The 72,089-nt window shown below is 36.0% G+C and overlaps 4 protein-coding genes and 1 pseudogene across 6 annotated transcripts; all 5 read right to left on the bottom strand.

Moving 5' to 3' along the window:
• Positions 1–1,476: 1,476 nt before the first annotated feature.
• LOC125224169 (uncharacterized) lies at positions 1,477–3,227 on the bottom strand. The gene is made up of 3 exons (XM_048127529.2): positions 2,754–3,227; positions 2,583–2,670; positions 1,477–2,093 (listed from the first exon to the last, which is right to left on the bottom strand). The coding sequence occupies exons 1-3, from the start codon at positions 3,030–3,032 to the stop codon at positions 1,648–1,650; spliced, it is 813 nt and encodes a 270-aa protein (XP_047983486.1). The 5' UTR covers positions 3,033–3,227; the 3' UTR covers positions 1,477–1,647.
• A 2,535-nt stretch (positions 3,228–5,762) lies between these two features.
• On the bottom strand, positions 5,763–10,037 carry LOC125222831 (histone deacetylase 19-like). 2 transcript variants are annotated; one of them, XM_048125662.2, is made up of 7 exons: positions 9,929–10,037; positions 8,885–9,455; positions 7,819–8,259; positions 7,168–7,398; positions 6,447–6,517; positions 6,309–6,366; positions 5,763–6,087 (listed from the first exon to the last, which is right to left on the bottom strand). In XM_048125662.2, the coding sequence occupies exons 2-7, from the start codon at positions 9,410–9,412 to the stop codon at positions 6,022–6,024; spliced, it is 1,395 nt and encodes a 464-aa protein (XP_047981619.1). In that variant the 5' UTR covers positions 9,413–9,455; positions 9,929–10,037; the 3' UTR covers positions 5,763–6,021. The 2 variants fall into 2 exon arrangements, with proteins under 2 accessions (XP_047981619.1, XP_047981618.1); XM_048125661.2 differs by lacking the exon at positions 9,929–10,037 and adding an exon at positions 9,832–9,926.
• Positions 10,038–11,096: 1,059 nt separating this feature from the next.
• On the bottom strand, positions 11,097–19,408 carry ZCF125 (P-loop containing nucleoside triphosphate hydrolases superfamily protein). 2 transcript variants are annotated; one of them, XM_089063299.1, is made up of 18 exons: positions 19,188–19,408; positions 19,003–19,092; positions 18,427–18,545; positions 18,235–18,348; positions 18,077–18,158; positions 17,911–17,978; positions 17,687–17,758; positions 17,185–17,327; positions 17,012–17,114; positions 16,820–16,900; positions 16,085–16,153; positions 15,961–16,020; positions 15,747–15,899; positions 15,229–15,507; positions 14,540–14,626; positions 14,251–14,409; positions 13,889–14,161; positions 11,097–12,828 (listed from the first exon to the last, which is right to left on the bottom strand). In XM_089063299.1, the coding sequence occupies exons 1-18, from the start codon at positions 19,330–19,332 to the stop codon at positions 11,260–11,262; spliced, it is 3,666 nt and encodes a 1,221-aa protein (XP_088919425.1). In that variant the 5' UTR covers positions 19,333–19,408; the 3' UTR covers positions 11,097–11,259. The 2 variants fall into 2 exon arrangements, with proteins under 2 accessions (XP_088919425.1, XP_047976169.1); XM_048120212.2 differs by having other exon boundaries at positions 13,889–14,158; positions 19,188–19,407.
• Positions 19,409–29,785: 10,377 nt separating this feature from the next.
• LOC125220851 (uncharacterized) lies at positions 29,786–36,617 on the bottom strand (annotated as a pseudogene).
• A 4,811-nt stretch (positions 36,618–41,428) lies between these two features.
• On the bottom strand, positions 41,429–47,373 carry LOC125219935 (uncharacterized). The gene is made up of 12 exons (XM_089067514.1): positions 47,315–47,373; positions 46,591–46,780; positions 46,433–46,507; positions 45,711–45,817; positions 44,982–45,057; positions 43,999–44,058; positions 43,842–43,916; positions 43,428–43,574; positions 43,307–43,361; positions 42,508–42,630; positions 41,721–41,944; positions 41,429–41,627 (listed from the first exon to the last, which is right to left on the bottom strand). Exons 1-12 carry the CDS (start codon positions 47,344–47,346, stop codon positions 41,604–41,606), a joined length of 1,188 nt encoding a protein of 395 aa, XP_088923640.1. The 5' UTR covers positions 47,347–47,373; the 3' UTR covers positions 41,429–41,603.
• Positions 47,374–72,089: the final 24,716 nt, after the last annotated feature.

The following is a 72,089-nucleotide window of genomic DNA, read 5'->3' on the forward strand; positions in this document are numbered from 1 at the left end:
CGGCCGGCCACTTGATTATGGATGTGACATTTTTCAGTACTACATTGTTCTAAATCGACTAAAGAATTGGGCTCTAAAAAATATTCATGTACTGAGAGCCCACTTGTTCATCCACATTTGAATAATAAGTGAAAAAATAACTCTTTGGACTATTAATAATTTAATAAATAATTAACTAAATATATGAAACTACTAGTATGATATATCGATTTTAAGTTTGATTTTATTTATTCAATTAACTAATGGTTGTAATAATTAAAACTAAGTTTTATGATAATATTATTAAATAATAATAATAATAAATGCATCATAAAGTATGATCCATAATTTAAAAACTCCATTAATATTTTGTGTTATTACTTGAGAACTTATATCATTATTATTAAGTATGGTCCATAATTTTTTTAAAATTAATAAAATTTGCTTAATAGGTTATTAATTGATAACATAATAATATAAATATAATAATAATTACTATTACTATTATTATATTCATAATTTAATAAATTAAGATTAAATAATTTAAATATGTAAAATTCTTGAAATTATGAAAATAAATATAGTTCATTCCGGAGAAAATAACGCTATATGACGCTCGTGGATAGTATATCTTCTAGCATAGAACAAGAAATGAATATCGACACCAATAATTTTTCTATGCTTTATGGGTTTCATGAAAAAAGCATAAATCTTTCTTCTTTCATAGCAGAAAAAACATTATGGTTCTAAAAATCATTTTGTATAATATATATAAAAAAAAACATGAATTATTTGTAACTGAATAAATGAAATGCGAGTGGGTTGTGAAAAGGGGTAAAATTATAAAACATACATTTATTAGAATTGAAACGCATTCACGGAAGTCACATATATAGAATGGGTGAAATGAATGTACAATTCCCAACTCACATGCATAAACGTTGCATATGTTGTACTGGTCCCAACGACCTACTAGGCTACTACTACTATGGAGTCTTGACCCAACTCTATTCAAAACTGAACAATTCGGCCATTTTGGATGCACTGCATTGTCTCATCCGATTTGCGCATATATATGAACTCTTCTATAATCACACAAATTGATCGCTTTTATTCGTCTCTGAGTGTGACGGTTGAATCCATTTTTTGAAGAAAAATATACTACTACTAACATTTAAAAAATTTGTGTTTAGTGGATTTGATCCCTAGATTTATGGACAAAATATAGAACATCTTAACCCCTAAGACCCCAAATGATCTACTCCTACTAGTATTTGTACAACATCAATTTTCATCTATACTATAACTAATAATATCTATTTAATTATATAATTTTAAACTATATATAAAATCAATTAATTTTTTTTTATCATCTACTAAATTCTAAGTATATTGAATTAGTATATGATTTATAAAAAAATAATTTATCTACTTGATTAAAGTACTCCTATATTCTTATCAAATAGTTAAAAAACTTTAATATTTTATGCATAATCATACAGAAAAATTAATTATATTTAATCAAAAAATTCTATATTAACTAAACAAGTTTAATATTTTGTATATTAAACATAATCATACAACTCTGTTGCTTTCCAACAGGTCATGTACCAGTTTTGTCGTCTTACTATATCTACAAAAGTTGGTAACAACACTAAAACCAATTCACTAGCATGTAACAATCTCATTAATAATATCCTCCAAAATAGCATCTCCAATCTCCATGGAAACCTCATCTTTGTGTTGTTGAGAATCAAATCCCCACTCTCCCAATGAAGCCATGAAATCACATTTCACAACATGAGATATGCTGTTTTCATGTATTGATTCTTGGCTCCATTGCCACACATTCTCACACACAGCCTTCCAAAGCTCCTCAGCTCCCAATATCTTCTTCAGCTGCTTCCCGCCTCCCCCTTCGTTCTCCATCACTTCTCTCACGCAGTCGACTAGAAGCTTCTTCGAGTGCTGGAGTGCCCTCTTGTTTATGCTGTAGTGATGATGATGAGAATGTTCGTTGCATTCTTGAGATTTTGGGGCACTTTTATGCTTTGATTTGCGTTGAGAAATCGACTTTGAGGATTCCCCTTTTGTTTTCTTGAATTTGTATTGCCCTGCACAAGCTGGAATCAGGGAGTTTTGCTGTGGTTTGCCCGATTCTGGTTTTGCAAACCAACTTCATGCTTATTGCGCTTTCCTCTTGATTTGTCTTTATTTTTTTGGAAATTATCGAAAATCGAAAACATGGTTGCAGAAATAGTTTTTGGAACAAACCAAAATTTAACTGAATAATTTACCTTATTCTTTAATATGTATATGAATTTGGAAGCCAAAACATACCGTATAAAATTAGTAAATTCTTACCAGTATTGTTTTTTCTATCCGTCACTATTTTGAAATACTATTAAATGGGAGTAGGATTTAATAACTAAACGACGTCGTTTACTACCAAGTAAGTCACTTAATCTGAGTTTCTAAAGTACAAAACAACATACTCATGTACTTCCCATGTCAGCTTTGGTTTAACATAGCGGTTAAACAATTAATAATTGCACTAAATATTCATAGAAAAAATTTAAATTTATAGAAATTATAATACATACTCGGATGAAGTGGTGGGGCTTCTGATTCTGTTTCTTCAAGAACTGAGATTGGGCTGAGCTGTTTATCACAATCTTCTTCCACTGATCTCTAGCTTCAACGAAACATCAAACATATATAATTTGTCACATTTATTAAATTTGTAATGAAACAATGATCTAATTAATTTGTACCTCATCTTCCAAATCCGAGCAAGAACTGTAGAAAGTTGTGGAAGAGAACTCATCGTCATGATTTTTGTCATCATTTTTTCTGGGATTCTTGATTTTCTTTCTATTGTTATGCAGCAGAATTCTGCTGAAAACTGCTCGGACTACTTCCGAGCAGTTTGGGATGGCTTGCCGCCGTCTCTTCTTGAGGCTGCAACGCGCAAAGCCTCGTTCAAGAAGGTAAACTTCGAGAGCGAATGGCTCTTGTTGCTCCTGCAGAAATTCTCCCAGCAATTTAGGCATGGCCTCTGATTTCGAAGAAGATGATGTTTGTTGCTTGTGTAATAAATGTGTATAGACAAATGGATTTTCTCTTCAATTTGTGAATGAATTATGGGAGACTATTTGATGAGTTTGAGGCTTAAATATGGAGGGATGGGCATGAACTCTTTATACATACTACTCCATATAGTTATGGTGTTTTTGGGACCTGATGCACGCACAAAAAAATGTTGGTCAGGACTTTCGTTAAACTTATTTTCTTTTTATATTAACATAACCTTTTCTGTCAAACTCATAGCATTTTTTTTTTCTTCCTTTCTTTTGTGCAATTTCGGTCCTTTTTAATCTTCCCACCACCATCAATTTGGTCATCTTAGTAAAAGTTGAAGATAATTTTTGACAATTTCGACAATAGAAAAAAGAAAGGTGTCATTTTGTAGTAGTTTATGAATTTAACTATAATTATTAAACGGTTGGAATTTGTGTTGGAGGGATCAATGTATCTTAAGATAAAAGTAACCACAAACAGAAATTAGGCAATAAACAAAGTAGATAAAAGTTAAGGTGTAACTTCAGTTTGCTAAAAAAAGAAAAGTGGAGTAAATGGAAGTTGTGCTACAACATCAGTTTGATCAAACAAACAATGCTTCACGATCACTCATCGAGTCTTTTTTTTTTCTTTCCAAATTATCGTTGTATGAGAAGAAAAAAAGAGGAAAATTATTTATACAAATAAAATTTATTGTTGTAGCGAAAAAATTCAAAAAGAAAAAGAAAATGCAACATAATCTTTTGTTTGTTGTTTATTGGATGGTCCTCGTGATTTGGCTGTCTTGTTTTCATGGAAACATAACTTGACACTAACAGAATCATTGTCGAATTGGATCGAATTGCCCAAATTTAATTAAATCAGACTAAATTCAATCTATTTGAACCAACTTCAATAGCATAATCTTGATTTTTACTCGCCTTAGATTTCTGTGGGTCCCATTTATGTTGCTTTGTCTCAAAACTCACACATAATTGTACACCCGCTTGAGTCCTAGAGTTTTTTTTTAAAGATGGACGGAAAAAAAGAAGAAGAAGAGTAGTCTCACACGTGCATACCCATGGAATTCCTTGAGTCCTACACCCGCTTGAGTCCTATTTGGTACGAGAGTAGCACCTATCAAATCTGTTAAGCCCTCCTCGAATTCCTCGAATATATAGTCTCACACATGCATACCCATGAAAGTCGAAGTCGCTCCTTGTCTGTGTCTATGCTCCGGCATTGCACATTCAATGTTACCAACCTTGATTTAATGAAAATAATATATGGTCTAATTGAACATTGATACGGAGCTAAAATACAGCCAACTCCATGTGCATGGATCTCGTTTTCATTATTAATTCCACCTCCAATTATATTTTTATTTGGAGTATTGAAATAGATGATAGAAAATCAGATGCACCATCATTTACCAATTTCATGTATAACACAAGATTTATTATACACTATTATTGTATGATTAGAGAGTGGCCTTTTTCTGTGAAAGAACTTGTACACATATATGATCTCGAATTGGTACTAATTAGGTCAGGAAAATTAAATTAATAGAGTAATTCAATATTCTATAGATGCAATTAATTAATGTGAGCCTCCAATATTAGCTCAATAAGTGAAATAAAATGTACCCCCAATAAAAAAGGGTTAGAAAAAGTTAGTGGAAAACCAGTAAAACTACGCTACCAAAAGAATACAAAAGAGTGTACAATTATTTGCTATTGCTGTGTTCTTTCGGTATTCAATTATGAATCATTCACTCGGTATTAGAAATTACAAATAAATACGGAGTATAAATTTTAAGCAAAAACAACTATTTAAATCATAAAGTGGCAAAAACAAATATAAGTCTCAACGTATTAAATCAGTAAATTTTAATTTTTCTCAATTGTCTCGTTCATATATAAATCAATATCTTTTGTTGATGTTCAAAACGGCGTGTAAGATTGCTTCATCTACAATTAGTATAAATTAGTTATTGCTTAATCGAAAAAGACTATCGATTAGTGATGGTAGAGAGACATGAAAAAACAGATTATGGCTACCTAACAATTAATAGGGGAATATTCTGCAAAAACAATTAACTCGATTGGGAATGTTAGAAATCTATTGAACAGATTTAATCAATTATTGGTAAGATGATGGTTCTAAGCCAAACAAGAGTATCAACAGTAGCGTGTTTTCCTCCTCTAAAGCATACATCGACGTGCTTTACTGATGTTGCAAGCCGTTGAGCACGCTGTGCTCGGACGCAAAATTTATGTAAAAGATAGAGCCCACCACATGCTATTATGGTGGCAGTTTTAATAATTCACAAAAACTAGAGTTTAGTCTATTATTCTTCTTTTTATCTACAGATACACTTATTTCCATAATTTAATTTTTTTATTTTAGTGTTTAATTAGGTAATTTTTGATTTATTTTAAATTTATAACTTTTAATAGAATTTTATACTTTTTACTTATTCATAAAATAATTTAATTGAAAATTATAAATAAGAAATGAGAAATATGTAAAATAGGTGGAGACTTTGGTGTGGGCCAAGTGTGAAGGCTATGGTCCAATGTTTTACGAGGGGCTTTGGCCCATAAACTAGTTGTGAATGCATAAAACACCTGTATAAAGTTTAATATTGAAACAATAAATAGTGACCAATTTGATACAAGCATCATAGTTTAATAACAATTAATAAAAATTAACCACACATATATATGAAGATGTTAAGTTTCATTACTCGGAAAATAAATGAATTCAAGCAAGGCAGCAAAGTAATAATATAATCATTACAGTTTTCTCTCAGCAGCTCTAGATGAGGATTTGCGATGCTTGCATAAATTTACCAAAGTGATCACAGTTATACATCTGCAAATTCATGTCTGAATCCCCGACCTCGTCTGTAAATTTACCCACATTTAGAGTATTTCACCAAAATTACTTACACTATAGTGTGGAGTTGTGCAATAGCCCTTAGGCAAGGGGTTCGGAGCATTGCAGATCAACTTCCCGATCCGGCTCATCCTCTTTGACAACATCCTACAACAAGAAAAAGTAAGGCATTATTATTGAAGATTAGGGAAATTTGTAACATTTCTTGGGAATTTTGCATACGGCGAAGAGACGAATGAGCAAATGTAGTTTCCTGTTCGCATAACTTAACATGGTAAACATACAAAATCATTACCAAACAAATCCTACAATTTTGAAGCTACACCAGTTACTTTTAGGAAAGATAAATCAGAATAGCATTTAAGTACCATGTCTTTTGGTTCGGGTTCAGCTAATTCACTCTTCACTCTGCCTGGTAGAGGCTTCCTGTGCACAAAAGGATATTCGAAAGCATTCAAGAGAAGAGAACAGATATCAAAAGAAGTGCACAAATAAAATAAATGTACCGTTCATCATCAAGTTCCATATCAGAGTCGGGGTCATATCTCTCATCCTCTCCATCATGATCTTCTTCCATCTGCATAGAAAACATGTTGAAAACAGTTCAAAGTAGAGTTCCAAAGGATGAGACCTTTGAATTTGAGCTGTGTAGGCGACAGATGAAAGTAACTGCACATTAGGTGAGATTTAGTAATTGTTTCTTCATTTTTTCTACTTCGACAAAGTTTGTCCTTATTTTCAGAAAAGGTTATACAGTAGTATAAAATATTATCATGCTACAGTTCTTTTGGGAAACAAAAACTGAGGTACAATAATCCAAATATCTAACAGACGTGTAAAATGCCTATAGATAAACTGCAATATCAAATTCCTCCGAGTTAAAATGGTTTTCACGAGTAAACCATCCATAAATTAAAAAGTGCACATTTAGCAAAGGGTGAAAATGATGGAAAACTCGCATCAATTTTTCAGTACATATCCTGCTATTTAGGTGAATCAAATCCTCAATGTCATCAGTCGAGAACAACTCATGGATAAGCAAACAAGCAAGGGGTGCATTAACTGTGTTGGAAGTGGAAGGCTGGCAGCTTACTCATTATTGGCGCAATGAAACATACTCATTAATGGCGCAATAAAATATACGCATTCTGTACAAATGTTGCATGCCATATGAATAGCTCAAGTCATACAATTATAATAAACCTAATTATGAGATGTAAAGGTAACCTGTGGCAGTTCACTATCTGGTGGCCGCTCCTGAAATTGGACACTTGGTGCATGCTGAAGCCTTGAGAGGTTTTCAAGAAGCTTTGATTTGATCTCTTCCAACAAATGACGCGAGTTCTTATTTTCCATGTTACTTGGAGCAACATGCAGAGTATAATCAGGACCGAAATACTCATAGTATTCATGCTGTGGTATCTTGTCATCAAGTTCAATGCCAAGTGCTACACTTGTCTGTAAAATCAAAATTGGCAAGCATTAATAAGAGAAACTGTCATGACAACGGACTGAGAAGGGGGGTGGGGAGCAGAAATAGAAATGATCGTAGAGATGAATTTAGAGGAAGTATGCCAAAGCCTTCTCATTTTCCATGAATGTTAAGATGTGGGCTTTGGGGGGTTGGGGGGGGGGGGGGGGGGTTCTATACAACGTTACTGTTTCATTTTATGAGAGAACACACTTACCACAGGGATTTTTAAAGTCACACAAAATATACTTTGTTTAAATCATTAAAGAGTTGATATGTATTTTTCATTTCACACCTGGGCTAATATAAGTACAAGTTACCAAATAACTTTTCTGCAGAAGCAGTAAAAAAATGAAACAGCTTCATGATTTGGTTCAAAGTGACAGGTGGCTAGAATATTGGCTTACCTCATAACACCAGCAACGAGCAACATTACGTATGGTGTAACCACCACCACCCACCAACAGGAGAGGGACGTTGAATGATCTCATAAACCTCACACACTCGGCATGACCCTTAATGGAGAGATTAAAGCATCCTAACCGATCTCCAGACAGCGAGTCTGCACCACATTGTAATACTACCGCACCAGGTTTAAAAATCTCCATAACCTTTCCCATTATTGGCTTAAATAGAGACTGATAGCTTTCGTCATCAATTCCATCATCCAAGGGAACATTAAGAGAGTAATATTTTCCCTTCCCAAATCCAATGTCTCGTACATCACCTGTCCCAGGAAAATAATCTCCAAATTTATGAAAAGAAACAGTCATCACCCTATCTGTGGTGTAAAATGCTTCCTCGACTCCATCACCATGGTGAATATCAATGTCTATATAGAGAACACGCTGCAAAAATTAAATGACTTAATTAAAAAACAATAAAAAGCCAACGTAGAGAATGCAGTACCAAATACTGTCTAATCAACATGCTCCGGACATCTAAATAACAGCAGGATAAATCCTGGTGAGTATGCAGCAAAGAAGTGTTTTAAAAAATTTAAGGTAAGAACTTGTGAAAACGGAACATCCATATACCACCAAAATTGGAAATTGATAGACGAAAGGCATTTGGGGCAGCAATAATCATACCATAAATTTGTCAAAATGAGTACATAAAGAAACTTAAAATGGACTCTAATCTGTTCAACATAATTAAAATTAAAGACTAGAGTCAGAACGTTAGTCTAATTTTGTGGTATGATAGTGCCTTGGCATGTCCATGGTTAAGTTCTTTTTTTCAACTCCACATCAAATTGACTAAGTGGAAATTCATGCTATGAATGATTAACTTGGTATGCTTGAAAAAATTTCTAAGATGAGTTTTAGCAGAGACAAGCTGTAGCAACATATAAAAACAACAACAGATTCACAAATACACATATTTCATGCAAGATGCTTGCTCCAGAATCCTGCAATCCAAGAAATCTGTAAACACAAAGCAGAAAAGAGGGCACAGAAGTAAAAAAACAACCTCATGAACTTTTAGGAGTTCTAAGATAGCCAGCACGATGTCATTCACATAACAAAATCCAGAAGCCTCGCATTTCTTGGCATGATGCAACCCACCAGCCCAATTCACTGCTATATCACAATGACCATGATTTAGCTTCACGGCCCCACCAACCGAACCACCTGCAGAAGTCTGGCAGAACGAGTACAGACCATCGAATACAGGACAGTCTTCACCAACATTAAACCTCTTCAGCTGCCTGAGCTGTTCCTGTTGTGTCTCCGGTGTGATGGTCCTCAGAAAATTAACATAATCATCAGCGTGAAATCTGGCAAGATCTTTGTCTCTGGCGGGATTCGGCTTGAGAACATGCATATGCTGCAACATTCCATAATGTGCAAGAAGCGCGTGCGTCATGCGCATCCTGTGAGGCTTCATCGGGTGACCTTGCCCGTAGTAATAATTCCCTACCTCAGGGTCATAGAAATAGCTTACTTTCCGCTTGACCCCATCGGCTCCACCTGGTAGAGAATTGCCTCCGGTATCCATTCTCCGATGATAAATTAATTACTGTCAATCCTCAACGAAACAACTGAAAAATAGCAACAAGGAAATAGATAATTGGCGAGTGAAATAGGACAAGTACGTTAACGACATGAAAATAATCTGTAGAGTGAGATTTACAGAAGAACAATTCGCTATCCAGTAAAAAAAAACTGGCTAAATCGTAAATTGAGGGTTTGGTTTGTCCAAGGCAAAGAAAAATCTACGATCGAATGCAAATTCCAACTCAAACCTAAGTTTATTTTCAAAGTCGCAAATCATAATATAATTAAGCAAAATGATTAAGCAATAATCTATGAAGAAATTGTTCAGAAAAATCAACAAATCTACAATTGCCTAAACTACAGCGGATGAACAAAGAGCAAAAAGGAGTAACGGTAAAGTTCAATTTATTCAAAAGAAACCTCAACATCAAAAGCAGCTAGTACTCGAAGATCATACAATGCACAGCGACGAAAAAGAATTAACGAGTATAGCAGCGATAAACGAGAGAGAGTTTACCAGAGAGATGAAGAAGGTTAGAACAATTGCAAGATTTTAAGCGGCAGAGGTATTTATGAATTATTATTCGCTTTAATTTTTCTGTTTAGGTAAGTATCGAAATGGAAATTTCTGGAATTTTGTTCGCTCACGATTTAAATATTTATTTAATTTTCCATATATTTCTTAGTGTTACGTCATAATAGTTTGGCTTAAAATTGCAAAGAAATGGCGTTTACGAGTAATTATCTATTAATGTAGTTTGAATTTTTCATATTAGTAGCTTAAATTCCACTTATCAAAATAATTTATCCTAGGCAATTTTATTGAACAAAACTTGTGTGTGGGCGAATTTAGGTTATAGTAGTATTAATATAGGTTATGATATTTATGATACTAATGGAAAATGATTAAATATTAAATAAAATTCTTAACAATGCAGGAATTTGCACACTCACTTTGTCTTTTTCTTCTTGCCCCTTTAAGAAAAACCAAGATAAGGTGGTCTGTACGAACTTAGGCACACCTTCCGAGTGTCGCGGACTCGAGATTGTCTGTTTCGAAAATTCAAAAATGTGCGATCATCTTTGTGACATTAGGCACATTAATTAGGAAAATAGTTATGACATTACTGAAAAGGATTAATTACTAAATAAAATTCTTAATTATGTAGGACATCACGCGTAAGCAAGATTGTCTCTTTCAAAATTTCAGAGATAAGGTGATGCGTGCCTATTTACGCACATTAATTAGGAAAATAGTAATGGAATTTATAACAATATTTATATAAAAGTTAAATATTTATAAAATCCGAGACGAGGTGGTGCGTGCGAATCTAGGCACATTAGTTAGGAAACTAGTTACTGATACTACTTAAAAGGATTGAAAATTAAATAAAATTGTTAACTATAGTATGTTCAAAATCGTGTGCTCACCTTGTCGATGGCACGCATGCAAGATTGTCTCTTTTAGAAAAACTTGAGATAAATTAGTGTGCAAATTTAGACACATTAATTAAAAAAATGTTGTGGTATTTATGATATTTATTACAAGGAAATCATGCTTCATCTTGCAGGTGGCGCACACGAGACTGTCTCTTACAAAAAAATCCAAATTCAAAACTTAATTTTGGTAATTTTGGTAATGGACAACACATGTTTGAATGAAAAATGGTAAAACAAGAGAGAGATATAGAGAGTACCATTGATTTGCAATCTCAAACAAACCACATGCACAAAGCATGAGATCACCAAATTCCTCAATTTAATGTCATTACATAAACAGAAAATAATTGAATCATGTTACATAACTAAATAAGTTTAGATGTAGCACAGCAGAGATATTAGAGACCTTCAAGATCCATGAGACTTGGATAGTGAAGTTGGATTCTGCGTCTTCATGGTCTCCAGCAAAGATTTGAACTCACTTTGTAAAGACGTTACTGACCTCTGTCGACTCGCAAAAGCAGCGTTAAACTGCTTGATCTCTTCCTCGAGCTTCTTTCTCCTCCTAACTTCAGTGTTAAGCTCCTTTAGAACTCTGTCCTTTTCGCCAGTTACTTGTGTAAGAATCTGAGCTGAACTCGAGATTCTACGGAGCATTGTATCTCGCTCTTCTTTTACAATACAAAACTCCTTTTCCAAGCTATGAAGTTTCCCTTCGGAGACCTTAAGAAGCTGGTTTTTAACTTCCAACTCTTTTTCCAAGTCATTGTGTTTATGTTTGATATCTTCGACTTCATTTTCCAATGAATGGTGTATTTGAGACGAACTGGAGATTCTTTCAATCGCTGCATCTCGCTCTTCTGTTACAAGACAGAACTCCCTTTCCATGCTTTGATATTTTCCTTCGGAAACCTCAAGTAGGCGACCTTTAGCTTCCAACTCTTTTTCTAAGTCATTGCGCTTATGTTTGATTTCTTCGACTTCATTTTCCAGTGCCTGGAGTATTTGGGACGAACTAGAGATTCTTTCAAGCGCTGCATCTCGTCCTTCTGTTACAAGACGGAACTCCGTTTCCATGATCTGATATTTTTCTTCAGAAACCCCAAGAAGCTGACTTTTAACTTCCAACTCCCTTTCTAAGTCATTGTGCTTATGTTTGATTTCTTTGACTTCATTTTCCAATGCTTGTAGCATTTGAGAAGAACTCGAGATTCTTTCAAGCGCTGCATCACGGTCTTCTGTTACAAGACGGAACTCCCTCTCCATGCTTTGATATTTTACTTCAGAAACCTTGAACAGCTCAATTTTATCTTCCAGCTCTTTTTCCAAGTCACTGTACTTATTTTTTATTTCTCTGACTTCATTTTCCAATGCTTGGAGCATTTGTGATGAACGAGAGATTCTTTCAAGCGCTGCATCTCTGTCTTCTGTTACAAGATGGAACTCCCTCTCTACGCTTTGATATTTCATTTCAAGAACCTCAAGTAGCTGATTTTTAACATCCAACTCTTTTTCTAAGTCACTGCACTTTTGTTTGATTTCTTTAACTTCATTTTCCAATGCCCGGAGCGTTTGGGATGAACTGGATATTCTTTCAAGCGCTGCATCACGGTCTTCTGTTACAAGACGGAACTCCCTCTCCATGCTCTGATATTTTCCTTCAGAAACCTCGAGTAGCTCAATTTTATCTTCCAGCTCTTTTTCCAAGTCACTGTACTTATGTTTGATTTCTCTGACTTCGTTTTCCAATGCCTGGAGCATTTGAGATGAGCTGGAGGTTCTTTGAAGCATTGCATCCCGACCTTCTTTTACAAGGCGGAACTCCCTTTCCAAGCTATGAAGTTTTCCTTCGGAAACCTCAAGCAGCTGATTTTTAACTTCCAGCTCTTTTTCCAAGTCATTGTACTTATGCTTGATTTCTCTGACTTCATTTTCCAATGCCTGCTTCCAACAAGCAATTACTCCTCCCAAAGTGCCCTTCACATTGAAACACTAGTTTTAAGGGTTTGAAAAAGAATGTTACTCAACATATTTGTACCTAATGTATTCTTAAAAATTACTGGAATCAAGAAAATTTTTCAATCTGAATGGTGAAAAAAAATCACAAATCTAAAAAATAATCAGCATATATATATCTGTGATTGAAGAAATAAACATTAAGGTCCATGATACCATCTAATAAAGTCTAAAAGGCAACAGTTCCTATGATTCCTGCCCCCTGATTCTGACATGGTGGTTAATAGATATACTATGACCCAACATCCGGCTTGAGGTTTTGGCAAGTCATAAACTTCCAGACTGCATATGCGACTGAGTTCAGAATCTCACCTCGTCTACTACCTTATAATTTAAAATACAAAGAAGCAGAGATTACACCAGAAAGATGAAAATGACAAGAGAGGACTGTTTCTGAAAATTGCATCATGCAAAGGACTGTTTATAGAAAAAACTTTCAGAGCATGAATAATGCTCTGGTATAGTTCTTATCTTTAAAATGCCTTCTGCATCTTAATTTTAACCCAAGCTAACCTTATCTAAATGAGCAGTTATCACCTCTACTATTGAATATTGATTGCACATAGCTTATCTTAAGAAAAACATGTCATAAACTTATAGCCCTATACAGCTCACAACTGTAACAGAATGACTAATAGTTCTGTAGAGCTGCCTACCAGAAGGCTCTTTTTCTTAACCATGAATGTCCAAACAATCCCTCCCCTATATAACATTGGAAAAATGAGTCAAATTGGCATACTCATTCCTGGCATCCAGCACACCTAAAACTATTTCAATTGGTTACAATATACACATTCCACTTAAAAACAACAATATATGGAAAAATAGTACTCCTACTAGTAAGTAAGCTAAAGAAGAAGTTCACAGAGTATTTAACAAGATAAGACGTAGATTAATCATCAGAAAAGAAGTCTGTATAACCTGCGATTATGAGCTTGAAGTAGGAGAAACACATTCCAATTGTGAGGACAAATAAGAAAATTGGCATGTAAGATCTTGATACATATGAGCAGGCAGCTACCTTAGTATTGCTGTTGTTAGAAGAATTCCCCTTATATTCATTCCCCACAGTTGATCCATCTGATGAACCTAAGGAGTAAACTGCATCACTCAGCTTTTGATGGAGATTGTTGTATTGCTCTTGTACAAAGCAATCATTTAATGGCGAGGGTCTCTTGCTATCCACAGCCATCAGTAGATGAGATTCTAAAGTTGAGAAAAGGGAGGTTCCAACTTCAGTTGTGGTGGCAAGTATTTGAGCAATTTCAGATTTCTCATCAGCTACAGTGTTCTGCTTAGGGAATATATCGCAAAGATAGTAGTGTTTAGCAAAATTCTCTATGTTCAGATTTTCTTTACCTGAATGCAGTAAAACTGATGTACCTGTATAACAGAAAAAACTTCGTTGTGAATGCCTTTGCAATGTGTCACAGTCTCAAGGAGCTTTTGTGGAACTTCTCGTGCTGTCAATATCTCGAGTTGAAGTTCAGATTTCTCTCTTGTCAATTGGTCATTGAATGAGACTTGTTCTGTATACTTCCTCTAGAGTACGTACAAACAGCAAAAGAAGAAGAATTGGCTTGTTGACTCATGCCATTAACGTAAATAAAGAACAAGCTGAAGTTGGAGAGTACTAGTCATACAGAGGTACAACCATTTACCAGAAACTAACCTTCAATTCATCTCTTTCCTCTATGGCAAACTCTAGCTGTCTGCGGAGGTTTTGTATTTCTTGATTGGTATTATCCATTGAGCAATCCTATACAGATACAAATTTTAAACCAGCTTGGACAGCATAATTAAGCATAAGTTAATGCCGAAAGTAAATAGAAGTAAATATCCTTGTAGCAAGACAAGGAACATCATGATTTATCATTTATGTAGGAACATATACAGTCTCCATTCGTACTCCCTTCTAAAATTCTAGAGTGCCTAGAAGAATAAAAGGGATGACATTTCAATATGAAATAATGTGTTTCACTTTTTTATAACTTAGGCCCAATAATATAGCCTTGGTTCTAGGGATGCCAGGACATCCTATTTCACATTCTTAATCAGATGAGTAACTTTCTCAGATATCATGAATACATGTAAAGAAATCATTCCTCGTGGTAACATGTCTAATATGTACTGTATGACACAAATGATAACCCATATCATGAAACTCCCATTGCATCACTTCCGGAGCCAAATATTGCAAATAAGACTACCAATCTACCACCTTACAAAAGCACAGCTGGAAGAGAATTTACTTTGAGATGAATTAGAACAAGTCCTTCTAACAAGTAACAGAACTTATGAAACAAAGGTAACAATTTAGTGTACACCAGAAACAATTGTTGAAAGTTATTAGTAAAATACCTCACTAAATGGAAATGATTGGACCTTCCTCGAAGGAGTCGTATGAAGTGAATCAAGGTCAGCTATGTAACCTTTATTCATTTTCATCCATGTGTCTTCATCAGCACAATCACCAAACACATCTGGAAGAGGGCTACACTCTGGTTGGCTTGAATAACGTGATCGCTTAGCGACAAAGCCATTAGGAACTGTTTTAATACATGGTGTACTAAAAGCATCTTCTTGGCGCATGCTGTGACTACTAGTACTTTCATCTGGAAGGAATTCTTTGACCCCATTCTGTCAAGCAGCATCAATTTTATATGTACACTAATCAGAAGAATATAATGAGTATAAACAGAACACACACACGACTTCAAATCAAACATAATAATTAACATATCAGTCTTTAGCATTGTTTGCTCTCACAAAACCTGGTTAGACGACCTAAATTATGTCAACGGAAACACAAAATAAATATATCAAAATTAGAAAGGAGAATGCAGCCTAAAACTGAGGTCAGGAAGAGAAAGTTATACATCAGAAGAGCTTCTATCAGAGTCTGTCAAGGTAACCAGATTGCTAAGATTGTGAATTTTCATTTGCTGCTCCTTAATCCATTGTTCCCGCTCTTTTTGTGATCTCCTTTCCTCTTCTAGTTCTGTGGCGAGCTTCTCCCGCTCCAATTCATACTGTTACAACAATAAAAGGCATTAGGATGTTTCAGTCAACTTATGAAGAGGAAGAAGTTACCTTTAGCATGTCATTCCTCAGTTTCAAGATTTCTTTCTCCAATACTTCAGCATGAGATCCCTATAGAAGAAATATAATTAGATTGTGCTCGGTCTACTTGGCCTGAAAATAAATGATCGAGTACCTGAAGTTTACTCCGAAGATCCTCTATTTCTAATTTTTGTCTCTTCAATAGGGCAGCATCCGTCAATATCTGGAAAACATTAAAATTAGTCAGGTTCTTATCTGCGAATGGAAGATCTATTTACTTAGTTCCAATGACAACGCAAAGCTCCAGTTTACAGCAAAGATAGCAACAATATTTATAAATGAAAACGATATTTGATTTTGTGAATGCAGTGTTATTTTAAAAGAAAAGGCAAGGAAATGATAATCTGGTAAGCAAACATAGAAGGAAACAGTAATGAGTAATCACTCTCCAGGATGGGAACTAAACATTTTGGTGAATCTATCTAACTACGTTCTGGAATGCATTATTTTATTACCATATCCTCTAAAATGTGCATCTTAACAACTCATATCGTTTCAAAAGAAGTTCAAATTTCACTGTATAAAAGTAGTTATGCTGGACTATGCAGGAGTAAGAAGAATGTATCATCAGATATACGTTATACTTCTTAACAACTCAAATCGTTTCAAAGAAGTTCAACTTTCACTGTACGAAAGTAGTTATGCTGCACTATACAGGAGTAAGAAGAATGTATCATCAGACATTCGTTATACGTGAGAATGTATTACAATGGGAGAATTTAAGCAGTGCAAAGTTATATTAGCAGTTTCTTCACATGCCACATCTGAAGTCAAGTAAGGAAGAAGCAATATAGACGTCCATGAGATTTTCCAAACAATTATAACAAACCTCATTCACTTGAACACAGTTGGCTATCCTCTTTGCTCTGCTAGCAAACTGAAGAGTCCCTTTTGATTCTTCTATGTGGATCTGTATGTATTATTAATTATTACCAACATAAACATGATATGAAATTGATTTAGTTTCAACTTGAAAAAAAAAATAAAGAAAAGTAGCAACTATGTAATTTCATCTAAGTACCTCTTCAGGCGCAACAGTACAAATTATTGAAGTTTTTGCATTTCCACCTAATGCCGGCTGAAGAATGCGAGTAAGCTTACTGTCCCGATAAGGAATGTGAGCACTGCAAATAATATATTATGATGAGTTATAGACTTAAATATCTGGTATAACAAAGAGACACCTACAACTACCTTTGCTTTCCACCCTCGCTCAGTTTGTTGATCACATTACCAAGAATCATTAAGCTCTTGTTAATGTTCTTTCCTTCCTTCAAACGAACTCCGCCAGCACCAGTTTTTGCTACTCTCTCAGACCCAGCTAAGTCAACTAGATTCTACTTCCAACAATTAAAGCAGCATCGAACAAATATAACAAAATGAGAAGATATGTTAGAATAATTTTATGGTAAGAAAAAGAGAAAGTTTAACAGAATCAGAGATTAGTTCTAGGGAAAAGAATTATATTGTGAGTTTGTTTCCATGCTAATTATTAGGTGAGTATATCAAGTCTTTTTAAACCTTTTACCGTTCTCTTAGTAAGCAATTTTATTTCAAATAAAATACTTCCACTTTAGACATGCTCCCACATTTCGCTTACACAATACTGGCTAGGTCTGATCAAATGATTCAATAAATTGAGTTATAAGGACAGAAACAAATTAACATTGATTGACTTGCTTAAATAGGTACAAACCAGGACAGAGACACGGATAGCATCGTCAGGACTATCATTGAATTTGTTATCCTTCCCTTTGCTTTCGATTACCTAATCGTGAAATAAAATGCATTGCATTGCAGTTAATGAGATGCACATATATCATAAATCAATCATTTAATGCAATAGACATAAACTTCCATGCCTCATTAGACAGAGAAAGGGAGAGAGGGAGAAGAAGTAGAAGAAGAGAAAGAGCATACCATCCTAAAAATAGTATGTGATCTACTGCTACGAGCATTCATGTTGGTCTCACCAAAATGCCTATTAGCTGCCACAGAGAAAATCTAAGAACTTACAAGTATATGAACCCAAGAAAAAACATACTGAATAATGCAATTTCACTTGTGTTCTAATCCAAGATCAAACCTTCTCCAAGTTGGATAAGTTGGAGCACTTGGTCAGCACTGTTTACAATTTCCTCCCTTAGACCTGCAACAAATACTCCACGCTAGAAGGAAACAAATGTCATTAATCTTGTTGTACATTTTAACAAACACGTTATAATGGACGTAACCAAGACTCACCACCAAACTCTCATGAATCTGAAGTTTTTGATTTTCCACAGCAAAAAGATCATTGATTTCTTCATTGTAAATTTCCATGTATGCAACTCGAATCAGAAACTCTCTATCTGATGTCTAAAACACACAAACCATACTAAATCATGTTAGATACAAATTGCAACATTTATCATTGGCGGAAAAATGCTATCTTACCTCTTCTATTTTTTCAAAAATGTCTTTGATAGCTCTATGGATAATTCCTGGATCATTTTCAGAACCATTCATAGTAAAAGTTTTCCCACTACTAGTCTGTCCATAAGCAAATGCAGTTCCTACATTACCATAAATCGTCTCAGTGAGATACTATTACAGATAATAAAACAGAATGGTCAACGGAGATGTAACTTTTGCTCATGAAAGGACAACCGCAACAAATATGAATTTAAGAAGGGAAAATCAATCAACTCAAATCATCACAAGAATGATGGTGACAGGAACAAACAAAATTTAATAGTAGTTTTCTAACTCAGTAGCTATCCATTCACTCTTAGTCTGAATCTCCTTTACAGCTCCACATGAAATAGGAATTATCGACATAACCAGCCCAAAACTCTTTACTTTACACTCATAATTTATTCATTCACCTTATCTAACAATCGTTGCACTAACTAATTTAATCTGCTCTAGCTTCCATAGCTCGTGATAATCATTTGCATTTTATTCTCTACTCAAAAGTATAAGAAATAATTGAGCTCGTACCCGATCCAGAAAATAAAAAACTAAACTCACCATTAAACCCCTCCATAGCAGCATTAATTAGGTCCTTGATCAGAAGCCTGTACACTGTAGCATTACTGCATTCCTGATCGAACAAATGATCTGCACAAAAATAAAATCACAAAATGGAAAGCATTAGCATCAAATTATGCAAATAATTGAGGTCGTACACACACAGATACTCGATCTGAGCTTACCAAAAGCATAGGAAACCCCAGAAATGGGGGTGCCGTGAGATCTGTGGAGAGAAATACGGTTGCTATCGACCTTCCAGTGAAATCCATTAACATTTTCGTCATTTGCAGATGGTCTCACTCTCACTGCAACGCAGATCTTCTCCATTTCTCTTGCTAATAGTCGCGCAGACTGATCTTACTCCCCTCTTTCTTTCTCTTTCTCAATTCTTCTTCGTGTTTTATGGGTACTAATAATTTCAAATTTGTGGTGTCGTTTAGCCAAACGGGCGGATGGCGATTGAAATTTGAAAATGGTGGAATTACGGAATTAGCCATTGAATTGGGCTTCTGATGTTTGGGCCAAATTAATAACTTACGATCTAAAACCCATGCTTATTTTACTCCCATTACTAGTGACTAAATGGTTTTAGTGATCAAAATATCTAGAGAGTAACTACCATAATAGTCTCATCTTATCAAAATATGCATTAATAGTCCTTAAAAATATTTTATAGCATTCTTAGTACGATAAGACTAAAATAATCCTAAAATATGAATTTTTAATGTTTAAGAGCATTTTGGACCTTAAATACTAGTAGTATACTATTTTTGTATTTTTAATTACTTAAAATAGGTTATTGTCATTATATGTTTAAAAATAAATACAGCCTTAAAATAGTTTAATTATAATTTATTTATTTTTAAAATTAAATATTATTCATTATAAAACTCAGCCTATTTCACTTAAAAAATTTAATTAAATTTTTTTTTGAGAAGGAAAAATATTATAGTGAACAATAGTAATTTTTTTCTTAAAAAATGTTACTTAAAAAAATGCTCCTTAAGTGAAAAGTAAATATTTTAGTTACGTTAATTAAAATATAATATAGTAAAAAAGTATTTCTTTTTAAGTATAATAAATTTTTATAATATAGTGAAAAAGTATTTCTTTTTAAGTATAATAATTAAAATTTATGTAACGTAAATTAAAGTGAACTCTTGCAAGTAACATTTTTAATAAAAAATATTAAAGTAAAATAAAATAACTTTTTTTTATTAAATAAAGCTCAATCTGTACGTTATTCAAGTAACTATTTAAAAATTTAAGTGAATTATAATTCCAAAGAAAATGTTTTATATTATAAAATATAAAATCAACTAGTGCCAAAAATATAAATTTTTTCTGCCTGAAAAGGGGCTTTTAGAGCACTCCCAATGGTGCCGGCTAAAAGTCGGCGTTTTTTCGCCGTCTATCGCCGAGTTATCGCCGACCAATGGGAGAGGTCGGCGATATTTCGGCGATTTTTCCTCCCGTTTTATCGCCAACCAGCGAAAAATCGCTGGATTATCGCCGAATTATCGCACACAGTGGTCGGCGATAGTTCGGCGATAAATATATTTTTTGTTTTTTGTTTTTAATTTCCCCCCTATAAATACACACCTTCTCTTCATTCTCTCCCCATCCTCATCTCTTTTCTCTCTTCATTCTCTCCTCATCGAAATAAAACGAACTTTATTTGTTTTGTCTTAATACAACGAACTTTATTACTATTATTTGTTTTGTCTTATAAATTAAATTAGCTAGCTTTATTATATACAAAAATAAAACAATTAAATTAGTGATGATGTAAAAATGAAATGTTGAGTTAGGGAGAAATAAGGGAGAAACCATTGGAGCAGTTGGCTAAAAAATGGGGATAAATTATGGTGCTGATGTGGCGCTAGTTAGGGAGAAATAAGGGAGGTTTTAGGAAAACTGTTGGGAATGCTCTTATATATGTCCAAAAAAATTGCAAGACTAAAGAGGTACCAAAAATGTTATTCTCTCCGTCCCTGAAAATTTGTCACCTATTTTCTTTATTGTTCATCCCTAAAAATTTGTCACCTTTCACTTTTATCATTTTTGGTAATGGACCCCTTATTCCACTAACTCATTCTCACTCACATTTTATTTTAAAATTAATATATAAAAATAGGATCCACATGCCACTAACTTTTTCAACCCACTTTCTATTACATTTCTTAAAACTTGTGCCGGGTCAAATGGTGACGAATTTTGGGGGACGGAGGGAGTATTTCCAAAGACCAAAAGTGCCCTCCATGTCATTTAGGAGATTTTTTCGAATGCAAAGGGGTATAAAGGACCGACAGGTACCAAAAATGTGATTCTTAGGGACCAAAAAGACTATACAATTTTTAGGGATCATTGGTGCATATTTCGACAAGATCAGGGACTATTAGGGTAGTTCACTCAAATATCTTATCCGATTTAATCAAATAAATAGTACTCCCTCCGTCCCGGCTAAGATGACAAATTGCTTAGCCGGCACGAGATTTTAGGAGTTATTGGTTAAAGTGTTTAATTGGAGAGAGAGAAGGTGAATGTAAGTATTAAAGTAGAGAGATAAAGAAAGATGAATATTTTAATAGAAGTGAGAAAAAGTGGTTGAATGTATTAATTGGAGAGAGAAAGTTACCAAAAAAGGAAATGTGTCATCTTAGTTGGGACAGACTAAAAAGGAAAACGTGTCATCTTAAGCGGGACGGAGGGAATAGTAATAGTTAAAGTGGGTAAAACAGTAAAGTAAAAGCGAGAATAATGTAGATAAGAGTTTTCTCTATATTATTTTTGCTCTTACTATGCTATTTATCCACTTTACCTATTTATTAGTACGAATTTTTAAAAACAAGTGAAAAAAAAAAATGTCTCAACTTTCTTGGGACAAATCATATAAAACTCATGGATTATTCCATCCATCCAATAAAATAAGAACTTTGAAGACGATACCATTGGCGAAGCCAATGGAAGAATGGTGGAAGCACATGCCTCTCCTCAAAAAATTTTATACATGGTATTCTTCTTCTAATTTATAAATTTATTTAAAATTCTTCTTTAAATGCCCTTCTCAACATCTTAAAAACTTGTTTATAATAAGATATTGCTAAAGTTTATGATAAATTACAAACCAGTCCATTATTGTTTATATATTTGTTGTTGAAAATACATACCTTGGTTCTTTATGTGTTGCTGTGGAAGAAATAATATCATTAATTTTGATTTAAGGAAAAAATGTAAGAAGATATCATTACGAGAAAAAAGACGACGGTAGGAAAGATGATGCTGTGGTCGGCGTTAGGTATATCAAGATTGAAGAGTTATAAAAATTTGAATATTTTAGTTTGTAATAATAATATTAATGTTGATAGTATTTGTTATTTTAGTGTTAATGTTGTTAATAAGGATATTTTTTTAAAACTTGTGAACTATTGTTTTGTTGTTATCATGTAAAGTTATGTTCTTATTTATGTATATTTATTCTTTCTTTTTTTCAATTATGAACTTTTTTCATTAATTATAAGTTGTGCACTAATTAGTTTGTATTAATGGTGTTTTATTGTGATTGCTTTGTTTGTATTAATCTTTCATTTATCTTATTATACATTTCTTATTTAATATAATGATATAAAATTATGGCATTGAAATATGGCGATAGTAACACAACCTTGTCAATTCTATTTGAACAAAGATATAAGTGGTAAAGCCATAAAGTCAAATAAAATACTCTTCTTCAAACAAAAACTAAACGTATTTTCATTGATTTATTAAATATGTATTAATATAAAGGGTGGTAAAGCCATAAAGTCAAATAAAATAGTCTTCTTCAAACAAAAATCTACCTATTATGACTAAGCATATTTTCATTGATTTATTAAGTAGGTGTAATTAATATGAGAAAATTTTATGGCATGTGCATAGCACGGATGGCGATATTAATTTGTTATACTAAAGAAGTATTATATGAGGAGAAAAGATAAGTTTATTTTTATGCAAATTTATAATAAATATGGTCTCTATTTGTAGAGAATGAAATATTATAAATTTTAGTATATTTTTTACTAAATATACAAAAGAAATATTCCCTCCGTTTCGCCATAGTTGAGGCGGAACTTTTGGGCACGGAGTTTTAGAAATGAATGTTGGATGTATTAAATAAATAGATAAAAAAAAAAAGCAAGAGAGAGAAAAAAGTAAAGAGAATAAAGTTATAAAGTAAATAAAGTAGAGAGAATAAAGTATAAAGTGAATAAAGTAGAGAGAATAAAGTAAAAGAAAGTAAAGTAAGAAAGAAAAAAAAGTTACCATATATAGAAATGACTCAACTATGAAAAAACTTTTCGAAATAAAAAATGACTCAACTATGGCGAAACGAAGGGAGTAGTACGTATTAAAAAAAATATCAGAGATTGTAGCATGCAAGACCAAGTGGTTCGAGGTGAATGAAACCAAGCAATATTTTTATTTATTTTAATTATGTGCTGCTCGCTTCAAGACAAAAATAGATCGATGTGTTAAATTGGGAATAATTTTAAAATTACGATTTGGTCTAATTACGACGATTACGAGATTTCGACACCAGACGAAAAGATAAAACATGGCCCTACCTACCATTCATTGATTCGTGACTTTGGATAGTGCGGTGGTATTGTTTTTTTTTTTTTCAATCTCACAATAGTCTTATTTTTTAGAGTGAACTACACAAATGGTGCCTGGACTATGGGTTTATCTCGCCCATAGTCTCTGGACTTTAAAAATATCGCCAGTAGTCTCTGGACTAAGGGTTTATCTCGAAATTGGTCCTTTTGACTTTTTTTGGTACGAAAATACCCATTGATATTATTTTGGGGGGTTTGGGCAATTTGGTCTTTTTACACTTTTAACATTTTAAATCTGATATTATTTTAGTTATGTACTAACTTTGATATTATTTCAAAATTATCATTCTTCTTTCATTTTGTTATCCTTCACTGAATTTTTTTTTATTTCAATATTAGATTTAATTTTATAAAATTAAATTTAATATTTAGATTTTTAAATATCAATAAATTTTTTAATGAAAACTATTAATTCATGGACACTATAAATATTGATTAAAACTATTAATTTTTGTTATTTAATATAATATTCAATTGAATTGAAGAGTACAGAAAAATAATATCATGATGGAAAAATAAGAGTTATTCTATTTAGCCTCCGTTCGGTTGTTATAATTGCTTGTGATTAAATATTATGAAGTTGACTAAAAATTTGATCCTACTTAAAATTTTATATAGGAGTATTTTTGTTGAAATTTTCTAGTAAATTTTGATTGTTTTCAAATTAATAAACAAAAATTATATTAGTCTTACATTAGATGCATATTTATTTCAGAATAAATTGTGTTATATAATCTATTTATGATTAAAGCTATTTAAATATTGATTAAAACTAAGGCGTTGTCATACCTAATTGATTACATAGTACTATGCACTATCAAATATTGATTATAACTATTAATTTTTGCTATTTAATAATTTTTATAATTAAAAAAATTTATTGATATTTAAAAAATAAAATTTAAAATTTTGTAAAATTAAATCTAATATTGAAATTAAAAAAACAAATTCAGTGAAGGATAACAAAATGGAAGAAGAATGATAATTTTGAAATAATATCAAAGTTAGTACATAACTAAAATAATATCAGATTTAAAATGTTAAAAGTGTAAAAAGACCAAATTGCCCAAACCCCCAAAATAATATCAAAGGGTATTTTCGTACCAAAAAAAGCCAAAAGGACCAATTTCGAGATAAACCCTTAGTCCAGGGACTACTGGCGATATTTTTAAAGTCCAGGGACTATGGGCGAGATAAACCCATAGTCCAGGGACCATTTGTGTAGTTCACTCTATTTTTTATTACTTTTAATAATAAATTTTACATTTTACTAACTTATTTTACTCACATTTTATTATAAAATTAATACTCTCTCCATTTTTTAAAAATAATAACTCTTTCAATTTTAGTCCGTTCCTTAAAATAGCAACTTTCAAATTTTCTATTTTAGTAAATCTTTACACCTCTATACATCAATTTATTTACCACTTATACCACTACAATTAACAACTTAAAGTGGACTCCACGATCCACTAACATTAATTCTATTTTTTTTCTCTCTCTCTTACTTTATCAAATTTTCTCCCTTTCTCTCTTACTTTACCAAATTGTGCATTAAAACCCGTGTCGTTTCAAATCTCCTTATTTTTAAAAAACGGAGGGAGTAATTAAAAGTAAGACTTATATTGCATTAACTTGTTTCATCCACATTTCACTATATTTCTTAAAATTCGTGTCAAATTAACAGGTGTCAATTAATAGAGAATGGATGGAGTATTATTTTTATACAAACACGATAGTTTGATGATTTTTCTAAAAAAAGTTACTAACTCTTTAATTAAGTATTGCAACACGTCCACACATCGATATTAGTTTTGATTTCGGAGTAATAGTATAAAGATTGAATAAAAATATATCCGCAATCATACAACAAAAGAAAATGTGGGAAAGCATCAAAGTCGCTGGTTTTTCAGGCAATAACAACAAAAGCAACAAAGGAAAAAAATAAAAAAAATAAGATAAAAAAAACCAAAAATTTGTACTTAAATTTTTATAATAGACCGAGGAAGCGAAAAACTTCACGTTTAGTCCGCTGCACATTGTTGTTGTAGTCCGTAGCTTTTTCTCGTAATTTCTTTCTCATCGCCTCATGCCACCACCGTTTTCCGACATAGATTTTGCAGATGCAATCATTGCGTCAAGATCATAGATGGCTCTTATCATAAGGCTTGTGATGTCCTTGTGTTTCTTGACAGCGGCCTCACGCTTCTCCAAAAATGAATGGATCCATATCCATTTTTGCATTGGCAGCGCCGGCGAAGAAGACGGCGGACAGCTTCTTGTAGATGTCGCAGTTTTTTCGGACAGATTGTAGAGTGTCCAGCATGGTGTGGTGCTGGTTATGAAGAGATGATAAATCAGGGATATTGAAATTAGCTTGGGGAGTGAGGCCGAGAGCAAACTCCTTTAACTTGTCGTCGTCTTCCTTCAGCTGCAGAGCCTCGAACGCAATAACCAATTGTTGATTGGGTTGCTCATCAGAGTTTACGTCAATCGCGATGATGTTTAAGTTGGTTCCCATGGCTTTGATGTGTTCGATATACTCTCTCACTGTATAACGGAAGAAGAAGTTTGGTTGGTTCTCGTTCTCGTTCTAGTTCTCGTTCTCGTTCTCGTTCTCGTTCTCGTTCTCGATACGTAGAGCAGTATGCATAGCCTGTAGGAAAAACGGAATGAAGTACGATATTATACACTTTTTAGCATTTACTAACCATCCACATGGTTGCTTTACAACATTTTTTATATACACTTTGTCGTTTTGTAAAGAGAAGAGTAGCACGTCTTTGTAATATCCTTAAATTTTTTACTATAATTAAATTTAATTTTATTATTTATTGTATTATTAAGTAGCAATAAGAAAGAAGTGATATTGAAATTTTATTTCAAATTGTAACATGATTTCAAGCTTCATTCCAATTAACTATACAATATTCAGTAAAAAATATATACTTTTACTTAAATATACAAATATTTAAGTTAAAATTTTAGTTTTTTTTTAAGTGATGAAAATGATTAGTATGAAATTTATTTTAAACCAACTAATATTTATAAATTAATTTTTAATGTAAAATGTTAAAAAAAAGTTCGATTATGTAAATACAATTATGTACATTTATCACTACCATAAATATGTTTGAGTATATTGAATAATACTATTTCTTTATAATAATACTTCTTTTAAATGTATTACTACCCATGTCCCATAATAAGAATCACATTTTGAATAATATTTTTATGTTGAATAATATTTCTTTATAATAATACTTCTTTTATAATAATATATTTTGTAGTATATTCCAATAATACTCCATGGAATAGGTGTTATTAAATGTATTACTACCTCTGTCCCACAATAAGAATCACATTTTGCCATTTCGATTCGTCCACGATAAGAATCACATTTCACTTTTACCATAAATGATAGTAGGACTCACATTCCACTAACTCACTTCACTCACATTTTATTATAAAACTAATACTTCCTCTGTCCCAAGTTACTTGAGTCGTATTCCATTTTGGGCTGTCCTTTGGCTAAAAACAAAACATATAATCACACTTACTTTTTCTTTCTTTTACTTTACCCTCTATCTAACTTTATTAATCTCTTTTCTACATTATTTAACTCACTAAACGCAACTTTCTCAAATCTCGTGCCGAAAAGAAACTCTCAAGTAACATGGGACGGATGAAGTACAAAAAATGGGCTCCATATTCCACTAACTTTTCCAACCCACTATTTTTTATCTTTCTTAAAACTCGTGCCCACACTAAACATGGGCGGACCCAAGTGTATTGGGGAGGGGGGCTTAAACCCTCAATGAATTTTTTTTTTACTTTTTTTCTATTAATTGTTTCAAAAATTTATTCAAATTTAGTGTAAAACTGTAAATTATAGTCTAAATGACCCTACAAAGTATCTAAATTACTCAAATATATATACTTTAAAACAAAATTTAGAAATTTCATCTCTTATCGATAAATATTTTTGCGTCCACCACTAATACTAAATGTGACTCCTATTATTGGACGGAGGTAGTAAAACATACTAACTACAAAGTACTACATTATCAAAGAAGCAAAGTCATGCGAAAATATATTCTTGTGTAAATTTGACTTATAAATTTATAAGTCAAATTTATAATTCAAGTTTAGCGCAGTTGCCATTAACGTTGATAAGGTATCTGTTCAGTATCCCTGAAAGAAGACAAACAACTGGAACTTTTTCTGGTTGTGATATGACTGGATTTTTTTTCATGTGTTTAGTGTTCAAGAATTAAGGCTGATTAGGGATTTAGATGTTAATTTTAATTTTTTTTAAACGGGACCTATATTCACAATTTTTTTTCCTTCTACTTTGTTTTACATTTGTTAAAATATGTGCAAATCAAAGTGTGACAACAAATGAGAAGAGGAAATATTAAACTGATTCGAATTTTCAAACTGAATTGGAATTTTATTTGATTTTTTGTGTAATTCAGATTGATTTGTAAAAAATAAAAAATATATGAAAATCTAAACTATATATATATTTAATATATATAAAATTTTGTTTAAAACATTTTTTATTTAATACCTCCATCTAGCAATAGCAGTCACATTATATCATTTGTTCATATGCCAATAAGAATCTCATTTTACTTGTGTATAATTATTAAAACTTGTGCAAAAAAAGTGAACTCCTAAAGTCCTAACGATGGATGGAGGGAACAATAGTAATTAAAAAAATATATTTCAGATTTTGGAAATTTTAGAATATTTTGTATATGTCAATTTTTTTTGGTTTGAAATTACTTAAGAAGGTTGAATTTTTGGTTTTGGATATATTCGAATTGGCAAATTTATACTAAAATTTTCAATTTTTTAGGATCTGTTAAAATTTGGTAAAAATGTAAATGTTCACCCCTCTATACTTTTTATGTAGTGTGTGCTTGTCTTCTATCCCTCTAGGGAAAGGATACTGCATAAATTAATCAAAACAGTCCTATAATTATTACTCCCTCCGTCCCATAATAAATGTCACACTTGGAGATTGACATGAGATTTTAGAAGGTGTTGTTTCATGTGTTAAGTGGAAAAAGAAAATAATATATTTATATTAATGTGAACGAAAACTTTTTCTAAAAAAGAAAATATGACATCTTTTATGGGACAAATTAAAAAGGAAAGTGTGACATCTGTTATGGGACGGAGGGAGTACTGCATGTTCATCCATAGACTGTATATAGAGATTCATACCAAGGGAAAAGTAGGGCCAAGACAAATTCAAATATAAATATACTAGTGTTATATTCCTAACTCAATGCTTAATTGTTAACTACAATTAAATAATAGCCCTTAGATATTCAAATCAAGGGCTTAGATCATCAGCCCAGGAATGTCAATACGATCAACAAAAAATGTCAATAAGGCTATTAAAGTCAATTTACAACAAATTAGTTGTAACTAACTTTTGAAAAATATCACATAATTTTAAAATGCATATAGTTTTCTCGATTTAAATTATTTTTTCACGCTACATATATCAAATTAAAGATAATTTCATAAAGATTCTAACGAGATGTTACTTCATATGTTCCGATGTCAAAATTTTAAAAAAAAAAATCGTAAATTTTCAATTTTTTTGTACAGCAACCAGTGTCAACATAGTATATAAAATATGTAAATATAATACATGTAGAATGCCATTCTTAAAGCAATGTGTTGAAATAAGCAATGTGTTGACACTCTCAAAGCATTGTGTTGATATTTTCAAAATAATATATTGACATTTTCATCCAAAACCCTAATTTGGTACTCCATCTGTAATATGAATCTTAGGGATTCAAGACACATATGTTTGCCCCGGACTTGCTCTTGTATATATTTCAACAACCCAACAAGAAATGAAACAATAAAAATGGTGGAAAAGGAAGAGGATGATGAAGGTGTTATGATTTAGATAGATGCTTGGAACCTATGGACCTTCTACAAAACAATGAAGACAACCCAAAGCAACTTTCACCAAAGCAAAAATCTAATGGCTCCACAAAACTAGCAACACAAGAACTAGAATTGCATACCTTAACATTCAATCTAAGCCCGGCAATAGATTAAAATGCAACCACAAGGGATTTTAGATAAATCTTCAAAAGTTGAAGAGGAATGCTCACAATGGAGTCTTTGGTGTTTACAAAATGTTCAAAAGCTGCTAGCAAAAACCCTAGACATGGGTATTTATACTAGATGTTAAAAGTGCTAAACAAAAGAGTCACAAAGAGTTCAAAATCGCAAGTCGCATAAAACACCCGGTCGGGTGTTTTTCCTCATACAAAAACACCCGGTCGGGTGAACTCTCTGGAATTCGCGACCAAAAATAGTCGAAACACCCGGTCGGGTCATTTCACCTTGCAAATCACCCGGTCGGGTTTTTTCTCTGGAATCCTCCAATTGCATTGTCTTCGTCTTCGAAGGGCTTCGCGTGAGTATCTTAAACGCCCCAATCGGAGTCCGGATGAGAGAGTTATGGCCATTATACGAAAGTCGCGCAGTGAGGCGCAAATGACTCCAAAAGAAACGTTTGGACGAGCGTCGCTTCCGTTCCCTCCTCCCACGAGGCCTTGAGCACCATGCTTAGCTTGCGGTTGTTCCCCACTTGAACACTCTCTTCGGAGGAGCTCAATCCACGGATGAATGTGCTTAAGTTGTCTTGCATCTTCTTTGCCATTCCCCTAGTCATTGGTCGATGAATGTCCTTGGTGGGGTTGATCAAATGATGTGTGACTTGTGGATTCGCATCATCCCCCTCTTCTTGCGAAGGATTTGTCCTCAAATCCGGATCAACCCCCGGTAGGTCGATCACATATGCATTGTTGTTAATTCGCTTCTTGACTTGGAACGGCCCATCACCTCGTGGTGCAAGTTTGGACTTCACCTTGTTTGGGAAGCGAATTTTTCGGAAGTTCACCCACACCCAATCACCCGGGTTGAAAATTACTTCCTTGCGCCCTTTGTTGGCCACTTTCGCATTGTGTTCATTCCTCTTTTGAATATTCTCTTGAACCTTGATATGAAGGTCCTTCATAAATTGCGCCTTTTGGGAACCATCTACATCACAAACAAAAGAAGAAGGCAAGGCCGATACCGCAAGGTTCATCGGGGTGAGATGATTAAATCCATACACAATTTCAAAAGGTGAGAAACCGATAGTAGAGTGCATTGTGCGGTTGTAAGCAAACTCGGCAATTGGCAAACAAGGTTCCCAAGTTTTTCGATTCTCACTCACTAGAGCTCTAAGCAATGCCCCTAGAGTGCGATTCACTACTTCGGTTTGGCCATCGGTTTGGGGGTGTGCGGTGGTGGAGAACAAGAGCTTAGTACCTAGCTTAGACCAAAGTGTCTTCCAAAAGTAACTTAGGAATTTAACATCCCTATCACTTACTATGGTTCGAGGAACCCCATGGATCCGTACCACTTCCCTAAAGAAAAGACCGGCTATGTGCTTGGCATCATTATTCTTCCTACATGGAATGAAATGAGCCATCTTGGAAAATCTATCCACCACTACAAAGATACTATCATTTCTCGCTTGGGAAGGGGGTAGGCCTAACACAAAATCCATTGACAAATCAACCCATGGGTGTGTAGGAGTAGGAAGTGGAGTGTAAAGGCCGAAGTTATTGGTTCTAGACTTAGCTTGTCGACACTCAATGCACCCCCCACAAAACCGTCTCACGTCTCTCCTCATTTTGGGCCAATAGAAATGTTCACTCAAGATCTCATAGGTCTTAGCTACCCCAAAATGACCCATCAATCCCCCAAGGTGGGACTCTCTCACAAGCACCTCCCTCCAAGACCCTTGAGGGACACACAACCAATTTCCCTTGAACAGATACCCCTCATGCTTATATAATTTCTCAAAAGAACCCTTTGCACAAGCAACAAATGTAGATGCAAAATCATGATCATGCTCATAGAGTTCCTTAAGACTATCAAAGCAAAGAATTTTGATGCACATATTGCAAGCATATGACTCCTCATAACAAGAGCACCACTATCATGCATATCACCACAAAGTATAGCTAAAGTAGGCTTACGTGATAAAGCATCAGCAACACCATTCTCCTTTCCTTTCTTGTATCTAATGACATATGGGAAAGTCTCCAAGAAGGCACTCCACTTGGCGTGTCTCTTGTCTAGCTTGTGTTGACCACCCAAGAATTTGATGGACTCATGGTCCGTATGGATGACAAACTCCCTATGCATAAAAAAGTGTTGTCAATTTTCCAAACATCCCACAATAGCATAAAGCTCTTTATCATAAGTGGGATAGTTCAAATGAGTTGGATTGAGTTTTTCTGAAAAATATGCAATAGGTTTCCCTTCTTGCATCAACACTCCCCCAATCCCTACTCCACTAGCATCACATTCAAGCTCAAAAGTTTTCTCAAAATTGGGTAAGGCAAGTAAAGGTGCATGTGTGAGGTCGTGCTTTAAAGTATTAAAAGCACTCTTGTTCCTTTCCCCATTTAAAAACAACATTCTTTTTCACAAGATAATTCAAAGGAGCGGCTTTGGTTGAGAAGTCCCTCACGAACCTTCTATAGAAACTAGCAAGGCCATGAAAAAAGCGTATCTCACTAACATTCCTAGGTGTAGGCCACTCCTTTATGACCCTAACTTTTTCCCCATCTACCTTGACACCATCCCTCCCCACAATAAACCCAAGAAAAATAACTTCATCAACACAAAACACACACTTAGGCAATTTAGCATACAACTTGTGTTCCCTCAAAAGCAAAAGTGCTTCCCTAAGATGCCTAGCATGCTCTTCAACATTTGGGCTATATATCAAGATATCATCAAAATAAACCACAACAAATTTTCCTATCAAAGGTCTAAGCACATGGTTCATCAACCTCATAAAAGTAGAAGGAGCATTAGTTAGACCAAATGGCATAACTAACCACTCATACAACCCAAATTTAGTTTTGAAAGCCGTTTTTCATTCATCACCTTCCTTCATCCTAATTTGGTGATATCCACTAGCAAGATCAATTTTTGAGAAACAAGTAGCATCACACAAATCTTCAAGCATGTCATCAAGCCTAGGTATGGAATGCCTATACTTAATGGTGATTTTATTGATGGCCCGACAATCAACACACATTCTCCAAGAGTCATCCTTTTTACGCACAAGTATAACCGGCACAGCACATGGAGAGAGAGACTCACAGACCAAACCTTTGGCAAGGAGTTCCTCGACTTGCCTTTGCAATTCCTTGGTCTCGTTCGGATTGGCTTTGTAAGCGGCCCGGTTTGGTAGAGAAGAACCCGGCAAGAAATCCATTTGATGCTCAATTCCCTGAATTGGAGGAAGCTCGTTGGGGAGCTCACTTGGAAACACATCCTCGAACTCTTGCAAAACAACTTTAACAATATCCGGGACAAGCTCAAGGTTAGTGTTAGTCAAGCAAATCCGCCTTGGAATGGAGAGTAGCAATGGAGAGTTGCTTTGAAGTGCCCACCCAAGTTCGGATTTAGTGGCTAGGATACACTCTTTTCTCTCACGGGGTTTTTAGGTGTCACTCTTGTTGGATTTGGATTTACTCTCACCACCCCCACACTCACTTGGCTTTTTTCTTTCACTCTCATGCCTTTTTTCTTTCTCTCGCTCTCTACTCAAGTGTTTATGGGCTTCTATGATGTCACTAGGGGACAAGGGCTTTAAACGGATCCTTTTCCCATGGGACACATAAGAGTATTCATTTGTGTACCCGTCCTTTGACACCTTGTTGTCATATTCCTAAGGCCTACCAAGAAGTAAGTGGCAAGCGGACATGAGAATAACATCACAAAGTACATTCTCCTCAAATTCCCCAATCTTCAATGGTACTTGGACTTGGGCCGATACCTTGAGATCCCCACTTTCACCCAACCATTGGAGTCGGTATGGGTTTGGGTGCCTCATCACCGGCAATTGCAACTTTGCAACCAACCTTTCGCTCACCACGTTGGTGCAACTTCCTCTGTCAATAATCACAAGACAAGTTTTGGATTGAACTTTACACTTCATATGGAAGATATTGGAACGTTGCTCTACACATTCATCTTGCTTTGGTTGGGCACTTAACGTGCGGAGGACCACAAGATTGGTCACCCTTTCGGTCAACTCGTCTTCACTAGAGAACCCAATATTTGTGTTTGGGCAAGACTCACCCCCTTCTTCCTCATCCGCCTCATCTTCATCCTCACTATAGATTTGGCCGTCCGCCCCATTTACCATAACTCGTTGATTGATGCATTCCCTAGCATAGTGGCCAAATCCCTTACATTTGAAGCATTGAGTTCTTCTTTCACCGGTTTGTGGGGTCCCTTTGGTCGGTGGAGGGGTCGTTAGTGCTTTCATTGGAGTTTTTGGCAAAGTGCTAGGAGTGGTGGGTGTCTCTCCCTTCCTTTGAGTTGTACTCCACTTGCTTCCTCCTCCTTCACCTGAAGTAGAAGTGAAGGTCGCCTTCCCCTTGCTCACGGATTTCTCCTTGCCTTGCCGCTCAAACGTCTCGGCGAACCCGAGAACCTCATCCATGGTCAAACCTCTCATGGCTTCAACTTGGACCTTGTGCTTCAGGTGCACATTAAGCCCGTGGATGAAGCGGTCTTGGGTAACCTCTTCGCTCTCCTCGATCCCAACTCTCCCCTTGAGTGTTATCAACTCATAATAGTACTCCATGACACTCTTACTCCCTTGCTTCAAGTCTTGTAGCTCTCCCCTCAACTTATGATAGTAGGATCGAGGCACGAATGTACTCCTCATTAGATCGTTCAACTCGACCCATGTTCTCATCTCCCCTCGCCCTGCGGCCCTTCTTTGCCTCATAAGGTCGGACAACCAAGTGTTGGCATGTCCTCGAAACGCGGTAATAGCTAAATTGACCTTATCCACCTCCGAGTAGTTGTGAAGGGAGAAAATCTTGTCTACTTGAGACTCCCATTCTAGGTAGGTGTCGGGTTCAAACTTTCCATGGAACTCAGGAATAGTGTGCTTGAAGTTCTTTGAAGGGTCATCATATCTTGGCCCCTCTCCTTCGTACTCTTCACGATGGTTTCTTCTAGGCACTCCATTGAATCTATGGTTACCACGGCCTCCTCCTCTCCCATTTTGGTTCCGGAAAGGCCTCCGTCTCCAATATTCTTCGTCGGTATATTCGTGATGACTCGGATAATGAGAATACCCCGCTTCACTCTCTCCTGTAAGACTTCGGTAACTTCCATTCCCCGCCCCGGCTCGGTGTGTAAGTGGTAATGAGGTGGAGTGGTGTTCCACCTTATCCCGCAATATAGCCACATCCTCATGTAGGACGGTGAATTCCCCTTGCACGACGTTGATGTCGCCTTGCATCTCATTCACTCTCCGATCAACTCCGTCCACCTTATCCAAGAGCATTGTGAGTAGCTCCTTTATAGATCCCTCGGATGACGACGCCAGGACCGGCATGCGAGTTTTGCCTAGAGGCTCCATTTCTAGTGGTCGGTGGCATGTTGAGTACCTACAAAACAAATTTCGCAAAGACTAGGGACAAGTCCCTTTTGTTAGTAACATAAAAAAACGCACACACCCGAGAATGGAGGTTTTAGTGAGGAGCTCACTTCCCACAATGTAAATCCCCTTTTCCCAAAACTCACGCCCAATGTCACTCGGAAGGCTTAGAAATTTTGGGGGCTGGGATACACTCCCTCACTTGCTCTCAAGATGTTAATCCACAAGGGTCGCACAATTTAACAAACAAGATATGCAACTAGCCAAGTAATTACTAGTTCTAGAAGCCACAAGATATAGTGAAAGCAAGGTGCTAAGCCAATGAGACAATTCAACAAACACTTTGTGTGCACGATTTCAACCCGCAACAATAGACCAAGCAATTGATGTAATATTGGCCTAAGACTTTGTAACAAACAAATTGATACACCCAATAACACATCTATCAACTTATGACTAAAGCCCAAAGGTAGAACTTGAGATATCTCTTTTTCTTTTCTTTTCTTTTTTTTCTTTCTTTTTTCTTTTTTCTTTTCTAACAATTACAAGAACAAGAACCAATGGCTCTTGATACCAAATAATATGAATCTTAGGGATTCAAGACACATATGTTTGCCCCGGACTTGCTCTTGTATATATTTCAACAACCCAACAAGAAATGAAACAATAAAAATGGTGGAAAAGGAAGAGGATGAAGATGTTATGATTTAGATAGATGCTTGGAACCTATGGACCTTCTACAAAACAATGAAGACAACCCAAGGCAACTTTCACCAAAGCAAAAATCTAATGGCTCCACAAAACTAGCAACACAAGAACTAGAATTGCATACCTTAATATTCAATCTAAGCCCAACAATAAATTAAAATGCAACCACAAGGGATTTTAGATAAATCTTCAAAAGTTGAAGAGGAATGCTCACAATGGAGTCTTTGGTGTTTACAAAATGTTCAAAAGCTGCTAGCAAAAACCCTAGACATGGGTATTTATACTAGATGTTAAAAGTGCTAAACAAAAGAGTCACAAAGAGTTCAAAATCGCAAGTCGCATAAAACACCCGGTCGGGTGAACTCTCTGGAATTCGCGACCAAAAATAGTCGAAACACCCGGTCGGGTCTTTTCACCTTGCAAATCACCCGGTCGGGTTTTTTCTCTGGAATCCTCCAATTGCATTGTCTTCGTCTTCGAAAGGGCTTCACGTGAGTATCTTAAACGCCCCAATCGGAGTCCGGATGAGAGAGTTATGGCCATTATACGAAAGTCGCGCAGTGAGGCGCAAATGACTCCAAAAGAAACGTTTGGACAAGCGTCGCTTCCGTTCTCTCCTCCCACGAGGCCTTGAGCACCATGCTTAGCTTGCGGTTGTTCCCCACTTGAACACTCTCTTCGGAGGAGCTCAATCCACGGATGAATGTGCTTAAGTTGTCTTGCATCTTCTTTGCCATTCCCCTAGTCATTGGTCGATGAATGTCCTTGGTGAGGTTGATCAAATGATGTGTGACTTGTGGATTCGCATCAATCTGTTCCGCAGTGTAGAATCATTTCATTTTCTGCACTCGTCTTGAAAAAATGATAATAAATAGTTAAAGTGGAGAGATAGTAAAGTAAGAGAAAGAATAATGTAGAGAAGAGTTGATGTGATCCTCGTCTCGGCCCTGAAGCTACGCACGAGAAGAGGAAATATATCGTGGCCCGAAGTATTGAGTTGGCTGAACATGAGAAGATAAACACAAAAGCAAAGAGAAAGAGATAAGTATGGTCGATTGATCTCCACAGCAAAGAGAAAGAGATAAGTATGGTCGATTGATATGGAGATCAATCGTGAAGATATGAGTTTGATATTAAAAAATATATATATATAGTGTTTATTATTATAATCTAAAAGATAGAATTGTAAATTAGTTTTCGGATTCTTTGCTGATTAGAATTAGGAATTAGTTTGGGAATATTTAATTATTCAGTGTCTAGTTTTAGTTAGGATTTACGCTTGATTTGTTTTAATAGGATTTAGTTAGATTTGAAACTATCATTTAGTTTAGTTGTAGTTAATTATTTTTCCTATAAAAGGCATAAGATGTATACGCATTGGAGGAGAAGATTATTGATGAATAAAATCGTGTGTTTCTTGAGTTTTCACTCTTGAATTTTCCTATTCGAATTCTTGTAGCAAAGTGTTCGTTTTCGAATAGTTTATCGACTTATCAATCGAACGTTCATATTCGATTGTGGCGTCATTCATTCCATATTCACCACTATATTTCTCGTCGAATCCATATCCATCCGTATTGTAAAGTTGTAGGAATGCTATGTCTACAACAAGTTCTTGCAATTTTCATCCATATTCCGAAGCATGTTCGTGTTACAAATGCTATAAGTTGCGGGGTGCCATGTCGCAACCCTTTTGCGACCTATATTGCAGGCCATACGGTCGGCGAGTGGCTGATTCGTTCGGAGAGGTGTCACGAGAGTTCCGCGAGCCAGCGAGGCTCATATCAGGTGGTATCAGAGCCACGCGACACCATCAGTCAGCCTATGCACCTGCCCCACTGCCGACGACGCCCAGGCGTACCTTGGTGACGCTGCCGGATAATTTGATAGAAAGGTTGATCGATCGATTGGTGCCAAGGATTGAAGCGGTGATCCGACGAGCCGTTGTATCAGCCGTGAGGCAGGATTGTGATGGCAAACAAGAGAGAGCAAATGCTACAGCAAAGGAAGAGGAAGTGGTGCCTTCAACAATTCCACAAGAGGAAGGAGCAAAAGAAGGAGTGAATTTAAACATGAAAGAAGAAATAGGTTCGAAAGGAATAGTTGGTTCAGTCTCAATTCCAAGTCTTGCACTAGTTGAGATCCCAACACCAACCAATCTATCTATCATGTCTCAGAATTATTCAACATTACATTTGTCTCCAATCAGGGAGTTAAGCCCAGCCGTAACTCCAGTTTCAGCTAATCGACGGCAAGTTGAAGTTTCACAATGTGACGGAGTCGGCTCGTTTCCTGGTTGCAGCCGCTGTGCTGGAAGCAGACAAACGGATCCCCGAACCTGTTATTCGTTGGTAGGTGGCAAAATAGACAATGATCTGGAGCGTGAATCTCGGCAATCAAGTAGGAGTTTGTGTAAAAATATCATTGTGAGGAATGATCCATGGAGAGAGGGCTCTAGAGTGCCAAGGAAATGTCGAGGATGGTGGCAGTTCAAGTTTTGTCGAAGGAGATGGGAGCAATCTCGACAACGAATGCATGTACCTAGTCAACAACGATCCTTTGGCAAAACAAGGAGACATCGAGAGTCATTGAATCTGAAAGTTAGGGAAGGAATTTGCATTGCGACCAGTAATGTAGATTTCGAGGATTCGAGGTCGAATCCTTTTGAAGAGGGAGAGTATGATGTGATCCTCGTCTCGGCCCTGAAGCTACGCACGAGAAGAGGAAATATATCGTGGCCCGAAGTATTGAGTTGGCTGAACATGAGAAGATAAACACAAAAGCAAAGAGAAAGAGATAAGTATGGTCGATTGATCTCCACAGCAAAGAGAAAGAGATAAGTATGGTCGATTGATATGGAGATCAATCGTGAAGATATGAGTTTGATATTAAAAAAAATATATATATATATATAGTGTTTATTATTATAATCTAAAAGATAGAATTGTAAATTAGTTTTCGGATTCTTTGCTGATTAGAATTAGGAATTAGTTTGGGAATATTTAATTATTCAGTGTCTAGTTTTAGTTAGGATTTACGTTTGATTTGTTTTAATAGGATTTAGTTAGATTTGAGACTATCATTTAGTTTAGTTTTAGTTAATTATTTTTCCTATAAAAGGCATAAGATGTATACGCATTGGAGGAGAAGATTATTGATGAATAAAATCGTGTGTTTCTTGAGTTTTCACTCTTGAATTTTCCTATTCGAATTCTTGTAGCAAAGTGTTCGTTTTCGAATAGTTTATCGACTTATCAATCGAACGTTCATATTCGATTGTGGCGTCATTCATTCCATATTCACCACCATATTTCTCGTCGAATCCATATCCATCCGTATTGTAAAGTTGTAGGAATGCTATGTCTACAACAAGTTCTTGCAATTTTCATCCATATTCCGAAGCATGTTCGTGTTACAAATGCTATAAGTTGCGGGGTGCCATGTCGCAACCCTTTTGCGACCTATATTGCAGGCCATACGGTCGGCGAGTGGCTGATTCGTTCGGAGAGGTGTCACGAGAGTTCCGCGAGCCAGCGAGGCTCATATCAAGAGTCTTATCTACAATATTCTCTCTCTTACTTTACCTTTTCTCCACTGTAACTATTTATAATTATTTTTTCAAAACGAGTGCACAAAATAAAATGCCTCTATTACTATGGAACGAAGGGAGTAGTTTTTTTTTTTTTTTTTTTTTTTTTTTTTTTTTTAACTTTTTCAATTTAATTAATAAAAATGAAAATTACACGTGACAAATTTTAGACCACCAGATTTCTAAAATCCTATGGTCTTAAATCTATACACATATAAAAGGCGAGTTTTGACCTTTTAAAAAAATATTTATAAGTTTTGTCCTTATTCTATAATCTATACATATATAAAAGGCGAGTTTTGGCCGTATTTTGATATATTTAAAAGTTATGGGGTGAATTTGAATTATTATAAAATATGTAACTCTCATGAATATTTATTTAACTATTTAAATGCGCACTTTGACTAATCTTTAAATATGATAATGAGTATTTAACAAATTTTGTAACCTCTATTCTCTTAATTTTATAATTTATGATGTTTTAATTTCATGATCTCTTATATACTAATTTGTGCCTATAAAAAGCATAGAGTTGCATATGAATTACACACTAATAAAAGCATTCTTCATTCTCTCTCAAGCTCTCAACATTGTATTGCTCAGTTTTTGGAACTCCACCAAGTTCATCGGTGTCAGCGGGTTTGAGATGTTATATATGTTAGGACGAAGTTGTTTCATCTTTGGGGATAATACGTCAATTCGAGAGTACTAACCGTGATATACGTCTCAACTAGACTTATAGTTCGGTTTATTTTATAATTTTTGTTGTAATTTCCATTTTCATTTATTGTTTTTTTTAATTGCAATAGTTAGAGTACTGCGTGTATATGGTTCGAGAATTCTATGCTAATATTTTTTACAATTCTTAGAGATGGAAGAATTGTAACATCCTTAACTCAAACAAACATAATATTTATCTTCATCTTTACACAATTTATTATTTTTATATATTTATATTATCAATTGTGTTGTAATTATATTATGTGGTGTCACAAAAAATAATATTTTATGACTTATGATGAATTAATAAGTGGTGTATAATATGTATATTTGCAATGAGATAATTAAACCTTTCAAAATAGAGTTGATCAAACAATTAGTTGTTCAAACAAAATAAAATAGTCTGCTACTAAATTTTGATTTACTAATAATACTATTGTTGAAATTAGGATTTGGCACTTAATTGTTCGGGGATACAACTGATTGTATATAGAGAATCTAATTATCTTATATATAGGTGATCATACTAAGTAAAATAGATACTTATATTAATTATATTTTACAAAAAAGAAGATTTGCAGCATTGAGAATTGTAAAGTAGCATAAAAAATAGTATAGATATTTCATATTCCAACAAGCCACGTTTAAAAGTACAATAAATAAAGATAAACGTTCCAACATTCAAAAGGGCTATCATTATTCATTAATATAATAGTGTTAATTCAACCAATTAATGTAATATTTTTTATGTAGTTTATCATTTGTATTTTTTATGGTCATAATTTTGACGTTTCGAATATTATGAGTTATCGATTTATTATTTTGTTAAAAGTGTGATTTACATTATTTTTAGTAGAGAAATATGAAGGATTGTTGTAAACATATTTTTTAAATGTGTCTAACACTTGATATAGTCTCTTCATCATCGTTGTCCAAATAATTGTGTTTGCCTTAATTCCATTTTAAATATGTTTAATTTTATGTCTTTAGGTGCAAAACAAATCGAGGATCATATATTTATTGAATTATTATGGAATAGTATATTTTTCTATTTTTAAGTTTTATATAGTTCTATTTTCATATTTTAATTAATCAATTAACAATTTAAAAATATATGACAAAAAAATATTCTGTCGTGCATTGCACGTGGGTTAGCAGTAATTAGTTATAGTTACCAACTAGAGAGTGGGTTAGCAATTGATCACTCCCTAAGAAATTCAAATTATAAAGTTGGCAACGTACACAAAACTAACCATTATTTTTACTTAACATAAACCAAATAGCCTACAAAGCATTAAGCTTACAAATAGAGTTACTAAGATGCATGTGATTTACACCGAGCCTCAGAGTTTCTCTTCCATTACAACAACCTTTTTTCCACTGGGAACTGAAGACTCGAAACGAGATATGACGGTTACAAGTTGACAGCCGGACTTGCCTGTATTTCATGAAGAGCCACAATTTAGATATGCTGTGAAATCTAGTTAAATAGTTCACTGTTCTGATTTAAAAGCCTTGATCAAGCAGTCACCTTGAATAAAAGATCATGAACAATATTCTCCCACGGCAATGAGATGGATATTAAACAGCACTTGAGGGGCAGCATCTCGCCATCCAAGGACGACGCTGCAGCATAAGCCTGCTTTGCTGTTGCTGATGCTACAGACGCTGCTTTGCGTACAATAGTTCCTAAACGAAGACCCCTTTTAGATATCTGAATCGGTGATTGAGGATCTATATCCACCTTGCTCTGATCTGTGGAGGACGTGCAAAAATTTAACTTGCTTTCAAAGTAATTAGAATATGATGCCAAAATTCACACCACACATTTAAAATCTGTGCGATTGAAAGCCATGGTAGGTCGTGACTATAAAAGGATGCAAATTAGAGACGCCCATCTTCGTTTTGCCATCTCAGCTAAGATGATTATGTTTATAGATGAACCAGTAGGTTATGAGCTGAAGCCAATTTCGAGTGACTATATTCCTGAGGAAGATGATTGGGTCTACTATGTAAATATTAAAAAAAGTCAGTGTGCAACATGTGGGATCAAATATATTACTAGAGTGACTTCTTCTCTAGTCCAAGGACATGCATGTTCTGTTTGCAACTAGATTAGTTAAATATAATGGTAACAGAAGTTGATGGTTCCTCGCTGCTTTTATTCATGAGGCACCAACAGGATGAAGTATTTGAATACTTAGTCAACAACCGAGCTACTACTTCGCAACATTATACATGCACATAGTACTCAATTTAACCAAACAAAAATTATACTGCAACTTTTAAATTGGTTGGTATGGCATTTGTCGACTCACCCAGGATTCCAGAGACCGCTACTTCAACTTCACCACGCCCTTCTGGACCCTTCATGAATATCCTGTCAGTTCTGCCAGAGGAATGACCAAGAGACAGAAGACTTCCGAACCCGGACCTGCCGGCTGGAAAAAAAAAGTTGAACAAAAGATACTTTTAATATATAACATGCATATTGCAATATCTCCAATTTACTTCTTTCTATAAACCAATTTCTGAAACATGAGAGCTCACATTTATAGCGAGGATCATGTTCAGTAATCAATCATAGACAAGACTAGGAATATTACCAAATTTTAACAATGTAACACATGTATGTTGAAACTAAAATTAAATATCGTCCGTACAGTTCAACTGAAACCAAGATACAAGGGTGCAAAAAAGGCTGTGGTACTCTGCATTCTGCAATGCTATTGAGTATTGACAACTTAATGGAGAGATATAGTGCAGAAATTGGGTTCTCGGATTGTGTCTTCAAAAACTCAGTTGTCACCATCTGTATTGTCTAAAATATGCAGCGCAGTTCTATGATCCTGAAGTAAGAAGAAAATGACTAATGGATTTCACATCTGTATTTGACTAAGACCTGCACATTTTTCTCTCTATTTTTTTCCGTCTGTGAGTGTGTGTGTGTGTGTTTTTAGGGGGGGGGGGGGGGAGGGGAGCTAAGCTGTCAAGCAAACCAGGGAAAAGATATTTGATGAAAGGAGACAAAGGGTGGTAAGTAAAAAGAACAGGTAGAAGTACATTATTACATATAAAACATCATAGCATTGAGTATCAGCAATCAAAGTAGGTTACCATCATATGCCTCTCGAACCATTTGGTAGCTGACAAAACCTGAGAAAAGGGTGATCTGTGGGGGAAAAAAGTTAGTTCTCTGAGGAGGTAACATTATTTAGGGTTTCTTTTAACAAACCACCTTGGAGTTCTTCGTCTTTCCATGACTTGTGACATTCTCAGAAGAAACATCTGAATTAGTTTCCTCTGTTTTTCTTTCATGTGGAAATGCGGTACCATCATGAGCATTTAGCAAGACACAATAACAGTGGTCTGGATCAGTCAAGACCTGTGGAATAAAAATATCAGATAAGGCATAGTATGAATTACAAGTTCAACTACCACAATACGAAGGTCAAGAACCAATAAAGGATTATCAAAATTGATCAGGTCAAGGGGATAGGCTAATTTACATAAAACATTAAAGGTGAATCCTACAAGCATTTATTCCCTTTGAAAAGTCTTATGCCATTCTCTGAATATTTTTAAGAAATAATGACCAGATGTACAGTTCAAATACAGATGCATGAAGTAGAATCAATAATGAGAACCTTACCACTGAATCGAAAGTGGAATCAAAATCATCTACGGCAAAGCAGATATCTGGATTCGCAGGTGTTGTTTCTACTTCCTGAATGCACATGTAAGGAACAATCAAGAACAAGGGCAATAGACAAATGAGGTATATACATCTTGGTATGAGAAATTCTTGCCTTTCTTGAATCCAAATGGAAATTAATACGACTAGGGGATGCATATACAGTCTTCACAACCTGTTAAACATTGCATGTTAATTTTTCTCAGTTCTAGTGACTTATGAGCCAGACACAAGTTTTGATATGTGGAAATTATAAAATAACAGAAAAAACATGACCCTAAACTAACATAGACCAATTTTTCGTTGAGGCAAAACAATTATAAGAAAATGTTGAAGCTCCAAGAACACTGGAATCTAATTAATACTGTATTAAACATCTTTTGAAGTGAAGAGAAGTGAACTACTAACTTCTCTTAATAGACAATTAGTAATGAGGAAGATGAAAAGGAAATATAGAGAGCAAAAACTTCCATGATCTATGGAGTAATTAAACAGAAATTTTGGCCACGAAAGGTTGTTTGTCTTAAATTTCTAATCTCAATAGTCCCATATAATGACATGATGAAATTAGGAGGTTTTTAACTCCCAAATTAAGCCAATATGGCCAATCAACATTCAAAGAAGTAGAATTGAGCCCAGAACTACAACACCGACTTATGTGGTGACAAATTGAGCTTTTATCTCAAAAGGGTTGTGTAATTCAAGGGCAATTATTCTAGCTTCCTACATCTAATCGGCCGATTAAGGGTGATGTTAGAAAGCCCACAACGAGAGTATTCCAACCATACCCATGGCCACATTGCTCTGCACCATCCCTCGGAATCAGTTGGAATTATGTAAGAAAATATGCACTCGTTTAATTAATGTGCACGGCAGTGTCAGCAGTCAGTCAAGGGGCATATTTGCCCCATTTTTTAATAGTTCAGGAGGCCGATCGCACCAACAAGATATTCAGTCTCCAGGTGGACCCAAATGGTATACCCTAAACCCAATCCTCGCCAAAACTTCAGGACCACTTCAAGAACCAACTTTAAGGGAAAGCCCTTTCATACAAATCATATGTTGCACATTTTATAGCAGATATGGATAGCCTGATACCTTATAGATAGGAGACAATGTTTCGCCCTGTTGATATTGCCGAATGACCTGCTGACCAGAAAAGAAAAAGGAAAGACTAAATTCATTTCAAAATTTAAAGCAAAGAGTAACATTCCCTAGTTAATACTATTAAATAAAGAGAAAATTGCATCTTCTTTCAATTCTCCCAGTTGCAAGTTTAAGTCGTTCAAGCTGGAAATGGAACAAAGGTAAAAATAGATGCAAGGAACTCTTATACCTTATTTGATTCTAACATGAGATGCTTTAATACTCTCACATCATAGCATGTTAACACAAACAAACATGACAAGCAATAGCCTATATGCACACTGCACTTGGATCTCTTTTAACGTTATAGTAATGAGTTATGAGACACCACCTTTTCACTTCCAACAGATACCATTCACAATTAGTCTTCACTAATTATGCAAAGGGATTGTTCCAAAGGAAGTATCAGTATTTAGTGCTGTCTAGTTCGCAAATACTGAATATTCTTAAAATTCTCTATGGATAGGCATCCTTATATTATCTTACTAATTTCATGAATGCTTGGAATAATAATAGGTAACAGGCAACTCCCACAAGCCAACACCAATATAAAAAAAGCAAATATTGCCAACCACAAAAAGGAGAAATAACAATGAGTTTTAAAAAAAACATAAAATACAAGTCTTATCAAAAGCTTTCTTGAAGGAAACTACTGTATACCATGAAAATATAAGAATTTACCTGCAGATTGCTACGGTCACACTGAAGGAGGTATGAGCAATCAAATTCAGATAAAAAGAACGCATCCAATCTATAATTAATGAATTCCCACCAACTATTTTATCCAGCTGCAAGACGAAATGAATGAGTTGCATCAAATAGAAGGTAAACAAATATCTAAGCACGACCAGCAAAGCTGCATTATAGCAAATATAAGTAGACAAGCATGTCAAACTTCATATAGAACAAGCATTTAACTTATAAACTCAGATGCATACAGCTTAGTAGAACACTGATCATGAGTAAGGAATAAAACACGTGGATATATGTGACTGGTTTAGGTGAAAGTGTGTTTATTTTTCATAGTACAACATTCAAAAGCAAAAGGTCATGCTTCATTAGTTGCATTTGTGACATCTGATTGGCTAAGTGATCATGACAACACAACACCATAACACTTTTGCAATGTCATAATGAAGAACCAGTAGGGAGAAATATGAAATTGCAGGATATTCCAAATCAACTCAAGCTTTTGTTCTCAGACAATGTCATAATTCTAGTGAATAGTCTATAGACAGGTTTGATGGATGACATTTAATGGATAACAATGAAGGTTCAGAAGATACTCCTCTAAATCAACAAACAACACAAGAGAAAGCAAACTTAATAATCCAACATATATTAATAAGACATGCGTAATGGTTATTCAACGATTAATATAATGTATATTATTGTCCAATTACCTCAGGTGCCCACCTTCGTACAAAGTAAGGAGAGTTTCCTTCTGCATAGCCATTAGCTCTTTGTGTCTCCGAATTCTACAAAGATAAATGCACTTAAACTCCTCCGTTGTTCCATAAGATTAACTGAAGTTTGCGATTTATAGAGGTAAAAAAGCTACCATTTTTATAACAAAGAATATAAGATCATCATCCTCACGCCCCCTGGACTCCCTACTGCGAACATAATACGAGTCAACGATGTTATGCCAGAAGCTAGGGTCCATTTCCAAATCATCTTGTGACTCCTCGTCTAATATGGTTTGCCCTATCGACATTGAGTGCTTCCTAATGATACTCAACAGCTCGTGCCTGCCAATTTTGTATGATTCCCACATAAACATAATGTACAAGAAAAGTGTACTGGAAAATCTCAAATAGAAATACTCCCTATGCAATATATCAAGAGATTTACTCCGTACGTTCACAATAACTTCGACATTGATGCATCAGCATCGTATATGCAAAATTAAATGCCTGAAGAAAACAGCCGCATGAAAAATATCAAAGAAAGAAACTAACTAGAAACCACCTAACAAAGGAACAGCCAAACATAATTTTCAGGCTCACATTGACATATGGAAATAAGCAACTAAACACATAAAATTCCAGTCATCTTAGCTGTTTTCTACAATCAATCAACAAAATCAAAACACCAACTAATCCAAAACCGTCACATTTACAATATAGAGTTAATCAAATTGGAACAAATAATCGAGCCAAATCCGATCATAGAAACAATATTTAGCAAGACACATCTTCCAAATTAATCTTTTCAAATTCAATTGAACGCACAAATGCAATCAGCAATACGAGGCAGAACTAGAACAGTATATTGAAACTGACCGAGTAAGGGCTAGCGATTCATCACCGGGCATCTTCTCACCAAGTGCAGCAACTCTCACTCCAAATCACTATTTTTGACAGTGTTTATATATAGTAGGAAATTTTGAGGCAAAATCGAATTCTACTCGATTTCACGGCATTCAACGTGTAATCCTTCTTCTATGATAATTGCAGTCACCACTTGCATAGGAAGAAGGTATGCATGCCCACTCACTCGGATTTCGATGAAAATAAGGCGGGCACGGAACGGTACCGTTCCGGTAACGTTATTCAACAAAATCACTCTCACAAGAAACAATTTTGGGGATTTCCGGAATTTCTTAAAGAAAAATCAATGCCTGGGCGTGCTGCAAGTTCTCTGATTTTACTGCGATGTTTGATTTTACATGAAGCTTTAGCTAAATCATTGTTCAACGTTTGTTTTATACTCTGTTTATTAGGAGTATTTTTCAAATTTGTAAACAATATCATCTAAATTATTTAAGCTATATGTAAAAAAATTCTACAGATTATTGTGGTATTACCTTGGACTAACCATATTCTATTTTTCACTATTATATATTATCGGTTTTAATTTTCTTTTTTTATTTATTATACTACTTATTTTCTTTTTTGAATTTGATGAATTTTTTCATTTTATTGTTCTCTTTCTTGATTTTTTTTTTTGTTTCTCATTAAAGCTCACTAGGCCTTCTAATTTGCATGAATTGTCCTATCGTCTCACCATATGTTGTACTCCCTCCGTCCCAAGGTATTAGACCAACTTTCTTTTTTGGGATGTCCCAACATATTAGACTCATTTCTTTTTTTAGCAAAAAGCATCTATCTTATTTTATTTTCCACCTACTTTTTTCTCTCTTATCTCCCCTACTTTTTCCCTCTCTCATACTTTACTCTCTCCACTTTAACTATTTAAATATCAATTCCTTAAATCATGTGCCCAAAAGAAGTGAGTCTAATACTCCGGGACGGAGGGAGTAACTTGTAATCGCGTGCATATTTGATTGGAAAGATAACCTATCTATGTTTAGAATTTGATGACACTAATCTATACATATATAAAAGACGAGTTTTGGCATTGGTTTAGAATATTTATGAAATTTTGGGTGTGAACTTAAATATTGATAAGTTTTGGACTAATCTTGAATATTTTTCTTAATATGACAGTTACCTATTCAATTGATCATAAACTAAATCAATAATTAATATGACAGTTACCATTTAGACGAATTTGATATGACTAAAAATGACATCTAATATCTATCTATACGATATATAAAATAGGAGTTTTAAGAGTATTTAGGGAAATAAGAGGAGTTTTAAGGATATTTAGGAAAATGTCCTTTTGTTTGTAAATTTAAAATTAAAAGCTAAAAATATGTGAACTATGAAACTAATAATCGTGTAATTGAAGATATGAATTCCACAAATATAGGGATTATATCTATTCTAAATATTAAGCACATTTATATATATATAAAGTCTTATTAACCACAAATACACCTTTAAAGACCGAACTAGAGACCAAATTAGGGCCACTCATTTTTCTTAATCTTATGGTTATGATTAATTTACAATTAATTTAATATTTTATTAAATAAAAATGTTTTATTTTTATTATTTTTATTTTTTTGATTTTTAAAAATTTTAATTTTTTTTAAAAAAAAATTTAAAAATTATTTTAAAATTTTTAAATTTTTTTTAATTTTTTTTATTCGATAAAAACTTGCTGGAGTAAATAATGAACTATATTCACTACATAAGGAACTAAATGAATGTATGTTATGAACTTAGTACTTCATTCAGTCGTGCTATTACTTCATTCCGTTAGTTTATTACTTCATTTATTCATACTATTACTTCATTCTATTAGTTTATTACTTCATTCAGTCATGTTATTACTTCATTCCATTAGTTTATTACTTCATTCCGTTAGTTTATTACTTCATTCAATCATATTATTGTTATGAGCTTATTACTTCATTCAGTCGTGCTATTACTCCATTCCGTTAGTTTATTACTTCATTTATTCATGCTATTACTTCATTCTGTTAGTTTATTACTTCATTCCGTTAGTTTATTACTTCATTCAGTCATGTTATTACTTCATTCTATTAGTTTATTACTTCATAATGTGTTATGACATAATTATCTTTCAGTTGAGTTTAGGGTTATTACTTCATTCCGTTAGTTTATCACTTCATTCAGTCATGTTATTACTTCATTCCATTAGTTTAATACTTCATTCCGTTAGTTTATTACTTCATCCAGTCATGCTATTACTTCATTCCGTTAGTTTATTACTTCATTCAGTTATGTTATTACTTCATTTCATTAGTTTACTACTTCATTTCATTTTATTAGTTTATTACTTCATAATGTGTTATGACATAATTATCTTTCAGTTGAAGTAAATTCAGTATATAATGAATGCGAAAAATTACTTCATAACATACATTCATTTAGTCCATTGTGTAGTGAATATAGTTCATTATTTACTCCAGCAAGTTTTTATCGAATAAAAAAATAATAATAAAAAAAAATAAAATAAAATAAAATAAAATAAAATTAAAAAATAAATAAATTAAAAACATTTTTATTTAATAAAATATTAAATTAATTCTAAATTAATCATAACCATAAGATAAAGAAAAATGAGTGGTCCAAATTTAGTCTCTAGTTCGGTCTTTAAGAAGGGTTCGAGATTGATCACAACTCTCTATATATATATATAAGGTCATATTCTAATGCTTATAGCACCCTAATCCAAAATCAAGACCAAATCTTCACCCTTAGATTTTAAAATGAGTGGATGAGATTAAATCTTACGATTCTCAATAAATAGTAGACAAAATATCAACAAAAGGGTAATACCGTCGTTATGTTATCATATGATAATTTTCGTGAATGTTTTTTTATATCAACATAGTGTATTAGAAATATCAACAATATGACATAAGAATATCAACACTAGTACAAGAAAATATCAACACATATTTATTGAGATTTTTACATGGTTTTATTGAGATTTTTTGATGTATTTGTTGATAAAAATCTGGTTATCAACATTTACGGAAACTAAAATAAAAAATAACAAATTTCATCATCCGAACGTCGTCGGAACATATGCAATTGAGATCTCGTTGGAATCCTTATAAAATTATCTTTAATATGATATATTTTTTGCGAAAAAATAATTTAAATCGAGAGTTAAGTAAATTTAAAGTTTTAAGATGATTTTAATGAGAGAGAATTGACATTAATACCCTCTAATTTTATTTATTAATTTTCTTAATTAAAAATATAATCCATGTGGCATTATTTCAACCACTAGATCTTCTAATTTAATGGCTAAGATTTAGTCTTAGTTTGAGATTGCTAATTAGTTAGCAATTGATCACTCTATATATATATATATAGGGGTGCGTTAATTCAAATACTTTTCATATCTTTTGTCCTTTTTCCTTCTTAATCCTAGCCCCACGATTTTGTCATCTGACGGTTAGATTAATGCCACGTGTCATTTAATAATGCACATTTTCATTCTAATAATGCACAACGACTAATAATGCACAGCGGCTAATAATGCAACATTATAGACTAATAATGCATTGATCACAACCATCCAATTCAAGGATCCAAGAGCTGAGATTAAGAAGGAAATAGGACACTTAGGGTGCAAAGGAGCCTAACGCACCCCTATATATATATATAGTTTTGATCTATGTAAAACTCATTCTTAATACAAAAATACAGACCCAAGCATACAGAGGTTATTTTTAGGTCATCCTAAGCTTATTTTTATGTCATTATAATAAGGATGACACAAAATGATCTTAACATGACCTCAAACCCAAATTTTATAATATGACCTAAAACTTTTTTATAATGACCCACCGTGTTTTTCTTTAATTATTGACCATTAGATTGAAAAATCTCATGGTCAGGATTTGTCTGGATTTTGTATTGAGATGCATTTTTGTATTGATCATTTTCATATATATATATATATATATATATATATATATATAGTAGTGATATAGGGCAAGTTCCCCTTAAGTGTATAACTAGAGAACAAATTTCAACCACAAGATTAAGAAATCAAGGGCTGAAATTCAGCATAGGATTTTGAAATTGGTCCAAAAAATTACTTCACTATAAGCAAGAATTGGTTCACAATATATAAAGGCGGGGTAAAATAGTCATTTAACAAACAAAGTTGTGGTTAAAACTTGAATTCCTCTCATTTAGATTAATTTTCTTCTGCCCGCTATCTGTTCTGCTCGAATTCTCCATCGATTCTCCACCGATCCTCCTCTTTTGCTCGAATTCTCCATCAATTCTTCACTTCCGCTCGAATTCTCCATCGACTCTCCACCGATTTCTCTCTTCTGCTCGAATTCTCTACCAATTCTCACTCATAAACGAAAACTCTATGTCGTCGCCGCCTTCTTCTTCAGCTGCACCTAAAGTTCATTTGATTCACTTTGTTGTTGCCCCCTTTTGGTTGCTCATTCCGTCGTTGCCTTCGATTCAACATACCTAATTCCTTCAATTCATAAACGTATGTTCGTCGACCTATTTATTATAGGAACGATTCATTTTACCGATTTTATTTGCATTTCAGTTTAACGATGGAGTCATATTATGCTTATTCATTTCAGTTTACAATGAACTAAAATGTAGAAATGTGAGTATACTATTTTGACATATGAATGAAGTATATTAACTCTACATGGAGTCATATTATGCTTAACAGTGAATCAAATTATGGTTATAGTAAAGTATATGATGCATCATTATATTGCTTTGTTTTTCATTTTAGTGAAGTATTCCATGGCTATAGTGAAATGTTTGTGATCCATGCTTATATTGCACTATTTTATCATTTCAGTGAAGTAAAACGTGCTTAGAGTGAAGTATTCCATGCTTAGAGTGAAATATTTGTGATCCATGTTTATATTGCTCTGTTTTTTCATTTCAGTGAAGTTAAACGTGCTTAGAGTAAAGTATTTCATGCTTAGAGTTAAGTGTTTGTGATCCATGTTTATATTGCTCATTTGTTCTTTTCAGTGAAGTAAAACATGTTTAGAGTGAAGTATTTAATTGTTAGAGTGAAGTGTTTGTGATCCATGATTATAATGCACTATTTTATCATTTTAGTGAAGTATTTCGTGCTTAGAGTGAAGTGTTTGTGGTACATGCTAATAGTGCACTATTTTATCATTTTAGTGAAGTAAAACGTGCTCAGAGTGAAGCATTCCATAGTTAGAGTGAAGTGTTTGTGAGGCATGCTTATAGTGCTCTGTTTTTTTCATTTCAGTGAAGTAAAACGTACTTAAAGTGAAGTATTCCATGGTTAGAGTGAAGTGTTTGTGATGCATGCTTATAGTACACTATTTTTTTTCATTTCAGTGAAGTAAAACATGCTTAGAGTGAAGTATTCCATGCTTAGAGTGAAGTGTTTTCGATCCATGCTTATATTGCTCAGTTTTTTTTTTTATTTCAGTGAAGTAAAACGTATTTAGAGTGAAGTATTCAATGGTTAGAGTGAAGTGTTTGTGATACATGGTTACAGTGCACTAATTTTTCATTTCAGTGAAGTGAAACGTGCTTATAGTGAAGTATTTTATGCTTAGAGTGAAGTGTTTGTGATCCATGCTTATAGTGAAGTGTTTGTCATCCATACTTAAAGTGCTTTGTTTTTCATTTCAGTGAATTAAAACATGCTTAGAGTGAAGTATTCTAGTGTTAGAGTGAAGTATATTGTGTTTATAGTGAAGTATATTGTGAGTTTACCAATTTGGCATTTGAATCAAGTATATTGTGTTTATAGTGAAGTGTTATATGCTAATAGTGATGTATATATTGTTTACAATGAATTGTTTTGCCTTTATAACGAATGTTGTTATTAACATTTTTGAAAATTGCAGGTATACTTAATGAAAGACGGAGAGAAAGACATAGAACAACGAAAGCAGATCATGAATGAAACTTTGGCTTCTATGATTGAAGATTGTAGTAGACATATGGACAGATGTGGAAAAAATGATTGCGAACTTCAACAAATTTCATGAACAATTGTACAAAGTGATATAATCTATAACATGTGTCTCTTTTGTTCACTGTAAAATTTATTCAGTTCATTTACAGTAAATAGCTTGTTTATATTTTACATTAATATTTGGTTCATAGTATAAGGAATGCAGAACATACTTCACTAAAATGGAAAAACAGTACATTATAAGGCATGCAGAACATACTTCACAATATGCACGATATACATCACTATATGCTTAGTATACTTCACTGAAATGAAAAAAACAGTACACTAAAACACATGCAGAATATACTTCACTATATGCATAATATACATCACTATATGCTCAATATACTTCACTAAAATAGAAAAAAGTACACTATAAGGCATGCAGAACATACTTCACTATATGCACAATATTCATCACTATATGCTCAATATACTTCACTGAAATGAAAAAACAATACACTACAACGCATTTAGAATATACTTCACTATATGCACAATATACATCACTATATACTCAAATATACTTCACTAAATTGGAAAGAAAGTACACTATGCACAATATACATCACTATATGCTCAATGTGTTAGGTTTGGTATACTGAAAAGCATGTTTCGAGCAAGTTTTGCTGAATAGAATCTTGCTTGTATACGTAAAACTCTATAATCCACTTTTAACCCGATTCAGTATTATTCGAGCAGTTTCGCATGAATAGAATCAGTATATTATTACATTGCGTTTGCTTGTGCATTTATAAGATGTTTTATAAACATTTAAATGTATAAGAAGCAAACAAAGTCTAAGTCTTTTGCTTAGTAGACTGGTTGTGGGCGTCGTCCACTTTAAGGTAACACAGTCGGTTCTATGCAATGCTTTGCAAAAGAAAAAGAAGAATTTCACAACCCAGATAGACTTAGACTACATATCGTGAAAGGTTGCAATGTCAGACCGATTATTTCTAAGCCTTACTGAAATAAGATGACATTGGTGTGGTATAGTGATACGCCCGGATTTTGCACTGTTTTAAGGCCATTATTTGGTCCGTTTTTGTTATCAAAATTACTCTACATGTCCATTATTTGCATATTCTATACATTTTGGTATTTTGACGTGTTTTGTGAGAAATGTGTATATTTGAGCCGAAAAGGGGAGTAAAAACGCATAGTCTGGAAATCTGGAGTCAGACGGCGACCAGCGACCGCCGCGAAGTTGTACGGCGACCGCCGGCGCCCGGCGGTCAGAGCTATGTGGCGGCCCGCCTCGGAAATTTACGCTAGGAGAAGAGTCTCGCCCGGCGACCGCCGGAGGACATGTGGCGGTCCGCCACCGAAGGGTCAGAGTCTCTGGACTCCAACGCGGCGACCGCCGGCCAAGGTGCGGCGGCCCGCCGGAGAAAGGCGGCGAATCCGACCAGCCCTAGATTTGCTCCAAGATTTACCAAATTTTGAAGATTTTTTCCTTCTATGATGAGGAATAATCTCCCCCTATAAATAGGACCTCAAGATTCATCAAAAAGAGTTTCACCAAACAAGAACACATTCATAGAGAAAGAGAGTGACTACTTGCAACATTCATAGAGATCAAAAGCTAGAGTACTTCAATTGTGCAAGGAGTTGGAGAAGGATTTCAAGAACATCAAGAACGACAAGGATTCAACCTACGGGTTTTATTTGCTTTAGTTTTATGTTCAAATTGTTTTCCCTTCAATCTATGTTTTTAGTTTATTCAGTCATGTGTAACTAAACTCATAGGATTCTAGGGATGTGTTAGTAGCAACTTTGGTTATACAATTCCGTTTTCTATTTAATATCCGTTTTGTTTTTACTTTGTTTCTTCCCTAAGTTAATCATGATGCTTCATAATTGAGTGACACAATTATGTATGATTCAATACAACTTGCTTCATAACTGTGACAGAGTTCTAGCGAGTTAGATCCACTTAGTAGACACTACAGTTAGCTTCCTTTAAAACGACACTGTTAATTGAGAGTGAGGACTTTTCAAGGGTCTTAGGAGCTTTTTGGAGTTACGTGTTAGGATTGACAACCCTAATGTTAGTAATCAACGTTTGTATCGCATGAGCATAAGCTAGGTGACTCGTCCTTTCAAAGTATTAACTGTGCTAGGGTATTGTAGTTTGGAATTTGTATAACCATAAAAGTGAAAGCACATCCTTGGAATTCCCCTTATCTCTATACTTTTCTCTCCGTGATTTGCTTGCATTTAGTTGTTTAATGCTTTTAATATTTACTGTTTTCAAAAGTTTCCAAAAATTCTTGTTTCTGCAGATAGTAATTGAGTTCTAGTAGAAGATAGACACTTTGTGTACATCTTCCCCGTGTTCGATACCCGGTACTAACCTTTTACTTGCAGGTATTTATAGTGCAAATAAAAAGTGCATCATATAGCACTGAATGGATCTAACAACAAGACGTGTCTTTATGCTATCTACTGAAAAACTAGGTCTTGATAAAACACTATTTCTTAATCTGCATACGTTAGCATTGAGCATACGGTATTGATTATGCACTACTTTGACTTATCAAATGGTGCGGGTTTTTCGCAACCCAATAATCCTGATATATTGGGTAGTGGTGGTTAATATCTAGCGGTGCTAGGATTGCTATTATGTTGAATTGTGCGCGAGGTGAGTCTCGTTTGATAATGTCCTCAAGAGGAGCTTGAACAAGGTTTTATTATTCGGGAAACTGGCCAGTTAGAGTTTTATTACTCTATGAATAATAAATAAGTGTTTCTTGCTAAGTCCACTCTTGGAATTAATAAGATGTTAATTAATTAAGTCCATAGCAGACATTAATTAATGAACATTTATATCTTAAGCGCGGGAAATAAATAATAAACAAAGTGGAAACCCGGATTACTTGTAATTTCGGATTTGGATGGGGAGTGCAATATTACTTCTGTAGTGGCTGCTTGTAATATTCCAATATAAGCTTGTATTAAATTGTGGGTTCAATTTAATTAGTAAAAAGCTAATTGGGGGAGCCCATATCCAAAACCTTCCATAGATCCCTGACTGGGCCCAATATGAACTTAATATAAATAGGAGAATAAATGAGACAGAAAGATTATTATTCTCATAATATAATTTTCGTTCCTTTTCTCTAAAGGAGGACGAAATTATTTATTTGATTTTCTCCTCCGTGAGAATTTCAGCTCCTCCTCCGTGAGAAATTTTTGTCTTCTTTATTCGAGTCCTAATGTTTCGATAAGATCAGCCCACACTGATGTCGGAATACAGTTCGGGAACCAGTTAGAAGATCCGTGGTCTAGTATTGAAGATCATCGTGGAGAAGGTGCGAGCAATCGTCGATTCTTTGGAGAATCTAAATTGGTAACCCTAAACCGTAGAAATCATGTTTAGGATTCATATTTTCTAAGCATAAATTATTTGCGTTCTAGCATGCAATTATCTGTTTAACATGTGAATTGATTAATCGCATAATCGGTCAAATAGATCCATGTCTGATTTATTTGTTTTGTACAAGTCTTCCGCTGTGCAAGGGGCACTGATAAGGCTAATTTCATGCATCGGTAATGTGCAAAAAAATGTTATAAATTGCTGGGTCTAACACGTTTCCTAAGCCAGGTGTGTGAAGAAAATCGCTAGATTAAGGAAGTAATGAAGGAGATGGTCTAGCGAGAGAAAAGGATGAAATGAGCAGGATTTACAAGGAAAATTGGCGTGACGGGGGGAGTCTACAACTGAGGGCAATAAAGTCATTATCAATACCTCGCTGAACCCACTAAAGCGCCTATAAATAGAGAGGAGCATGCAGCGTAATAAGGAGTTTTTTTTCACTCTTCTTAGCTCATACATTTTACACACACTTGGGAAACATTCTGGGGGATAATCGTGATAGGGGGGGGGGGGGTACTTTCTAAAGATCTCGAGTTTGGTAACACCGTCCCAGCGAGGGCGAAGATACATTTGTTTTCATTTCAGCTGTTTTTGCTAGTTCCCACCGTCGAACTTCACTTTTGGGAGTCGACTTTGATGTTGATGATGTTTAACTGCTTATCGCTCATGGATCTGAGTTTAGCTGTTTAATTTCCAGTTACTTTTGCTTAGATCTCTCTACTGTTAGCATAATTCTTAAATTGCTATGTCGATCTCTGTTTATTTCGTTATTGAGGTGTTTGATGTGGAATTGGGTGACAGATCTGTGGTTGATTGAGTGTTCGGAGCTTAAATTTGTAAATCTGACGTGATGGAGAATTTCTTCTGTTTGGAGTCCGTGTCGGACGCTTGGATCCGGAGTGGATTTAGCGTCTGGTTTTGGCGTGTGAAAGAAACAGTAGTGGATAGACTTGTTTTATTTCCTTTGTTTTCTATTTCCCTTCGTCTAGGTATGCAGATCTGTAAGTTCTTCGTTATTTATGCATAGATTTGATTCCAAGTTAGTAGCTCTGTTTTTGATTTGCTTATGTGTTTTCTCAAGAAATTTTATGCGAATTTGGTTGTAGAAGACGATGTCACTGTCAGTTAGTACTAGAGTTAGTTATTCTGCCACTTTCCAGTCGTACTCTGCCTTTTCTTAGATGTGGTCCCATCGTAGAATTATTTCCTAGGTCTAGCTGTTAGGTTAAGTTTCTTTCTAATATTCCCAAGTCAAGTTAATTTTAATTTTTCCTCAACCCAAGAAAATGCGTGGCAGCAACCAACACCAAAAATACTCCCAAATCCTTGATTACGATTCTTACGCATCCTTCTCTGTGGGATCGATCCCTACTTCCGTATACTAGGTTTAGTAAAGTGGTTGAGGGTTTTTGAAGCGGGGAAGTACTTGTGTGTCCAACGACCGGGATTCCGCACAACCTACGAGTTCCTAGACCAAGTGATCTAGTGGACTTGCTGGATCTGGGGAACCTGCCTTATTTGAATATCGCAACACTGCACACACACCACACTTGTACTGTCACATCCATTCGTAGCTTCAAGTGGCGCCGTTGCCGGGGATGGATGGCGTTTGCTGTTATTAAGGATTTGTTGTAAATATTCTAATTTTTGTTATTTTCTTTCTCCCTGACAGTTTATGAAAGCGGGCTTCCAATCTGGAAGTTGGGCAAGTTCATCTGGAGCAGGGAGTGGCCAGTACGAGTGGCGAATCAAGCAATCTACATTTACCATCACTACTAGATCAGGATTGAGAACGGAAGATCCATTCCCGTTCGAGTCAGAAAGTGAAAAGGAGTGGAATTCATCGACAGAGGAGAATCCAGGGACATCAACAGAACCAGAGCAATCCGAGACCGAGGAGGAGAAGGACCCACATATGGCTCATCTACTAGACCCCGATCCGGAAATAGGGTCGCTCACCGCACATCTTGACGGTGAACCCGCTCATGCTATAGTTTCGAATCCACGACGGAGGTCGATCGACATCAAAACAAATGTGCTTGGAGTTCTACCTACTTTCTCTGGGCGTAGGAATGAATGCCCTTATGAATTTCTGAACGAGTTCAGTAAACTATGCAGCATTCAGAAGCGACCCAACGAGGCAACAGAAGAGGACTACCGTCTTCGAGCAATTCCGTTTGCTCTCAAAGGGGGAGGCGAACACTTGGCTGCTGAGGCTTCCACCGGACTCGATCAACACGTAGAAGGATTTTAAACTGGAATTATTGGATTACTTTTTTCCATCTAATAAGACGAATGCCTTGAAGAAGGAGATTCAGGAGTGAAAACCAGAATACGATGAGTCCCTAAGTTCTTATTGGTCCCGCTTCAAGGGGCTGCTGGATGCTTGTCCAAACCACAGGATGATAGAAGCGGAGACTTACTATTTGTTCTATGAAGGTGCAAACCCTGAATCAAAGGACTTGATGAACTCCTCGAGCGGGGGAAATTTTACTAAGAACAAAGCAAGTGAAGCCAGGGAAACGCTGGGGAGATTGATTGAGGCAAAGAAGGCCTATGATAACCCGCGAAGCATATTGAGGAGAGGATCAGCTAATGCAGTGATGGATCAAGAAGACAAGAAGGTGGAAGATAGGATCGATAAACTGGAAAAGGCCTTGCTAAGTGCGATCGAGAAATACAATCCGCATGCCCCAGTGGAAAATGAGAAATCCCTTGGTCAAGAGGAAATGCAACTGCAACCATACTACAGCCAACCCTACGAAGGAGAGTGCCACGCTCAAGAAAGTTCGATGGGAAGTTGGAATCCCGATGGAAGTTGGAATCAAGGGAGACAGAGGGACGCTCCATGGAGGACTCACCCAAACTTCAGATGGACTGACCATGATCAAAGCCAGCCACCTCCTTTGCAGCTCACGAATTTTGCACACCCTCCGGAGAGGCAGTCCAATTGGCCAGGGAAGGGACAAGAAGGACAATTGCAGCTGGGATACAGGAATCAGGATCAAGCTAATTGGGGAAACAAAAATCAAAACAACCCAGGAAACTCCTATGTGCCACCTCACCAAAGGAATAACCAAGGCAATTTTCAGAATTTCCAACAGAACCATCAAGGGAATCAAGGGTCGAGTAACCAATACAACAATCATCAAGGAAATTTTCGACAGAACCAAGGTCAAGGACAAAATTTTGGTCAATCCAACTTCAGACCACAACGGAGTTTGGATGACATGGTCCATGATTTGGTAAATTCACAGCAGTTCATGCAAGGTAACCTACATTCCAATAATGACATGGTGCACAAGTTACAAGATGCTCAGTCAGAGCAAAAAGCCGCCATGGACATGATGGCAAAACAACTTTCCCAGATCGCAGTATCTTTGAATGAGATGCGAGGGAATGAAGGTAAACTTCCTGCTACCGTCAAACCGCCAGATCGGGCAAATATTAGTCAAATTACTTTGAGATCTGGGAGGGGTTATGAAGGGCCAACGTTGGGAGCCGATGAGGAAGCGCCTATGCAAGCCAAAGAAGGGAAACAAAGTCAGAAACATCATGAAGGAGGCGCTGAACCAAGGGAGATCATTGTTCAGAGAGACCCCCAGAAGGAAGATTTAGGGGGATCTCTACCTCGACCAAGGGACCCATTCTTCCTAGACCCCGAACCTGAGGAAGTAAGTAAGGAAGGAAACAAGGGAGTTGATGAAACCCAGGCTGGGACGTCCACAAATGCAGTAAAGCGAGCAAAACCATTTCCATATCGTGGGGAGGCGAAGAAGAAAAAGGATGATACAGAGGATCTCATGGAGATTTTCAGCAAGTTGGAAATCAACTTGCCATTCTTGCAAGCCTTGAAAATGCCCACCTTCAGTACGTTCATCAAGGAGTTTATTGCAGGGAAAACCAAACTAGATGGGAAGATTGTGATTGGAGAAACTGTGTCTGCTGTGATACAAAAAAAAAGGATGCCCTCAAAATGCACGGACCCAGGTATGTTTACATTACCCATTTCTTTAGGGGATATCAAGGTTGAGCATGCCATGTGTGATCTAGGGGCGTCAATAAATGTTTTGCCTCTTTCAATCTATAAAAGGTTAACTGGGGTAAGAATGGTTGATACCAAAGTAGTAATCCAGCTAGCAGATAGAACTTGCATTTGCCCTGAAGGAGTGTTGGAAAATATTATAGTCAGGGTGCATGAGTTTCTATATCCGGCTGATTTTTACGTGATCAAGATGAATGATAATGAGTCTGCTGAGTCCAGTGGGGTACTTTTGGGGAGGCCATTTTTGCGTACGGCTAAGACCATTATCGATGTGTTTGATGGAACAATTTGCTTGGACTATAATGGGGAAAAATACACCTTTAGCATAGAAGAGGGGATGAAAAGACCTTTGGATGTTGAGAATATCTATGCTATTGATGTTATTAACCCTTTAGTCCAAGAATATCTTGAGACAGAATTGATACAGGAACAGATTGATAACTCGGAGTTGAGCCATTCGATTGACAAAGAAGTTGTGGGATGGTGTGCAGCAGTGAACACAGAGGAATTGACAGATGAAGAGCTCATGGAGGCCATAATGGAATTCTGCAGGAACCCGGAATCAGCTAGGTCCAAGGGATCGGCTTATGTGGCCAGTTTGGAAAAATCCCCTGGGTTAGGGAAAGAGACTTCACCAGAAAATTCAGAAAAAAATCCCTTGCCCCAGGAGACAAATGGAACGAAAAAAGAGCTGAAAACACTCCCACCAGGCCTTAAGTACGCTTACTTGGAGAAGGACGAGACATTTCCAGTAATAGTCAACAGCAACTTGACCAAGGAACAGGAGAAGGAGTTGCTAGAGGTCATTAAAAGGAACAAGAAGGCAATAGGATGGACTCTCTCAGATTTGGTGGGAATAAGTCCAGATCTTTGCATGCACCACATCCGTCTGGAAGAAAGTGCAAAGGCTCATCGAGATGCACAACGGAAGCTGAACCCAAACATGCGAGAGGAAGTCTTGAAGGAGGTATTGAAGTTGCTTGCTCTAGGAATCATTTATTCCATTCCTGACAGTGAGTGGGTCAGTCCTGTCCATATGGTGCCAAAGAAGTCTGGGATACAAGTCGTCAAAAATGAGAAGAATGAATTGGTACCCACCAGATTAGTGACAGGATGGAGGATGTGCATCGACTATAGGAAGTTGAATGAAGCCACAAAAAAGGATCATTTTCCTTTGCCTTTCATTGATCAGATGCTGGAAAGATTGGCAGGCAAACAGTATTTTTGTTTCCTTGACGGATACAGCGGATATTTCTAAATCTACGTTAATCCGGAGGATCAAGAGAAGACCACTTTTACGTGCCCTTTTGGTACATATGCATACCGAAGAATGCCGTTTGGATTGTGTAATGCACCGGGGACTTTTCAACGATGTATGATGAGCATTTTTTCGGATCTGTTGGAAGTATGCATTGAGATATTCATGGACGATTTCACCGTCTATGGGAACTCATTTGATGCTTGTTTAGCCAGCCTAGATCTAGTGTTGCAGAGATGTCAGGAAAAGCATTTAGTGTTGAACTTCGAGAAGTGCCACTTCATGGTAACTGAAGGCATTGTCCTAGGTCACGTGGTTTCTGAGAGGGGTATCCAGGTAGACAAGGCGAAGGTGGATGTGATATCAAAATTACCATACCCTACGAATCAAAAAGAGGTGAGAGGTTTCCTAGGCCATGCAGGGTTCTATAGGAGGTTCATAAGGGATTTTGCAAAAATCGCGCAACCACTCACTCGGTTGTTACAAAATGATGTTGAATTCGTCTTTGACGAAGGATGTGAGAGGGCATTCCAGCTGCTTAAGGACAGGTTAGTATCAACACCAATAATCAGGGCACCAGACTGGAATCATCCTTTCGAGATAATGTGTGATGCGAGCGATTTCGCTGTGTGAGCTGTCTTAGGACAAAAAATTGATGGAAAAAGCTATGTGATCTTCTATGCTTCCAAAACACTAAATCAAGCTCAGAAGAATTATGACACCACGGAGAAGAAAATGTTAGCCATCGTGTATGCCTTTGAAAAATTCCGACCCTACCTTCTTGGGTCAAGGGTTATAGTCTTCACGGATCACGCAGCAATAAAATACTTACTGGCTAAGAAGGAGTCGAAGCCAAGGTTAATCCGTTGGGTGTTACTTCTACAAGAATTCGATTGGAAAGTACGAGATAAAAGAGGAACGGAGAATGGGGTAGCAGATTATTTGAGCAGAATCTTCCAAGGAGAGACAGAAGAGGCTATACTCGATGCCTTTCCCGAGGAACATTTGTACCTTTTGGAGAAATTTCCTAGACCACCTAACTGGGAAGTAGTTTTGGCTCTGACCGGTCTAGGGGAATCAGATAAAGGGAAGCGCACGCTGAATGCAGAACCATGGTTTGCTGATCTAGCCAATTACTTGGTCACAGGAGAGATGCCGGTTTCAGAAGAAGTTTCCCGGGCCCAGAGGATGAAGATTAGAAGCGAATCCAAATTTTATTTTTGGGATGATCCTTACCTGTGGAAGATGTGCTCAGATCAAGTGATTAGGCGCTGCATTCCCGAATGGGAACAAAGGGATGTATTAAAGCATTGCCACGCGTTAGCATGTGGAGGCCACTTTGGGCCAAGGAAAACAGCGAGGAAGGTGCTAGACAACGGATTTTATTGGCCAACATTGAATAAGGATGCTTTCGAATTCTGCCAGTGTTGTGAGAGATGCCAACAGACAGGGGGAATTTCAAGGAGAGATGAGATGCCTCTGATCCCAGTGATCGTGTGCGAAATTTTTGATGTATGGGGAATGGACTTTATGGGACCGTTTCCGTCATCATGTGGGAATACCTACATATTGGTTGCAGTGGATTATGTATCTAAGTGGATAGAAGCCAAGGCCACCACAACTTGCGAATCAAAGGAGGTGGCGAAATTTCTCAAGGATAACATTTTCAACAGATACGGAGTTCCTAGAGCAATCATCTCAGACCAAGGAACACATTTCTGCAATCGCACAATCGAGGCTTTGATGAAGAAATATGATGTACACCATCGAGTGTCAACTCCTTACCATCCTCAGTCTAATGGCCAGGCAGAGATTTCTAATCGCGAGATCAAGGCGATATTGGAGAAAACAGTTAATCCGTCAAGGAAAGACTGGAGCAAAAGACTCGGGGATGCATTGTGGGCCTACAGAACTGCCTTTAAAACACCTATTGGAATGTCACCCTACAGACTTGTGTTTGGCAAGATGTGTCACTTGCCTGTAGAAATTGAACACAAGGCATACTGGGCAGTGAAGGAAATGAACATGAAGCCGATAGCATGCGAAGAGGAGAGGAAGTTGCAATTGCAAGAGTTGGAGGAACTTCGACTGGAGTCGTTTGAATCTGCCATGTGGTACAAAGAAAGAACGAAATTATGGCACGCTAAAAACCTTCGGATCAAGGAACTTCATGTGGGACAGAAAGTGCTCCTTTTTCAGTCTCGGCTTAAGCTCATGTCAGGGAAACTGAAGTTTAAATGGATTGGCCCATACACCATCGTTGGCATCCGAGCAAATGGAGCAGTAGAGATCCAGGGAAGTGCTCCAAATTCTGTTCCTTTCCTTGTAAATGGTCATAGAGTGAAAGTCTATAGGGATAATTCCGAGTTGTGTGTTGTGGACGAGATTCCACTACACACACTCCCTATTATTGCCTAAAAAGGACGAGGGTAATTTCCGATGATATTCCTGGGTCAAGGGGTAAGTTAATAATTTTGGAAATTCACAACTGACCCAGGGAATCTCGGAAATACAACATGTAAATAGTTTAATCATTCTCTAAAAAAAAAAAAAAAAAAAAAAAAAAAAATCAAGCCCCACCAAAATCAAGCCCATAGCAGTCCCTCCGTCAAGCGACCACAGCAGTCGCTTCAGATGATCTCCCCGACCATTCCCGTGCACATTCTAGCCCCACAAAAATCAAAATCGATCGTGAGAAAGTCAGTACCGGAAATCCCAGAGCAGAAGGAAGAAGAGCTGGAGCAGCCAGCTAGGAAGAAGGTGAAAGTAACCCGCCCCGGAGTCCCACCCCAGTCTGGCTCCCGAGGGAGCCAGCCCCAGAAATGATCGAACATCTCTTGACCAAGTAACTTTTATTTTTCGTTCTTTTCGTTTTTTTGTCCACCTGTTATATATGTGTTTAACATTTATTATATCTTCTCCCACTTAGCCCACTGCGTGGTCTAAGTGTGAGAAGTTCGTGTTTTCTGTTGTTTTATTTGTTTTTTTTATGTTTTTCTGTGTCTTTCTCCCACTTAGCCCATTGCTTGGTCTAAGTGTGAGAAGTTTTATGATTTTAGTTTTGCATTGATCTCTCTGTTCCCCCCTTCACGACGATGGCTTAGGGACAAGCTTGAGTGAAGTGGGAGGGGGAGAGGAGTCAATGCATTACCCGTTTTACATGTTAAGAGTTTGTTAGTTTTAAGTTTTGTCACATGAGCCAGTGGATTTAATACGGCATGATTCCCTTAGTGAAAGTAATTGAAGATAGGAGGCATTTCAACTTATAAGCTTTTTCCTTAAATGAGCCTAGTTAATTTGAATGAAGCAAGAATGACGGAGAATGCTTCTACTTACTTAGTTGTGAAGCCCTACTATATAGTGAGTTATAAACCTCAGATAACTTTGAGCTAACAAATGTTTAAGGGCCACCACTGAATGCTTAGGGAAGAAGAGCTATGAAGGAGAAAGAAAAAAAGGGGGGAATTGGGTTATGAAGGCATAAGCTGAACGAAGTCCAGGAGAAAAAAAATGGAGGAACAAGCTGGACAAAGTCCAGATAAAAAAAAAGAGAGAGAAGAAAAGAAAAAAAAAAAAAAAGAGGAGGAATAAGCTGGACGAAGTCCAGAGGGGGGAATGGTCTAAAACAGGAATAATGATAGCCTGACCCAGGAAGGAGAAAACTCTCATAACCCAACGCTTCAGTGGTGTAGCATTAACTTAAGAGAGCATCGATCCTAACATCCCTGGTGAGGAATGAGTGATCGAGTGAACCTAACAATTGGGTAAGTAGAGAGCTATCTTGACAAGCTGACAGATTGGCTAGGCAAAGGAAGGGAAATGGCCTATTTGGAGGAGTGCAAACTATTGGAATGACCTTAATCTTGTGGGGACAGATGCCTAAAATTGAAACTAGCTCATGTATGTATGTGTTTTACGTGTTTGTGTGATTTTCTTATATTTCTTAGTTTTTCTTGAGTCTAGGTCTAGGAGTCGGTCAAGAGATAACCTCGCTTGAAATTTGCCTTATTCTTTTTCTTTTCTTGTCTTTATACTTGAGGACAAGTATGGTTTAAGTGTGAGCAGTTTGATAAGGCTAATTTCATGCATCGGTAATGTGAAAAAAAATGTTATAAATTGCTGGGTCTAACACGTTTCCTAAGCCATGTGTGTGAAGAAAATCGCTAGATCAAGGAAGTAATGAAGGAGATGGTCTAGCGAGAGAAAAGGATGAAATGAGCAGGATTTACAAGGAAAATTGGCGTGACGGGGGGAGTCTACAGCTGAGGGCAACAAAGTCATTATCAATACCTCGCTGGACCCACTAAAGCGCCTATAAATAGAGAGGAGCATGCAGCGTAATAAGGAGTTTTTTTCACTCTTCTTAGCTCATACATTTTACACACACTTGGGAAACATTCTGGGGGATAATCGTGATAGGGGGGGTACTTTCTAAAGATCTCGAGTTTGGTAACACCGTCCCAGTGAGGGCGAAGATACATTTGTTTTAATTTCAGCTGTTTTTGCTAGTTCCCACCGTCGAACTTCACTTTTGGGAGTCGACTTTGATGTTGATGATGTTTAACTGCTTATCGCTCATGGATCTGAGTTTAGCTGTTTAATTTCCAGTTACTTTTGCTTAGATCTCTCTACTGTTAGCATAATTCTTAAATTGCTATGTCGATCTCTGTTTATTTCGTTATTGAGGTGTTTGATGTGGAATTGGGTGACAGATCTGTGGTTGATTGAGTGTTCGGAGCTTAAATTTGTAAATCTGACGTGATGGAGAGAATTTCTTCTGTTTGGAGTCCGTGTCGGACGCTTGGATCCGGAGTGGATTTAGCGTCTGGTTTTGGCGTGTGAAAGAAACAGTAGTGGATAGACTTGTTTTATTTCCTTTGTTTTCTATTTCCCTTCGTCTAGGTATGCAGATCTGTAAGTTCTTCGTTATTTATGCATAGATTTGATTCCAAGTTAGTAGCTCTGTTTTTGATTTGCTTATGTGTTTTCTCAAGAAATTTTATACGAATTTGGTTGTAGAAGACGATGTCACTGTCAGTTAGTACTAGAGTTAGTTATTCTGCCACTTTCCAGTCGTACTCTGCCTTTTCTTAGATGTGGTCCCATCGTAGAATTATTTCCTAGGTCTAGCTGTTAGGTTAAGTTTCTTTCTAATATTCCCAAGTCAAGTTAATTTTAATTTTTCCTCAACCCAAGAAAATGCGTGGCAGCAGCCAACACCAAAAATACTCCCAAATCCTTGATTACGATTCTTACGCATCCTTCTCAGTGGGATCGATCCCTACTTCCATATACTAGGTTTAGTAAAGTGGTTGAGGGTTTTTGAAGCGGGGAAGTACTTGTGTGTCCAACGACCGGGATTCCGCACAACCTACGAGTTCCTAGACCAAGTGATCTAGTGGACTTGCTGGATCTGGGGAACCTGCCTTATTTGAATATCGCAACACTGCACACACACCACACTTGTACTGTCACATCCATTCGTAGCTTCAGGCACCAAACCCCATCACAATGTACTACATTGAAATGAAAAAACAGTACACTACAACGCATGTAGAATATACTTCACTATATGCACAATATACATCACTATATACTCAATATACTTCACTAAAATGGAAAATCAGTACACTATAAGGCATTCGGAACATACTTCACTATATGTACAATATATATCACTATATGTTCAATATACTTCACTAAAATAGCTAGAGTGAAGTATTCAATGGCTAGAGTGAAGTGTTTGTGATCCGGCATATAGTGCACTATTTTATCATTTCAGTGAAGTAAAATGTGCTTAGAGTGAAGTGTTTGTGATGCATGTTTATAGTGAAGTAGTATATCGTATTTATAGTGAACTGTATTGACTTTATAGTGAAGTATATTGTGTGTACAATTTTGTATGGGTTTTATAGTGAAGTATACTGCCTTTAGAGTGAAGTGTATTTTTTTTAAAGTGTAGTATATTGTGATGACATGTTTAAGCACTCAAAACATATTTCATTATATACTGACATCAACATATGCTTCATATGCATTTATACGAGTGAATTGTAATGAAGGTAAAGTGAACCGATTTTGTCTTACAGTGCACCATCTTTGACCGTCTCACAAATTCATGAGATAGAAAAATCAACTCTTGTGATGAAATAATGAATTAGCATATCATGAAATCGACTATTAGCGATGGAGAAATCAGCTCTGCTATGAAAATTGATATAGCAGATCGTGAAATTAACAATTGACGATGGAGAAATCAGCTCTTGCGATGAAAAGTGATATAGCAGTTCGTGAAATCGACAATTAAGATGAGGAAATCAGCTCTTGAGATGAAGATTTTGCAAGATGTGATTGTTGAACAATGAACAAGAGCGTGGGCGATGGAGAATGTAGCAAATCTGCATAAGTTTTGTTGCGCCATATTGAAGCGATGGACTCCGTCGAGGAAGAAGATGATTCTCTTGTTGTTGCGCAAGACGCTGGTAATGGCGTAGATGGAAATGAAGTTGTAGGAGATGGAAGAGGAGCACGAAAAGGTGAGGTGCGAGCATGGAGGTTTATCGGTGGCGGAGCGAAGGAGAGCGTCGCCGAAATCTGGATGATTTTGTGTGAATCTGGATGAAGCGTGAATCTCCCATAAATTATGGTTTCCAAAAATGCCCTTGTTAATTACTTTTTAATTAAAATATGTTAAAATAGTTAAGCCATAAGATTAATTTAGAGCACTCCCAATGCACTCGGCGATAAAAACCGGCGTTTTAACGCCGGGTTTTCGCCGGCAATGGGGAGAAGTCGGCATTTTTCCGGCGTTAATTCGGTAGAATTAACGCCGGTTCCCATTTTAACGCCGATTTATCGCAGAGTGAACGCCGGCCACTGTAGGGCGCGTTCGGCGTATTTTCAGCGTTTTTTTTTTAATACCCAACGGCTATTTTTACTCCCCTATATATAATTCCTCCTCCTCCTCCATTCATCACACACAATCTTCATTTTCTCAATCTTCTATATTCAATCTTCAAAATTATGAGTTCAAATAGGAAAAATTCCCGAAAAAGTAAGGGTAAGGGCAAAGAGTCGAGTTCGCAAATTCCCAACACTGATGAAGCAAATGAGCAGTGGATGAGCTCGTTGTTGTCGATGGGTTCTCCTCCCGGCCAATATCCATATGCGGGTCCGTCCCCATTGCAGACTCCTACGCCACGCAGACTTTCTCCGTACTTCCAGTCTGCCCTCTCCAGCCGACGATGTGTATCACCCCCAGATAGTCACATCGTTGTTCGACACCCCTGGATCAACCCCAGGCGACGAAGTATCTCAGGCCGCGACGTACACAACGGATCCGACACTCAGCACGGACGACTACGAGGTGGAAGAAACGCCCGTCGAGCCGCCTTCCAGGAGCGGGAAGGGGAAGGCACCGGCGTCGACGACTGCGACTGATACGGCTTCCGATGAGAAGCCGAAGCGGACAAGGACTACTTACACTCTCGAAGAGTCTGAGCTGATAGCCAACTGCTGGGCGGACACGACGCAAGACGCGGCGCGCAGCAACTACCGGACTGAGATCATGTTCTGGGCGCAGGTTACGGAGAAGTACACGACCAACAAGACTGCCTCGATGAAGGACCATGGCAGTGAGGCGATCCGCCGGCATTGGGAGCGCCTCATGAGGGACTGCGGCCATATCAACGGTATATATTCTAACTTGATGACGAACATGACGAGTGGCCAGAACGAGCACATGGTCCGAGATGAGGCCATCCAGATGTATAGTGGCCAGTTCTTGTCGAAGGGCTTCAAGTATTGGAAAATCTATGATAGGCTGAAGGATCTCCCCAAATTCCGGACGGAGATGCACAGCGCGCTGCACGGGAAATTGGTGCGCTCGCGACTTAGCGGTGCGGAGAGTGAGGGCAGCGCGATCCCCATCGACTTGTCTGAGGTTGGTCCGCACGACCACCCTGTGGGAGCGAAGAAGGCGAAGGGGAGGCGGAAGTGGAAGGGCACATCGTCAGATGCCCAGTCGGAATCCCCGTTCTTACAACAAGCCACGTTCTCTTCCAATGCCGCCACTCTGGCGCAGCTTTACACGCTGTACTTCACCGGCGGCGGCACCCCAGAAGAGAAGCAGTCCCTCTGGTCGACCATCCAAAATATGAAGATCAAGATGGGCCTCTCGCCGGACGCTCCTCCCTCTTAGTTTTTTAAATCCTTGTTTTTTATGGTTTTTTATTTGTAGTTTTTTTTTCTCGTTGTATTATATTTTCCAATGATTAATACAACGACGAATTGTTCATTTATAAATCTATTTATTAAACACATTTGTAGGGAAAATTAAATAATATTAAAAATGATGATGTAAAAATGAAATGTTGAGTTAGGGAGAAATAAGGGAGAAACCATTGGAGCAGTTGGCTAAAAGTTGGCTAAAAACTGGGGATAAATTTTGGTGCTGATGTGGCGCTGATGTGGCAGGAGTTAGGGAGAAATAAGGGAGTTTTTAGGGAGAGCATTGGGAGTGCTCTTAGAGTGTTAAGATGTGTGGCTGAGATTTGTTCTCTAGTTATACACTTAAAATTAGTTAAACATTGATCACTCCTATATATATATATATATATATATATATATATATATATATATGGGAGCATAAAGGTCCTATTGCCCTCTTAGTATCTATTTCCTTCTTAATATCATCCATTAGATTGATAAAATGGATGGACTAGATTAAAAGGGAAAAATTGATCCCGTGTTGCATTATTAGGTTCATTCTGTGCATTATATGGGTATATTGTAAAACAACAATGAATAAAAACGGAAATCTCTCTCTCACTCCAACCGCCTCACTCCTCAAACCCACGATTAAATTTCGTCTCCCCTAATTCTCCCCATTTCCAAACCCTAGCCGCTACTCCAAACCACCGGAAATCAACACTACCGTCGATTTTCGCCGTTAAATCAAGCTTCTACAGCCGTTTCACAGTCGAAACCTCACTCCCTTCGCGCGCGACCTTCCAGTTGAAGTCGACAACAAGGTAGGGTTTTAATGATTCAATTTTTCGTAATACCCACTCTTAATCACCTATTTTCACCGCCGACACACCACCTAATCGTCGATTCAATGTTTTCTCCCAAATAATATCACGTTTTTCACACTTGTTTTGGTCGAGATTTTCGTAAATCGTAAAATCGTGTTCATTTTTATAGGGTTCTGTCCATTATTGAAGTTTGTAGTGAATGACCGGTTTCCAATTGTGTATTGGGCGATTTGGTAGATAAAATCGTATCCGAGTTGACTTTTGGTTTGTCTTGAATTTGCCTTTATATTCATTCGTGTATTATTTGATGCAATGTGTACATTACTGTACGAAGTGGTGTGCATTATGTTTTTGTTTGAAGACACATCATTCGGTTTGATAAAAAAGCCATAAATGAGGGAATGTTATTATCATTTGTGCATTATTTGATGCCATTTGTACATTATTGTAGGGAGTGGTATACAAAATTTGTTATTGTTTTAATTTTCATTTGTCCATTATTTGCTGCCATATGTAAATTATTGTATAGACTGGTGTACATTATGGTTTTTGGTTGAAATTACATCACTCGGTTTCCTAATAAGCCAGTAATTGAGTGAATGTTATTTCCATTCGTGCATTATTTGATGCAATGTGTACATTATTGTATGTAGTGGTGTGCATTACGTTTTTGTTTGAATCTACATCAGTCGGTTTGATAAAATGCTAAATTGAGTGAAATTTGTATTCATATTTGCATTATTTGTTGCCATTTATACATTATTGTAGGGAGTGGTGTAAATTATTGTATGGACTGACGTACATTATGTTTTTTGTTTTACTTTAAATGCATCAGTTTTATAAAAGGTCAATGGTTGATAGAATGTAATATTCATTGGTGCATTATTTGCTTACTTTTGTACATTATACCGTTTGTATTGTGCATTAATGCGATACATTATTAATTTTTAGGCAGTGGCGAAGCAGCCTAGGTTAGATATTGACGAAGCGGTGGATGATGTTCTTCCAC

The sequence above is a fragment of the Salvia hispanica genome, chromosome 1 (genome assembly GCF_029641045.1).
Source record: "Salvia hispanica isolate PSC_SH4W2 chromosome 1, Shi_PSC_v1, whole genome shotgun sequence".
Classification (NCBI taxonomy): domain Eukaryota; kingdom Viridiplantae; phylum Streptophyta; class Magnoliopsida; order Lamiales; family Lamiaceae; genus Salvia; species Salvia hispanica.

Excerpts from the sequence above, each read along its gene's own strand:
- LOC125224169 (XM_048127529.2), bottom strand. The coding sequence starts at position 3,032 with ATGCCTAAATTGCTGGGAGAATTTCTGCAGGAGCAACAAGAGCCATTC. Across the intron at positions 2,671-2,753 it reads GCTCGGATTTGGAAGATGAG|AGATCAGTGGAAGAAGATTG; the intron begins GTACAAATTAAT and ends CGTTGAAGCTAG. Across the intron at positions 2,094-2,582 it reads AGCCCCACCACTTCATCCGA|GGCAATACAAATTCAAGAAA; the intron begins GTATGTATTATA and ends CAGCTTGTGCAG.
- LOC125222831 (XM_048125662.2), bottom strand. The coding sequence starts at position 9,412 with ATGGATACCGGAGGCAATTCTCTACCAGGTGGAGCCGATGGGGTCAAG. Across the intron at positions 8,260-8,884 it reads AACTCCTAAAAGTTCATGAG|CGTGTTCTCTATATAGACAT; the intron begins GTTGTTTTTTTA and ends TAATTTTTGCAG. Across the intron at positions 6,367-6,446 it reads ATGGAACTTGATGATGAACG|GAAGCCTCTACCAGGCAGAG; the intron begins GTACATTTATTT and ends TTTTGTGCACAG.
- ZCF125 (XM_089063299.1), bottom strand. The coding sequence starts at position 19,332 with ATGGAGAAGATCTGCGTTGCAGTGAGAGTGAGACCATCTGCAAATGAC. Across the intron at positions 18,349-18,426 it reads TTTTTGAAAAAATAGAAGAG|ACATCAGATAGAGAGTTTCT; the intron begins GTAAGATAGCAT and ends TGTGTGTTTTAG. Across the intron at positions 15,900-15,960 it reads TGAGGAATGACATGCTAAAG|TATGAATTGGAGCGGGAGAA; the intron begins GTAACTTCTTCC and ends TTGTTGTAACAG.
- LOC125219935 (XM_089067514.1), bottom strand. The coding sequence starts at position 47,346 with ATGCCCGGTGATGAATCGCTAGCCCTTACTCG. Across the intron at positions 45,058-45,710 it reads GTGACCGTAGCAATCTGCAG|TCTTTCCTTTTTCTTTTCTG; the intron begins GTAAATTCTTAT and ends AAATGAATTTAG. Across the intron at positions 41,628-41,720 it reads TTCATGATCTTTTATTCAAG|GCAAGTCCGGCTGTCAACTT; the intron begins GTGACTGCTTGA and ends CATGAAATACAG.